Source organism: Silene latifolia, chromosome 11 (genome assembly GCF_048544455.1).
Source record: "Silene latifolia isolate original U9 population chromosome 11, ASM4854445v1, whole genome shotgun sequence".
NCBI lineage: Eukaryota > Viridiplantae > Streptophyta > Magnoliopsida > Caryophyllales > Caryophyllaceae > Silene > Silene latifolia.
Window position 1 is genome coordinate 161,234,500 of NC_133536.1, and position 72,089 is coordinate 161,306,588.

Here is a 72,089-nt window from a genome sequence, read left to right on the forward strand (position 1 = left end):
AATGCCGCACAAAGACCAAGGCAAGAATGAAATTTTGATGTTTATAGGAGAACATTGCCAAACTTGTGTTTTTTTCCAAAATCTAGTAAACTTATCTTTTGAAGATTAATATACTTTATTAAGGGTAAGCTTTTAAAGACAATTGTTAAATTTTAATGGGATGACGCGATTACAAACTCGTGTTTTAATAGACACTAATTTCTTTATTTGATTTTATTCACGCCCGCGGGCCGACCTGCTCTCTTGAAGTGGGTGGGTACGGATAGTGGAAAACGGCCCGCTTAGCGGGCTCGGGCTATAAAATAAGGCCCGACAGACACTTTTTTAACCGTTGGCCCCGGCCCGTGTCAGGCCCAAGCCCGCTTTTGATCAGCTCTAAGTCTATCCCTACCATGTCGTCATGGGACCATGCGAAACAATCCAGGTTGGCTTGCAAGAATTTGATTAGGTGTTGCCTGGGGTCGCATGTGCACTCTGCCCCTATTAGCATCGTTCTTTCTGGGTGCAGTCCGTCCAGGTTGCTTTGATCCAACTCCTCGGCTGGGGGCTCGACATACTCGTTCTGGAGGTGCTGCTTCTATAATTGCTATGCTGGAGGGCTAGTTGTGCACTTTAGTGCCTTCTTATAGCATCCTCTAGCCTCCTTTTGGTCTCCACATATCTTTTCAACTCCCTAAGGTGTAGGGAACTTCACACATTGATGATATGTTGAGGGGACTGCTTTCATTAGATGCAGCCATGGTCTTACAAGAATGACATTGTAGGTGGATAGTCCATCAATGACTAAGTACCTTACTTGTTTGTTAATTCCTCCTGCGTAGGTTGGGATCACGATCTCTCCTAGTGAGTTAGTTGTTTCCCCACTGAATTCCACCAGTGGGATGGTCGTCTTCTGCAAATCCTTCTCGCTGAATCCCATTATTTCAATGGTTTTCAGCATGATCAAATTGATTGAGCTACCAGTATCTACGAGGACCTTCCTCACTGTACAATTGGCCATTGACAGCGTTATAATAAGGGCGTCGCGGTGTTCCTGACTGTTATGGACATCTTCTTCGTCGAAGGCGACAATGGGAAAGTCGTTGTGGGAGACTCTGCAAGAGGTTTCTGGTCTGTCACCCTTAGTATCGTTAGCATGTCTCTTTGCTGCTAAATATGTTAATCCAGTTAGATCTGAGCGGCCTGTTATCACGTTTATTATTTTGGTGCATGTAGGCGGCGTGGAGGGCTTAGCCTGCTTTGTATAGCTTACCTTATCTTGTTGCTTGCCCCCACGTGGTAATAGGTGGCTCAAGTCTCCTTGCTCATACAGGCGCCTGATCTCCCTGCAAAAGTGTAACAATCCTCCGTGGTGTGTCCAATATCACGATGAAATTCGCACTTCTTCTTGCTATCCTTTCTCCAAGCTTGTCCCTCTATTGGCGGCCTAGGCCACCTCACCCCGTCTCCCGTTTCCCTTAGTGCTTTCAGAATTCCCCCGATGCCAGTTGTGAACCCATACTCGCCAGCGTAGGAAGCTGTTGATTCTCCTCCCTATTATCGATCTTGTTTACTCCTCGGCCATATGGTTTGTATCTCTCCTCCTTCTTTCCAGTGAGCTGTTTTCTGCCTGACTTTTCTACAACTGACGTACTGGATACGCTTGGCGTACTTGGTATGCTTGCTCTGGCGAGCATATCTTCTTCTAGTCTAATTGTTGCTGCGGCTTATTCCTGGACTGCCTCAAAGCTGTGGCAGGGATGCATTGTCAGTAGTTTGTATAGGTCTGAATCATGGTGTAGGCCCCTCCTGAATGCTTCTACTGCTATCGACACCTCACACTCCCGTACTGCTACCTTCTCGTTATTAAACCTGGTGTTGAATTCTCCAATCGTCTCGTTCAGGCCTTGGACTATTCGGTATAAATCAACAGCGTGCTTTTGTGGCTTCCGGCTGCTAGCAAACTGCTGAGTGAACGCATTTACCAAGTCATCAAATGTTGATATTGACCTGTTAGGTAGACTTATGAGCCATCGGAGCACCGTCCCTGGCAGTGTTGATCCGAACCCCTTGCACATGCAAGCTTCCTTTACATGCCCAATGGCTATTAATGTCACCATTTTTTGTTTGTACTGGCTCACGTGGCCGAAGCGGTTCTTCGTGCCGTCAAAGAGCGTCATATTTGGGCTACCGAACCATTTTGGCATGGCGACAACTGATATTGCATCCACGAATGGCGAGTCTGCGTAGCTATCAGGGCATGCCTTCTCAAGTGGAGGGGGCATCCCTAGTACCCTTCTTAGCATCTCCCTTAACTCCAAATACTGTTGGTTTTCAGGCTGCATGGGCTTGCACTATGGCTTCTAGCTGGCTACTGCTGATTTCGGATGTTGCTCCCTCGCCAGAACTCTTCAGGGCTTTGATTTTGTGTGTTATCCAGGGGGGGTTGATGTTACGAGCGTCCCCGGGTGCCAGCCTATCTATGGACTGCTTACGAATCCTGTGCCAGGTATCTGATTAGTTATAATGAAATTATTGGTTGGAGCATTACCTGGTATTATCTCTGTGCTGCTAGCAGCCTGCCAGCTGTCTGGTGTTAGATATCCTTGTTGGAGTATGTGTCCTCAACAATAGTGCGATCACATGTTTAAATCTCAAATTAAGAATACATAGGGGATGATAAATTATATAGTCAACTGATCAACATTAATCAGTAACGATTGGCTGACTAGAGTTTGACGTTACTGTCGTGTTGACGGTGGTGATCAGTTGATCCCTTAAGGTCACACCTATAGGATGAGACCCAAATAAATAATTAATTAATTGTATTCGATACAGATTAATTAATCCCTTATTTATATGAGTTGGATTTTGTATCTTATTGTAATGTGATTAAATAAGATTCGATTTAGTGGATTAATATATTAATTCACTAAATTATGTTGAGGTTATATAAATATTTCGAGGTAGAGGTAATTAGTTATTTGCATTTATAAGAGGTTGTAAATTTAACTAACTAGCTATTATGGGACCCATTATATGTTGATATAATGATAAAATATTACTCAATAAGTTGAGTGAATATATGTTTATTAATTTGTCACATAATTATTGTATGATCAAATTAATATTTAATTATGTAAGATAATTACACATAAGACTTATAAGCATTTGTGGGACAAATATTATAAGAAAAAAATGGACCCATATACACTCAAGTGCACCGTCCAAAATGGTAGCATGCTTGAGTTTTTGGTTTTGTCATTTTGTTGTTGGAAAGATGTTCCAACATCTTATGACATGCTTTATTCACTAGCCTACTACCTACACTTATAGAATATTGCAAAAGACAAAAGAGAAAACCAAAAATGCTCTACATAGGCACAAGTGAGAGAGAGAGAGAGAGAGAGAGAGAGAGAGAGAGAACATTTTGTTGTTCTCATTTTTCTCATATACTTATTCTCTCTAAGATGCTCATCTTTTCTTACATGCAAAAATCTCAAAAACTACTCAAATACTAATATTTGTGATATATTACTAGTGTAGTAGTACTGATAATATTATTAATAATTAAGGGTACATTACTACATAATATCTAGTTAACATTAGTAGTATGTAATTTTTGGGTTAAATCATGGGTGCAATCAAAAGGAGGGCTTCTAATATAGAGTCTTGAAGGATCATCCTATTATTTATCATAGCTCAAGAACAAGTGAAGGTAGGAGACCTTACTTGTGACCATTTCGTGCTATACAACAATGTAAGAACCATTGTTTTCTCATTTTATTTCTTATTTAGTTATGCATGCATTAGATCTAAATGAATTTAAGTTAATATGTTAATTAGTTCACTATTATAAGAGTCTAATAATAGGTATATGAACCTAACAGTTGGTATCAGAGCATAGGATGTTGCATGCATAATCGATTTATAGTTTTTTCGAGTTATTAGTAACTTAATTAAAACTAAAAATTTGTGATTTATTAGATAAAGTCATGAAATATTGATGCATGTTGTATTTTCTGGTCCTAAAATTTTTTTAGGTCATATTGATGATTTATGGATGCTTATTGCTTATTTTAATGATTTTTAGTGAAATAATTACATTTTTATGAATAAAATAAACTTTTATTTACTAAAAATAGTTAAGCTTTACTACTAGCCGTAATTTTTTAGTATGACCTCACATGAATATTTTAAGTATTGTATGTAAAATTTCGTATTAATGTGATTAATATTTCATGATTTATGATTTTTATGTGATAAAAATGGTATAAATGGAGGTTAAATGACTAAAAATAGTTAAACTTTAAAACAGGCCATGAAATTTTAATATGATGTCACATGCATATTTTACAGATTGTGTGTAAAATTTCAGATAAATGTGATTTATTATGCATGATTTATAATTTTAATGGTTAAAATGATATAAATAGTGACTATTTTTAGCAAAAATAGCTAAAATGAATTTTATGGTATGAAATATTTCCCTAATATTGTATATTTTATATAAACATCAGATCTAAAGTTGCATGATTAATTTTTATTAATTTGATATGTTTATTGATTTTTATGTGATAAAATCGATAAAAGGGCAACTTTATTAGTCATAAAAATAAATTCGAAATTTTTGGTTTATATTTTGCCATTTCGAGATTCTGGAATTTTTTTAAGAATGTTAAAAATTTTGATTTTGATTTTTCCATAATTTTTATATTTAATTTGGAATTAAATGGTAAAAGTTATGATTTACACAATTTATTAATGAAATAAATTATAAACATTTTGTGGGCAAATTTTATTGAGTTTTTGGAATTTTGGTAATATTCCAGTATTTAAAAAAATGTGATTTCAAATTTTTAAAATTTTTATGATTTATTGGGAATTATTTCATAATTGTTATGGTTAAGAGAAGTTTAATAAACAATAATAGAAAACCAAGTTGAATTATTATCAAAAATTAAGTAAGGACTAATTTTTGAGTCCTAATTAAGTTAGGATAATTAACTTGGACTAAAATTTAGTATTATTTAGCGATTTTAATAAGTTAAAATCGTGCATTTCCATAAAACCGGGTTATATAATCGATATAAGTTAAATAGGGCGATTTGGCATGGTAGACACATATTATAATGATGCATATTTCATTGTTGAATGTCATATTTTATTTATGTAATTTTGAATTATGTAATTTTATCTTAGTATGGCCTTAGTTTTAATCAATATTACCCGTAATGTAAGGAGATATTGATTCGGTTGTAATTTAATGTGATCTCGTATCACTTTTATTTTTACTAGTTTTTCATTTTACAAATGTATAATAGGAATATCTATGTGTTCTTATTATTATTTGTAATCCCGGAGTTTCTTCAAGACGGTGCCATTCCGAAAGGCGTTCCAACAAAGACGGTGTTCTAGGGAGGCGTGTCACTTGAAGATTCAAGGGTCCAAAGGAGTTGGTTTCCGATTATGTAATAGATTATTTAATTTTCTATTTTAGGAAGGTCATACTAGGAATTTATTATTTTGCTTTGCATTTAATTTAATATGTTGCATGCATTGCAAATCGCCATAACAACACATGCATATCATATCGAGTCTTCGACCGTGTCAATTATAATTATCAAAAATTCAACTTTTAGCTCACTTAAAATTGATAGATAATAAATTGACAAGACCTTTACTTTTAAAAGGATTGAGACTTAGCCTTACCAAATAGTAGGAGGCCATGAATCTCAATTTCATAAGGGGTACAATACGATTTTTTCGGGGTGCTTCTATTGACATTGGATAAGTGGGGTAATAAATAGTTATTACACTTCGAAAATTTGGTTGATCTCAACGAAGGTATTTTGCGACCGTAGCCGCAATAGGTTCGGGCTAAAGATGAAATTAACGTAAATTTATCGGCCGAGAGTTCTAGTTGTAGAATCGGTTAAGAAGGTTAACCCACGAAGTTATATTAGTAAAGATGTAGAGGGCCCGTAGGCCCACATCCAAGTTAATATGAATTTTGGATCTCGGAATCATTCATTGTAGTTGGGTAGAGGTCAATATATTAATGCAATACTTGTATTTACGAGTATTATAACGATAAATGTTAATTGTTTCCTTCATCTCCTGTTTTTGTAGTTATTTTTCCGCAATGGATTCATCTTATACTCTTACATCGATCACCATTAATTCGTGGCTCCAATCATTCAAGGAAAAATGTTCCTTGTATGACAATGACCCGACTAGAGAACTACGCTTTGGCATTGGTGAGGATGGAAATCTTTGCTACCTTACCACTTCCACACCTCCCACTCCCATATTCATGCCCACATCCTTGGTAAGAGAATCTTGTGAGGAGAATCTCACAAATTCCAAGGCATCCTTGTTTGTAGAAGCAAGGAGAAATATCATATTGAGTGGCAGTTCTAACAAGAATGTCCTTGCAACCGAAAGGAGTAATGGTATTACTAAAGGAAAGGCAAAGAAGGGTAAGAAACCCAAACCCGATAATAGATTGGAAGTAGATAGTGAGACTACCACAACAAAAACCAAGAAGGGTGCCCAATCCTACGACGAATGTCATTATTGTAATGTCATAGGCCATTGGAAGCGAAATTGCCCCAAATATTTGGCAAATATCAAAGCTGGACTTATCACTCCAGTCCGGGTTAAATAATGTGGAATCACTTAGCAAGGGTGACGTGGATCACCGATTAGCAAAATGGATCTAGAGTAGCCGTCATTTTAAAGGGAAACTATGTGATTGCCTTAACTAAGTGATTTTAGTTGCATTTACATAATTGTTATTATGTACCCACTTTGTCTAAAACCATTATTTCCATTTCTATGTTAGACATGGAAGGATTTTTTTTTATGCCATCAACACAATCGTTGTATTTTCATTGAAATGACTTGGCCGTGTGCCAAGCCACTTCTATAAATGGTATTTATGTTTTAGACATTTCCAACTCAACTAAAGATATCTATAACATATAATCCAAAAGACTCATAACAATTGATCTAAATGATTCGTACATTTGGCTTTTTCGATTAGGTCACATAAATGAGAAACGCATTAAAATGCTAGTGTCGACTGGATTTATTGAACCATTTGATTTTCAATCATATGGAATATGCGAATCTTGTCTCCTTTGCAAAATGATTCGTACTCCCTTTAGTGGTAAAGGGACACGAGCAAGTGATTTGTTGGGACTAATACATACCGATGTATGTGGTCCAATGAGCATCACCGCAAGGGGAAATTATGACTACTTCGTCACTTTTACCGATGATTTAAGTAGATATGGGTATGTTTACTTAATCAAATATAAAGTAAAGCATTTGAGAAATTTAAAGAATTTCTAAATGACGTAGAGAACCAATTGAACAAAAGTATTAAAGCATTATGATCCGATCGTGGTGGCAAAGATCTAAGTAATGAATTTGATTTATTATATATGGATTATGACCTTGTGTCACTACCCATAAGATCAAACTAATATGAGTCAGGTTGAGTTGTCGAACTCACTTTTGGGGATTTTTATTTTTCTGGAAGGGTCAACCTGGAGATACCTAAAATAGCAAGTCTATTTAACAAATGACATGGATCAGACACGCATATTACATGAATCAAGCTGCCATAATAGAGCTGGTCTATTTATGAGCTAACATGTCAGTCGAGACGAACTTGTATTACTTCACCATATATGTTTGTAGCACACAAAGTTATCTCTTAAGAAGATAGAATTATTTCTAAGAGATAGAGTGAGAGTAGATCGCCACAAACATATCTTATAGTCAATGTGTTACTTTTTGAAAGTAATGGAACTATAATCTATTGAGATAGAGTGGTAGTAAAGTACACATGTCTTATTGTTAATATGTTACTTTTCGAAAGTAATGGAATTATGACCTATTGAATGATCAATTGCGAGTAGTCCCAAATCGACTTTGTTGCATAATAGCCATAGCATTACAATCTCAAGAGTAGATTTACTTTAAGGCGATGGTTTCTTTAAAGTAAATAGAATTTTAGAGTACCTAAATGCATAGATTGGCATGAAAATGTTGATCAAGATAAATCATGTTAGGAATTGCCACATTTCATTTTGATGAAGAATGGCAAATGATATTAAAAATTCGCTTTTTGGGAATTTAGAGAAGGATGTGTATGGAACACAAAACCTTAAATAAAGATCTAAGAATCCCAACATATTATGCAAAGCTTACTTAAGCGATCCTAGAATGGTCTTAAGCAAGCATCAAAGGATTGTAGTAATCATACTTTTCGTTCATGTGATAATTGAGAATTGTTTCATTCACATTGTTGAAGAATCATGTTTATACATGAAGTTAAGTGGGAGCCAGAATTATTTTTTCCATGTCTTATATGTTGATAACATATTATTCATTGAGAATAATGTACCAATGCTCTCCTCTGTGAAAGAGTGATTGGGAGACTGGGAAAAGGTGTAATGTATTCTAGATTTCCGAATCTATGTGTTAAATTTGAGAGAATATTGGCATAGAGTCGAGAGCCTTATGATGATAAGTTCTTTCATATCTGTTTAAACATCAACAAGGTTGAGTAGGTTGTTCATATTGATGAAAGTGAAATTACTATGATAGAGTCATAGTCATTCACTGAACCTAAATAAGTTGTTGATCACATGAAATCGATTTCTAATGTTTCCGCCATTAGAACGATTATGTATGCCATTAAATGCACACGTCGTGATGAATCATATGCTTGGAGCATAATAAGTCAATAACAAGTTAATTCGAATAAAGGTCTTTTGAAAGCCATAAAGAACATCCTTTAAGATTCTTGAGGAGAATTGAGGATTCATTCTTATGTTTGGATGATATACTAAGTTGTGTGTTGAAGGGTTACACAAACTCTAGTTTCCAAACCTATAAGGATTTATCGAAATCTTAGGCTGATTTTATTGACTTAAGAGTAAGAGACTAGAGAAATGTTTTAGTTTCAACCATTGCAAGTTCTACAAACAGAATCTAAGTACATTGTGATAAGATGGTCAACAAAGGAACTAAGAGTAAATCCCTATACCATAGACGTTATCACAAGTTATACAATAACAGTGGGAGCATCTTCAAAGTATAAGAGCCCAAGTCTAGTAAGAATACTGGACATCTACTTAGATAAATTCATGTCATTAGAAATAACATTGAATAGAAGGAAATATCAATTCATAAAGTTGGAATGTATGGATACATAGTATATCCACTTACCAAGCTTTATTGCAATTTAACTAGTGTAAAATGTACACTATAGATTATAAGATATGAAGTAGTAATAAGGTATTGACTATTCATATATGATAATCGCATTTATCGTTAGAGTTTCTTTAAACTCATCCATTACTTTGTTATATCCAAATGGGTTGTTGAGATAATATTGAACCCCATTAAAGTGAATTGGATTGACATAGTATGAGCTCCTGGTTACTTATAGGAGGTGACGTCTCGAAGTGACTAGAGTGTGATGCGATTGATGGCAAGTTCAAGTGCCATAGGGTCATATGGGATGACTAGTCGATCACATAGACAGACTGTATGAGACACTCTGTCGGGCGGTGACCGCTTATAGAGTTCTGGACATTCATAAAGCCTTGTTGTGGCAAGAGCTACTATAGTGTTCTTATGAGTCGATTCTTTTGACTAGAGACTATTCGCCCAAGTTGGCACAAGTTTCTGATTGGCTTTGATTTATACTCTACGACTGTCGTAACTGAAGTCAAATGAGTATATTTTGGGTCATGATGAACTGTGGCTATACGAAGGGAATAGTGCGATAGAAATTGTCCACCCCCTTGTCAGGGTTGTTTGAAATCACAGGGCCACTCGAGGAGTAGTGAACTGAAAATGCGTGGCCACGCTCGGAAGGTATCTAGGGTAGATAATTTCGGTCAGACAGTTACTCTCCAGATCGAGGAAACCACTCAAGATATGATCAAATGTAAGTACGACTTGCAAGACACCTTGCATTGAGTGGGAGATTGTAATAGGACAAGAGAATTGGTGACGCACACTTGTCTCGGACAAGTGGGAGATTGTTGGAGTATGTGTCCTCAACAATAGTGCGATCACATGTTTAAATCTCAAATTAAGAATACGTAAGGGATGATAAATTATATAGTCAACTGATCAACATTAATCAGTAACGATTGGCTGACTAGAGTTTGATGTTACTGTCGTGTTGACGGTGGTGATCAGTTGATCCCTTAAGGTCACACCTATAGGATGAGACCCAAATAAATAATTAATTAATTGTATTCGATACAGATTAATTAATCCTTATTTATATGAGTTGGATTTTGTATCTTATTGTAATGTGATTAAATAAGATTCGATTTAGTGGATTAATATATTAATTCACTAAATTATGTTGAGGTTTTATAAATATTTCGAGGTAGAGGTAATTAGTTATTTGCATTTACAAGAGGTTGTAATTTAACTAACTATCTATTATGGGACCCATTATATGTTGATATAATGATAAAATATTACTCAACAAGTTGAGTGAATATATGTTTATTAATTTGTCACATAATTGTTGTATGATCAAATTAATATTTAATTATGTAAGATAATTAAACATAAGACTTATAAGCATTTGTGGAACAAATATTATAAGACAAAAATGGACACATATACACTCAAGTGCACCGTCCAAAATGGTAGCATGCTTGAGTTTTTGGTTTTGTCATTTTGTTGTTGGAAAGATGCTCTAACATCTTATGACATGCTTTATTCACTAGCCTACTACCTACACTTATAGAATATTGCAAAAGACAAAAGAGAAAAGAGAAAACCAAAAATGCTCTACATAAGAGCATTTTGGAAGGCACAAGTGAGAGAGAGAAGAACATTTTGTTGTTCTCATTTTTCTCATATACTTATTCTCTCTAAGATGCTCATCTTTTCTTACATGCAAAAACCTCAAAAACCACTAAAATACTAATATTTGTGATATATTACTAGTGTACTAGTATTGGTAATATTAGTAATAATTAAGGGTACATTACTACATAATATCTAGTTAACATTAGTAGTATGTAATTTTTGGGTTAAATCATGGGTGCAATCAAAAGGAGGGCTCCTAATATAGAGTCTGGGAGGATCATCCTAATACTTATCATAGCTCAAGAACAAGTGAAGGTAGGAGACCTTACTTGTGCCCATTTCGGGTTATACAACAATGTAAGAACCATTGTTTTCTCATTTTATTTCTTATTTAGTTATGCATGCACTATATCTAAATGAACTTAAGTTAATATGTTAATTAGTTCCCTATTAGAAGAGTCTAATAATAGGTATATGAACCTAACAATCCTAGCCCATGCGGGACTATTCTTTCTCCTGACGGCACCGCTGCCAGTTCTAATTGATACATGCAATTTATATAATCTTTTTAGCCTCTTATTGCACGCATTTCTATGTCATTTCTATAGTTTTGTATTGCAAAATGCCCCGAATAAGCTACTTTGGTTTGTTTCTTCTCATTTGTAGGAACCGACCTCAAAGTGGTGAAATCGTGCCTTATTTAGTCCTCTTAGCATGCATTCATGGAGATGGAGGATTTAGAGTGGAAGTGCCATGCCTCGGGAAGCGTGAAGGAAGTTTTTGGAAGCTAACCAAACGTGTTCAAGCTGTTTTCAGTGGTTAACCATTCGATCGAGAGATTTTTTGGTCGATCGAGTGGTTCTGACGGTTCAAGATGTTCGATCGAGTCCCTACTGAACTCGATCGAAGGGTGCTAATCTGGAGGCTCTCGATCGAGGACCGTTTCTGCTCGATCGAGAATATTTGCTAAAGAATTACTCGATCGAGAGGTCTCAAATGCCTCGATCGAGTACTCTGCTGATTTACACGGGATTTTATATTCTGTGGTTATCTTAATTAGTCTTTAGTTTGTTTAATAAACGCTTCCCTATATAAGGTGAAGACGTCATTAGGTTAAACTATCTCATCTCATCTATCATACTTTACACTCTTAATCAGTCCCTAATTTTCTTTAAGCAGACTTCTCCTTTCTCTTTTGCTACGTTACTTTGTTCTTATTCCGGATCTCAATTTGTAATCTTTCTTTACTCTTACTCTCAATCTATTTCTTCTTGTTTTCTCTTAATTGCTTGTTCCTTAATTCCTATTTAATTATTGTTATTAGTTTATGCATTATTGTTCCTTTAATATTTCTATTATGTCATCTACTAGTTTATTCATTGTTATTATTGTTAGTATCATTAATAGCATGAGTAGCTAATTCTCTGTATGTTAGGATTAGGGGAGCCATGGTAGTGAGTTGACAATGTTATGAATAGGTTAGATGATTAAATTGTGAGAACTGTTTTATGACAATATAATTGTAATCGTTTAGTTGAGTGCACGCTTCTAAACTAGTTAAATTGGTTAAATTCAATCCTAGATCGGAAGATTGGAATGAACAGACCTGTTATGAATAGTAGACTGCCCTAACGAGGACGGAAGTTAAGTTAGTTGTATTCTAGGGTGGATAGCGGACCGGAAGAACTTTTCCCTTACCCTTCTCACATTAGATCGTCTGAACTATTTATGACTGAGTTGATTAATTGCCATGGTGAACCGACTTCCTGACATATCTCTCTTTATTTGACCACACTCCTATTTCTCTTTATTGTCTTTACTGCTAAATTTCTCTTGCCTTATTCCTCTTAGTTTAGAAATCAATTTAAAACCCTCATTTGTTACCAGACAGACTTAGATGGCAGATAGATATAATAGTCTCCCTGTGGAGATCGACCCTACTTCCACTAGCTTCTGTTAGTTGTCTTAGCTATTTATTTTTGATACTAAAACGACGGTATCAAATTTTGGCGTCGTTGCCGGGGAGGCAACTATTTTATTTACTTGTTTATTTTTGTCTATCTTTAGCCTCAAGAGATTTATTCCTTGAGGCAGTTTTTATCTTTTCCTCTAGTGCTGTTTTGATAGGTCTTACAGGTCCTACCTAGGAAGATCTAGGTAAAAGATCATCAAAGGGAAGGCTTGAGTACCTTTGATCTTCCGCCTATGTTCCATCCTATGGCGCAACAGGTGGTGCACTGTGAGAGATGTGGTGCTGCTGGGCATGAAGTTGTTATCTCTTTGGCGGGGAACGACGAAGTATATTCGTTTAGGCAGCATAGACAAGCTAGTCAATCCTTTGCATATGTACCGCCATATCCACTTCAGCAACGAGGCTATCAAAAGCCTCCATTCGTTTGGCCACCAAAACAACAAACTCCTCCTCCTGATAAATAGAAAGCAGAGATGAACGCCCTAAGTTTCTTAGACATTATTTAGGTTACTATCGGCTTGCAGTATTCAAGGCAACTATTATGTATTATAAATATAATTGTATTTTGAGACACTATGTATGAACGCCCTAAGTTTCTTAGCTTCCTCCCACACTTTCTAACTTTGGGACACTTTCATAATGATCATCTAGTCAAATTTTCAAGTAGCATTTGTTGTATAGCTATATTACTAATTATCAAAATATGCAGGTAGAAGTCTAGTAATCACTTTGCTTGACTCATATACCTTTTTTTTTTAAAATTTATGTGATTAAACTAAGCTTTGTAGTCTTAAGGGATGATGTTATTAGTGAGGTTGAATATAACTATTTGTCTTTTTCTCAAGTGGGTTTGGATTATTATTTTCATGCTCCACATTGTTGCTTATTTTATAGGGATTTATGCTAAAGGGACTTGATATTTTTAATGGGACACAGAAACTCTGGAAAGTATACGAGTACATAGTTCAAGTTACTGAAGGTATGGGAAATCCATGTAATACTAATGATATTACTAAGAAAGTAAAGGAGATCTATATTAGTACTTGTTTAATTTGGTAAACTATAATCATCTCCCTTTGTTATTTCTCATTTCCTCATGTACTTATAGACCTATCTTTTGTTACGACACGCATAATTAAAAGACGGAGGTCGAGAAGGATGTTACAGAAGCTGAGGTGTTTTTCCATGTTGGCGGAAGAAGAAGCATAAGGTGTATGGACTATACACCGATTCATTAGAATGTCATGGTATATTCTAATTTTATCTTCTAGGATATGCATTATTTTTATGGTTTGCCATGAGTCATAATATATCAAGGAATCATGTGAACCTTATTTGTGACACTGAAGTTCTGTAAGATTAGCACTTGCATATTTAGGAGGATATGAATGGATTGACCTTTCCAGAGAGCATTTAAATGCTTGACGGGGCTATGCTTTGATATAAAACAGGTATGAATGCCTACAAGTTTATTCCTTTCATTTGCTTAATCTTGTGGTAGAAGTATCGAGAAAGAGTGATAGGATTATGAGCATTAAGCTTGTAGTCGGGGATGAGGTGGTGACGGTTATAAGTGCTTACGCACCTCAAGTAGGTTTGGATGCTTCTTTTCGACGAGCCTTCTGGGAAGATTTGGATGAGGTTGTAGAACGAGTCCCTATTGGAGAGAAATTGATCATTGGTGGTGACCTCAATGGGCATGTGGGTACTAGTCGAGTTGGCTTTGAGAACATTCATGGGGGTTTTGGGTTCGGGGAGAGAAATGAAGCAGGAAGTGACATATTAGATTTTGCTTTGGCATATGACTTGGGTGTAATGAACACTTGGTTCGAGAAAAGACATTCTCATTTGGTGACTTATAGAAGTGGAGGTAATGCTAGTCAAATTGACTTCCTTTTGGTAAGGAATGTGTGGAGGAAAGAGTACACTGATTGCAAGGTCATACCCGGGGAAAGTGCCGCAACACAACATAGACTAGTGGTTCTTGATCTTCGGGGTAAGAGAGACTTGAGGAAAAGAAAGATAATCGGTGAGGCACGGATCAAGTGGTGGAAGCTACAAGGGGGAAACCAACAAGCGTTTTTGGATAAGGTTGGAAGTAGCGATATTTGGTCGGATTGTGAGGAGAAAGATATTGATGCAACGTGGGATAAATTGGAGCATGTTGTAAAGGATTTGGCCAGGGAGGTGTTAGGGGAATCTAAAAGGAATAGACCACCAAGTAAGGACACATCTTGGTGGAACGATGTGGTGAGACAAGCGATAAAGACTAAACGTGAATGATATAAGGTTCTGGGGAAATCCATGAGTGATGAGAACTTTGAAAAGTACAAGGAGGCTAGACGAGCCGCTAAAAAGGCCGTACGGGATGCGAGGGCAAAAGTTAACCAAGAAGTGTATGTCAGGTTGGACACGAGAGAAGGAGAGAAGGATATCTATAAACTGGCTCGCATAAGAGACCGAAAGACGAGAGATATTGGGAGAGTTAGGTGTGTGAAAGATATGGACGACAAGGTTCTGGTTCAGGATAATGAAATAAAGGCTAGATGGAGTTCTTACTTTGATAATTTATTCAATGGACACCAGGAACAAGGTTTTGGGGATGTAGAGGTAACACCAAGCATGGTTAATCGGGAATTTGTGCATAGAATACAAAAGAGTGAAGTTAGAAAGGCGTTAAAGAAGATGGGGTCAAAGAAAGCAGAGGGACCGGATGGTATACCCTTAGAAGTTTGGAGGTGCTTCGGGGAGAAAGGGATCGAATGGGTAACCATGCTCTTCAACAAGATTTGGAGGAGCAACAAGATGCCATCGGCTTGGAGGAGAAGCACTCTTGTCCCTTTGTACAAGAACAAAGGTGATGTTCAAGAGTGTTCCAATTATCGGGGAATTAAACTTATGAGTCATACGATGAAGTTATGGGAGCGGGTAATCGAGCAAAGGCTTAGGAGATGTGTAGACATCTCGGAAAACCAATTTGGATTTATGCCAGGGAGATCGACTGTGGATGCGATTTTTATCATGAGACAGTTGATGGAATACCATCGGGACAAGAAGAAGGACTTAAATATGGTTTTTATTGACTTGGAAAAGGCATATGATAGGGTACCAAGAGAAGTACTTTGGTGGGTTTTGGCAAGAAAGGGTGTGTCGCGAAAATATATTGACCTCATAAAGGATATGTATGAGGGGGCTAGTGCAAGTGTTCGCACTAATGTTGGGAGAACGGAAGAATTTCCTATTACCATCGGGGTGCATCAAGGTTCCGCACTTAGTCCTTTTCTCTTTGCTATAGTTATGGATGAGTTGACAAGGGATATTCAGGACGACATCCCTTGGTGTATGATGTTTGCTGATGATATTGTGTTGATTGATGAGACAAAAGAGGGGGTGGAGAGAAAGTTGGAATTGTGGAGGCAGACTTTAGAGACTCGTGGGTTCAGGTGAGCAGGAGTAAGACCGAGTATTTGAGGTGTCGATTCACTAGGGTGGCGGGGTTGAGATCGACAGAGGCGGGGAGTATTATTTTCGATGGGAATGTTGTTGAGGGTTCGGATTTCTTCAGATATCTAGGATCTATTATTCAAAAAGATGGGGAGTTAGACAGAGATGTGGCTCACAGAATTAAAGCGGGATGGTTGAAATGGAAGAGTGCTTCAGGGTTTCTATGCGATAAAGATATGCCCCAAAGATTAAAGGGAAAATTTTATCGCACGACAATTAGGCCTGCCCTACTTTATGGCTCCGAGTGTTGGGCCGTGAAGCATTGTCACATTCAAAAGATGAGTGTGGCGGAGATGCGCATGTTGAGGTGGATGTGCGGACATAAAAGGAAAGATCGGTTAAGGAATGGGGTAATTAGGGAAAAGGTAAAAGTGGCGCCAATAGAGGACAAGATAATGGAAAACCGACTAAGATAGTTTGGCCATGTGAGGAGGAGACCTATGGATGCACCAGTTAGGAGGCTGGAGACTTGGAGAACAGAAAAGGTCCCTAGAGGCAGAGGAAGACCGAGACAGACATGGTTGAGAGTGATAGAGCACGATATGAGAGTTATGGGGCTTGAGGAGAGTATGGTGACGGAGAGGGCACAATGGAGGGAAAGGATACATGTGGATTTTTAGTATTTGATGTTTTTTGACAGATTTAGTGTTTTTATTTAATTTAAAGAAATTAAATTATTTATTCTCCTCTCCTTTATTACACTTTTTTACCAACCACTTTCTTATAGATTTTACCTGGTTCATTCCGGATCCTTAACTCTATTTCGGTTTTTAAAAATCGTTTTAATCTTTTCTCTCGATTTAAATTTTAAGTTTTTATAAAAGAAAGCCGGAATTCGATTTTTAAAACCCCTAAGTTTACCTTGACTTTCCATTACATTTTCGTTCTGCCTTTTTGTTTTTCATCTTCCCTTTTTTTTATTCTCATTTTGAGGCGTGCGTTCACCTATGGACGGTTTGAAAGGATGCTTCATGTCAGCCGACCCCAAATCATTTTGGGATTAAGGCTCTGATGTTGTTGTTGTATTTGGTTAATCTTGTTTGCTAAATTTATTATTGCAGATTCAACAATGTTGATTGACGAGATGAGGTGTTTTCCTTTACTTGCAGATGGTGTAAATCAGTCCATCATCGTAAGGTGAGGTTTAGTATTGCTGTGATTTTGCTTTTACACTTTTTTTCCCTTTTTTTTATTTAACTAAGTAGTTGTGCCGCTTGACAGTGGCGAAAGTGGTACAGAAAAACTGGAACAGCTAAATTGGCAATGCAGTATTTAGCTATTGTTGGTGGTGGAGGAGATGGAATGGAACATAAAGTTCTTCAAACAAATTGTATACTGGAATCATTTGGAAACGCCAAGACATTGAGGAATGATAACTCTAGTCGATTTGTAAGGTTCTTTTATTGCCTTTTGCCTCCCTGCCATTGTTCTAACATTTTCTTCTGTGGCTTATTTATTTGTGTACGATTTAGATTGCACTCTTCTGTACATACTTCATCTTAGGCAGCTCAGTTCACAAGGCAACATAAATGATGTTACAATGAGTTTCTCATGTTTTTCAGGGGAAATTGAGCGTAATTTATTTTAGTGCAACTGGAAATATGTGTGGCACTGTTATTCAAACATGTATGCTAGACCTGTTTAGGTGTATATGTATTTTTTTTTTTTTCCTTTTCTCAAAAATTCACTCCCTTTGCTTTATCATTGACTTGACTACTTCTTGTTCCCCTTGTTTTCTGCTATAAACCTATGACCAGTACTGCTTGAAAAGGTGAGATTTGCTGTAGTTTTTGAATCGGGACTTTGCAGCTTTCTATTCTTTTTTTGATTTAAGATTGTTTCTCTCATATCATGTCTCTTACCAACTTAACTTTGTGCTGGTGCCTTATCCGATCTAAGAGGTATTTCTTTTGTCCCATATGTGGTGATAATAATGTCATAGGATACTTTTTGTTCCTCTTAATCGTAGCAATTGGTTCTATATTCCAGCTTGACATTAGTGTCTGTCTCTAGATCTTGGTAGTTATCGGCATCATTTGAATGTCATTTTCACTGCAGGTAAACTGAACATAAGAATGGCCAATGAGTACAATTATCTGAATCAGAGCAAGTGCTTGGTGATTAATGGTCTTGATGACACTCTGAATTTCCTAAGCTATCCAAGATGTTAAAGAGGTGTGGACTATCAAAATTTAGAGAACATGTAATGTTGGTTAATTTATTAACTAAGACGTGTATGTGATTATTTATACACTTGGAAGTATATATTTTTTTTAACATCAACAATACTAATAAATTGGTCTGATGATACACAAGTTTGTTGGTTGCCGTTCTCTTGTATATATTGTTTGTTATTTAGCTATTTGGATTGTCAAATCTCTAGGATATTGCTACCAAAATTTTGGTAGATTTTTTTTTTAAAAAAATAACCGACGTTATAATTACTTTTAGTGGCGGTTCTATACCAACAACCGACGTTATAATTACCTTTAATTGCGGTCCTGTACCAACAACCGTCGTTATAGAGAACATGGAGTGGTGTAATGATATTATTGATATACCTATGGTGGTGGTTTTCAAACAATAACCGCCACTATAGGTGAGTTATAATGGTGGTTCTTGTCTAACAATCGTCGTTTTATATAAGCCTATAGTGGCGGTTTTGTTTAAAAACGGCCACCATAGGTAAGCTATAGTGGCGGTTGTACAACCGCCGCAAAGTGTAAACAACTCCGTGATATACGGTGCACCCAAAACGTTTATAAACCGCCACAAAAAGGTCATTTATGACCGCCACTATAGGGGTTACGGTACTTCAGATTGCTCTTATATGCTCCTTTTCTATTTTGGTGCTGCTTATGCTCTTGTGTAGCACATGCGCAGATTTATGATCTTATTCTAAGAGCTTTGAGTTGCTTTGATTGTGACTAACTGGAGCAACTGGATGAAGAAAAGAAGGTTGAGCTGGGACCTGTCTGAAACTAGCGCTGTCCGGGAGGCAACCCGGAGTTTAAGTTTTTCGTTGATTTTTGAACATTTCGGTTTTGTTGTGTGTAATAATTGGTTTTCAAACCATAGACTGTGAATAATTTAGACTTGGTTTTTGGTCATTTTTGTGGTAGCTATTTGCGTCTTTGCAGGTGTTTTATTGACGCTTAGGAGTTCGCACAATAAGGAGCTTTTGATCGAGAAATTTTCTGGTTAATCGAGTGCTTGAGCCCTTCGGTCGAACACTTCTCTTCTCGATCGAGAAACCACAGATGACGACCATTCGATCGAGTAATTTCCCTTTCCTCGATCGACCACTTTTGCAGCTCCTGTTCCTCGATCGAGTACCATATCTTTTCGATCGAGTAGGCTTGTTTGGATTCGCTTCCTGTAACGCTGAAGGAGCTATTAGCGACCTCCCATATTGTTGGGTGGTTTGGGGAGGTTCCTACTTCGCGTATTTTTGTGAGTTTTCCGCAGCTTCGCTCTCTCCTCTTTAGTTTGCATTTCCTTTCCCTATTTTTGGGTACAATGAGGGCATTGTACGGTTTGGTTTGGGGAGGTTATGCATCCATATCTATGTCTGCATGTCGTTTTTATTGCATTTCTGTTATCATGTTTAATTTCTGTATGCATTGTTGTTTATTTTTATAAAAATTCAAAAATCTCATAAAAATAGAAAAATTTCAACAAAAAAAAAATCACGTTTATTTTAGCATATAGGTTGAGTCGGAACGGTGTATTTCGATGATGAAATTGCACTATAATTTGTCCTTTTGCTTAAGCCTTGCATAAATTAATATCTTTAGATTTGTCTTCTGCATATCTACGAGTTACTGTTAAAATTTAGCTGAACAAATAGACTTGACCTGAAAATTTTGGCAAACTACTTATAATTTCTAAGATTTAGAGCCTTATAAACTGGTGTCATTTGTGACCGGTTTCATGTAGGATTGTGAGTAGTTACTCCTTGCGCAACATGTTCATCAATTTGCACAAGTATGAAATTCAATTGCTTTTTGCCTACATACATTCGGGTTAGTGGTTGGTGTCACATGCAGGGAGGTGCTTACATTTTCTTTTCTTCCATTTTTACCCATAAACTCCACATTAGCCAAATTTGCCTTTTGACCCTTAACTACATCCAAATTTAGCCTGCCTTGTCAAGCTAGTTTAGTGGTTGTTTTGCGGTATATAATTTACTGTGCCAAATTTGGCTTGTATTTGATGACTTGGAGTTGGTAATTTATGAAAGAAAGAAGGAGGTTGAAAAGAAAAAAAGAATTGAAACTGATAAAAAAAAAAGGAAAAAAAACGTGAATAAAAAAAAAAAAAAAAAAAAAAAAAAAAAAAAAAAAAAAAAAAAGAGAAACTAAAAACCGTGAAAAAAGAAAAAAAAAAGATGAAAAAGTTTGATTGTTGACGGTTTCACTCCTATGCTTTATCACTATTTTATGAGGAGTACATTTTTGGTTAGTGAGTTTGTGTGCCGAAATAAGGGGCACTTGTGCTTATTTCTAATGATTAGGAATCGGATATGGTTCATTTGGTTCTGTTAAGTTAGCTAGCTTGGCTATTAACCTCACATTTCCAGAAATGTTTTGCCTTTTCTTACCCATTACCTCACTTTTCCATATTTTTGTAAGCCCTCAGCTGTGACAGACCTTGTTTAGTTGGAATGTATGTGTACGGTGATTAGAATTGTCTATCATTTTTGTTGCAAGCATGCTTATGTGGGTCGTAGTTTAGGTGAGTGACTATTTTCTCTTCTTCTCTTGCACTTATACACTTACCCTTTGCTTCATGAGAGAAGAGTGACCCGGGAGAGTCCAATTTTTAAGGTCTTGCAAGGTTGACAGTTCATCTTATTTATAGACATCATACAACTCGTTTGCGCTTGACTGCTGTAGCTATAAATGCTAGTTTTGTTTGCATTAAATGGTTTAAGTGGACAAGTTGTAGCTAGCTCTGAGTTTTCTTATCCGTTCCATTAGTTTGCATTTAGTTTACTCGAGGACGAGTAAAGGTTCGGTTTGGGGAGATTTGATACGTGCAATTTATATAGTCTTTTTAGCCTCTTATTGCACGCATTTCTATGTCATTTCTATAGTTTTGTATTGCAAAATGCCCCGAATAAGCTACTTTGGTTTGTTTCGTCTCATTTGCAGAAACGGACCTCAAAGTGGTGAAATCGTGCCTTATTTAGGGAGTGTTTGGCCAAGCTTTCTAAGTGCTTTTCTAATTGTAAAAGTAGAAGTTGGGCCAAACACTATAATTTAGGGAGATAAAAAAACTACTTTTGAAAAGTCAAAAGTTAATAAAAAGCTACTAGAAACAGAAGCACCAAATTGATGCTTCTGCTTCTACTTCTCCCAAAAACTCTTAGGATTATGGAAACTAAAAAAAAAAAAAAACAGTAGTAGGCCAAACACATCAATTTGTTAAGAAACTACTTTTACAAAAGTTAGGCCAAACAACCGCAACTTTTTCAAAAAGTAGTTTATGAAAAAACTCATTCTAGAAAGTAAAAGCTATTTCACATAAACTAGGCCAAACAGCACCTTAGTCCTCTTAGCATGCATTCATGGAGATGGAGGATTTAGAGTGGAAGTGCCATGCCTCGGGAAGCGTGAAGAAAGTTTTTGGAAGCTAACCAAACGTGTTCAAGCTGTTTTCAGTGGTTAACCATTCGATCGAGAGATTTTTTGGTCGATCGAGTAGTTCTGACGGTTCAAGATGTTCGATCGAGTCCCTGCTGAACTCGATCGAAGGGTGCTAATCTGGAGGCTCTCGATCGAGGACCGTTTCTGGTCGATCGAGAGGATTTGCTGAAGAATTACTCAATCGAGAGGTCTCAAATGCCTCGATCGAGTACTCTGCTGATTTACACGGGATTTTCTATTCCGTGGTTATCTTAATTAGTCTTTAGTTTGTTTAATAAACGCTTCCCTTTATAAGGTGAAAACTTCATTAGGTTAAACTATCTCATCTCATCTTTTATCATACTTTACACTCTTAATCAGTCCCTAATTTTCTTTAAGCAGACTTCTCCTTTCTCTTTTGCTACGTTACTTTGTTCTTATTCCGGATCTCAATTTGTAATCTTTCTCTACTCTTACTCTTAAACTATTTCTTCTTGTTTTCTCTTAATTGCTTGTTCCTTAATTCATGTTTAATTATTGTTATTAGTTTATGCATTATTGTTTCTTTAATCTTTCTATTATGTCATCTACTAGTTTATTCATTGTTATTATTGTTAGTATGCCAGGATTAGGGGAGCCATGGTAGTGAGTTGACAATGTTATGAATAGATTAGATGATTAAATTGTGAGAACTCTTTTATGACAATATAATTGTAATCGTTTAGTTGAGTGCACGCTTCTAAACTAGTTAAATTGGTTAAATTCAATCCTAGATCGAAAGATTGGAATGAACAGACCTGTTATAAACACTAGACTACCCTAACGAGGACGGAAGTTAAGTTAGTTGTATTCTAGGGTGGATAGCGGACCGGAAGGACTTTTTCCTTACCCTTCTCACACTAGATCGTCTGAACTATTTATGACTGAGTTGATTAATTGCCATGGTGAACCGACTTCCTGACATATCTCTCTTTATTTGACCACATTCCTATTTCTCGTTATTGTCTTTACAGCTTAATTTCTCTTGCCTTATTCCTCTTAGTTTAGAAATCAATTTAAAACCACCATTTGTTACCAGACAGGCTTAGATAGCAGATAGATATAATAGCCTCCCTATGGAGATCGACCCTACTTCCACTAGCTTCTGTTAGTTGTCTTAGGTATTTATTTTTGGTACTAAAACGACGGTATCACTAATCTGGTAATTAACTCGGCGGGTGATGAGTCATAATTATATACATATTTATGCCTCCCCTTAATTACTTTTGATACGGTTTTCGTGCTAGTTTATATCATTTACATGCCTTTTATGTTAGAATGTCGATACTTCTGCTTTTTGATGTTTAATGCAGGAATGATGCATTTGAGGAGTAAAGGAATGAAATGGGCATCGCGGAGTGGGCATGGAGGAATACACGGAGCATGGCACGGAAATCTAGAAGAATAAAGGAAGAGCTACTTATTACTAGTGCCTACTTTGAAGAGCCATATCTCGAGTTATACAACTTATATCCAAGTGATTCTAACTAGAGTAAAAGCTTATCGTCTTAGCTTTCCAACGCCGCAAAAATCGCTTGTTTCCGACAAGTAACGAAGAAATGGCGATCGTTTGAAGTTCAGTGCGCGAAGCAGGAACTTAGGTTCCTCGATCAACTACAGCCAGGCTCGATCAAGGAACTTGTGTACTCGATCAACTGCAGCCAGGCTCGATCGAGGAACCAACCTAATCAATTAAACTAATTAAAATATGCAATGTCGAGAGTTGGGGTTCCTGAACTTTGGTGCCTCGATCAACTAGAGCTGGGCTCGATCGAGGAACTTGGTGACTCGATCGAGTACATTGGGGCTCGATCGAGGAACCACTTGGTTCTAGAATATTCCGCAATTTTCCTTAAGTCGGTTATGTTTTGCTATAAATACGAAAACTCGTACCCTAGTTTATTTACGCTTTATTTTCCGTAGGTTTAGTATAGTTACTCTAAAAACTCTCTAAAATACTTAGTTTAGTTTATATTTATTGTTCTTACTTCCGGATCTAAGTATTCCTTTATTACGGTATCAATCTTTCTTTAATAATTATTCTATCATTATTGTTCATCTTATTATGTTCTTAATTATGCCTTCTTATATTGTTATTGTTGTTATTATAATTAGTATGAGTAGCTAAGTTTATTATCTAGGGTGAAAGGAGATCTAGGTTGTTAGAAAAGGGATTATTATGAATTGATTGTTAAATTGCTTTCTATTGTTGTTCAATTATTGTTCTACTTCTAATTAGTTGATTACTGATCAGAATTGATTAATTAGTATCACATAAACTAGGATTATCACCGACAGAGTTAAGACTAGTATAGGCCACGATAATTGAGTTAGACCGACTTAACGATAGCGATTGCATGTTAAGTTAGATCTAAAAAGACATATTAGAATCAACCGATCATATGACTTTTAACAATATAAATTGCTCAATCAATGAATTAAATCCTACCCTTTGATGACTACCTAGTGAACCCGAATCCCAAGACTCTTTAATATTATTGTTATTCAAAATACAAAAACATGCTTTTCCTTTATTTTGAGTCGAGTCTTGGTGAATTTAATAACAATGATGTTAAATTGCATTGTTTTTGCATTTGAATCCTATTTAGTTGTTCATGTACATTGTTTTGACCCGTTATTCATGGAAACAAAGCTCATAACTCGAGTCTTAACCGTATTTGACATGCCTTATACTAATTAGATTTGACACAATTATGTTGGTAAACTACTTAAATTCTGAGGTCTATAGAGCTTCCTAGGCCTAGATCATCAATAAACTGGTCTCATTGTCAATTAGGCTTAAGTGTGGTTTCTCCTTGTGGAATATGTAATATCAAACTGCATAAGTGTGACATTGATTTCTTGATACTTTTATTGCTTTCATTTGACTTAGTACATGTGGATACGCGGTTCTTACCGTTCAAATAAGCCTTACAATTATTATTTTTTTGTTAGCCCGTTTGAACCCTTTTCGGGACAGTCGCAGTTACTTGTTTATCATGTTTATTTTGCTATTATGGTTGGGTTGGGACTTATTGTTGTCATATGGGTATAGCAAGATCATTATATAGAAATTGTGTTGTATCCTTGTGGTGGAAAAAGAAAAATATGAAACAAAAAGAAAAAGGAAAAAGAAGAAAAAATCGAAAAGAAAAGAGAAAAGAAAAGAAAATTGGTTGCTTCATTTGGTTTTGTCAAGGATCAAAAGGATGGTCGTAGAGTCTAGTGCATATTTGGAGAGTAGTTTGTTAGCTCTCATGTGTTGTAAAGTTGAGATCATTTCTCTAAAGTTGGGTCCATTTGTTATTTTAAGATTTGGTTTTGGTTTTGGTTTAGCGTTGCGACTACCGTCTTAGCTCCACATATCTATAACGTGCTTTGGCACAAACCATTTCTATCCCTTTAACCCATCTGTCACCCTTATTGTCCTTGATACATGTACTTTTGTCTACATTGTGAATGCATATTAGTTGGGGAAATCTCTATCACATTAGATTGCATGCATGTTTCATAATTTGAGTGAGTGTTTCTACTTCTTTCTATCTTCACATATAACTCACCCTTACATACTTATGAGTGCATGAGTAAAATCCGCGAGAATCCGACTAATTTGTCTTGCAAGATCGAAAGGTATTTGGCATTTGTCTATAGTATGGTGACTTGAGACTTGAGCTGCGTTTTCTATTTCCCGTGCCTTTGAATTTGTTTTATTGTTATACTTTGGTCATTGCTTTGTTACAGATGAAAGCTTATCTTCTTAGCTTTCCAACGCCACGAAAATCGCTTGTTTCCGACAAGTAACGAAGAAATGGCGGCCGTTTGAAGTTCAGTGCGCGAAGCAGGAACTTAGGTTCATCGATCAACTGCAGCAAGGCTCGATCAAGGAACTTGTGTACTCGATTAACTGCAGCCAGGCTCGATCGAGGAACCAACCTAATCAATTAAACTAATTAAAATATGCAATGTCGAAAGTTGGGGTTCCTGAACTTTGGTGCCTCGATCAACTAGAGCTGGGCTCGATCGAGGAACTTGGTGACTCGATCGAGTACATTGGGGCTCGATCGAGGAACCACTTGGTTCTAGAATATTCCGCAATTTTCCTTAAGTCGGTTATGTTTTGCTATAAATACGAAAACTCGTACCCTAGTTTATTTACGCTTTATTTTCCGTAGGTTTAGTATAGTTACTCTAAAAACTCTCTAAAATACTTAGTTTAGTTTATATTTATTGTTCTTACTTCCGGATCTAAGCATTCCTTTATTACGGTATCAATCTTTCTTTAATAATTATTCTATCATTATTGTTCATCTTATTATGTTCTTAATTATGCCTTCTTATATTGTTATTTTTGTTATTATAATTAGTATGAGTAGCTAAGTTTATTATCTAGGGTGAAAGGAGATCTAGATTGTTAGAAAAGGGATTATTATGAATTGATTGTTAAATTGTTTTCTATTGTTGTTCAATTATTGTTCTACTTCTAAATAGTTGATTACTAATCAGAATTGATTAATTAGTATCGCATAAACTAAGATTATCACCGACATGGTTAAGACTAATATAGGCCACGATAATTGAATTAGACCGACTTAATGATAGCGATTGCATGTTAAGTTAGATCTAAAAAGACATTAGAATCAACCGATCATATGACTTTCAACAATATAAATTGCTCAATCAATGAATTAAATCATACCCTTTGATGACTACCTAGTGAACCCGAATCCCTAGACTCTTTAGTATTATTGGTAATTTGGTATTCATCTTTTATTTACTTTGCAATTAGCTGTTAGAAATAAAATCAAACAAACCCCCACAATTGGTTACCTTAAGACACTCTAAACATCAACAAACTATGTAATCACCGCCCCCCTGCGGATTCGACCCTGTCTTACCGCTAGCTATCTTGTTAGTAGTAATATAGGATTTATTTTGACTAAGGAAAACGACTGAAAATAACCTTGTCAGCGGGGATCTGCCATGGTTGATTCCTGCTGCCTGACGCCTCCTGTGAATGCTCTACTACCGGGGCATGGCTTCCACCTTCTGCGCTTGTTGGCGTGTTTGCTTGTTGCTTCATGAGATCTATCTGTGCCCAGAGCTCCCTGTTCCTTTTTTTTGCTTGGGCTTCTGCCTTCCTCAGGTCTTCCCGCATGCCGTCTATTGCCTTCCGCAGATTGTTCATGCCGTTAAGCAAGGTATGTATTGGACTTGGTGGTGGGGTGAGATGCACGCCTCCCGGCCCCTTATCTAACTTAGAATATGATCCTGCAGTGGGAGTCTTGGGAGGTAAGGTGACATTGGCCAAGGGTGTGACTCTCGACGTGTGTCCGGACGCCTGAGCTTGAGTCGTTGACGCCGGATTCTGGATGGGGTTTGGTGGTATCAGCGGCGGCTGGCTACCTCCCGACCCAGTTGGTGATGCTGATGTTTCGTTCTTACTTCCGTCCATTATGTGCCGAGTAATTAACGATGACGACCACTATGCCCCACGGTGGGCGCCAAACTGTTTTGGTATTTTTCTACCGAACTAAGTTAAATTAGGTCAAAGTGGTCTTATGCGTTATTTGAGGAATTAACGACATAAGTATGGTTGATACGTAAGTAAATAGAGACGTAAATAAGAGATTAACACAAGAGCTTTGGTGGCGCGGAAAACCCAATTTGGGAAACGACCGCGGGAAGGGGACGATACCCTTCCAAGGATTGCACTAGCTTTTGTAATATGGAGGACGAATATAACAATGGCGGTACGGCTTATTTAGCTAGTACAATGTCTAGGTTTTGATATATGAATGAATGTCTTTTCTCCCTTTCTTCGCCTTATATATAGGACCCAACCCCTAGTAGGGTTTAGGTTGCTTGCATGATAAGTTAGCCGAATAACACCCTAGATGGGCTTCTCCTGCTGCTGGGTTACAGGCTTATAGCTAGCTAGCTGAGGCCCAATGCTCTTTGATCTGCCACCGGCCCACCTGGTCCCTCCTTGCTTACGGGCTCCTCAAGGCTGCCAGGTTATTTTGCCCAATTCGTCCCTCTTACTCCCCCTAATGAACCAGTTTTCTCCTTGGCCCAATATGTAGATTTTGGCCTAAACAACTACGAGTATATTTTACATCATTATCATTGTTTTTTTTTTTTATCGATAAATAAGACGTCATTGCAAGAAAATTCTCGACTACTATAGGCCACATAAGTTCCACATCAACACTAACTACTAACTACCACTAAACTACGTGTCAACTTTTATACTACTCCTTTCCCATCTTTCCCTCCGTCTCTCGCATAACATAATCCAAACATAACCAAAAAATGTACATGTACACGTTGAGGTCCTCATCGTTTCAATTTCTTCTCTTCTTACAGAAACTTGCACATCCATCAAAACCCACTTCATTTCTCAGCAATCCCACCCAAAATAACATGATGAACAACTCAATGATGACATCAACCTCAAAATCTGTACCAATTCAAGTTAGAAACATGTCAACAAATTCAGTAGTGTATAATGTTCCAAGTGTAACAGACCCAAATGAGATGGATGACATTGCAGGGAAAACATTTCAGAGATACTCCCTTTCTTCGGCGGTGTCGACCAAGGTTAAGAGGGATGGTAAAGGCGTTTGCATTGTATGGTTTCGGAATGATTTGAGAGTATTGGATAATGAGGCCTTGTTTATGGCTTGGAATTCCTCTCAGACTGTTTTGCCTGTTTATTGTCTTGATCCCAGGCTTTTCGGGACTACTCATTCTTTCGGGTTTCCCAAAGCTGGAGGTATGTATGAATGAATGTCTTGTTTGTCTTGTGATTGAGTTCGTTTCTTGTGCATTAGATTTTAGTTGATACGGTACCAAAGCTGTATCTGAACGGAGATTCTAAGTTTTGAGCACTGGTTTTCGACAGGATTAAGAGCAAAGTTTCTCATAGAATGTTTGATGGACTTGAGAAAGAATTTGCGAAAGCACGGCCTTGATCTGCTTATTAGACATGGAAAGCCAGAAGAAATTCTGCCTGTTATAGCCACCACATTTGGAGCTCACACAGTTAAGAAAACTTGCAATTTTATAAAAAGAAATGACCAGTTGTAATACAGTAGATTGATTTTAAACCAATTTGATGTAGTTTGTCTGACATATTCAATTCAACAGATATATGCACAGACTGAAACTTGCAGTGAGGAGGTAAACATTGAGATTCGGGTTCAGAAAGGCCTGCACAAATTATTGGACCAATCCACAGCCCAAAACGGAGCAAAAGCGACTAAGCTGAAACTCGTCTGGGATTCGACTCTCTATCATTTAGATGATCTTCCCTTTGATGCTCATGACTTACCTGATGTCTACACCCAATTCCGAAAGGCGAGGTTTTTATATTGACTGTTAATATGTTGGTATAGTACAAGTCTTTCCCTTCTTGGGGATTAATAATTACATGTTGGGTCTAATAGTCTGTAGAATCCAAGTGCAAAATCAGAGGATGCATCAAGATTCCTGCATCACTTGGACCGCCACCTGAAATTGAGGATTGGGGTGCCATTCCTTCTGTCGACCAGCTTGGGTTACACTACGAAAAGGCATGTTACTGAAATTACAGAAGCATAAGTCTTAATACATTCATCTGCGATTATGACACCACATATAAATCATGAAATTTACCCACCTTTTGCTACGTTTCAGGCTGATAGAGGGCTGGTGATTATTGGAGGTGAAAGTGCATCACTGTGCAGAGTCCATGAATATTTCTGGAAAAAGGTTAGAGGCATTGGTTTTGTCAATATTAGATTTAGTATTAAGTGCCTCGAGAGCTCCCATTGTACATGCTCTTGAAGAACCTCTATTGTACATGCTCTCATGAGTTGGAATTTTCCATGTCTAGGATCTTGTAAAGACATACAAGGAGACGAGGAACGGAATGCTGGGAGCAGATTACTCAACCAAGTTTTCTCCATGGCTAGCAACCGGAAGTTTGTCTCCACGTTTCATATATGAAGAGGTTAAAATTTGGCCATATTTTTCCGGGTATTTAAGTCCTTTTATAGCCTCAAGCTCAGGTTTTCTTGTTTACATGTTTACAGGTGAAGAGATACGAGAGCGAAAGGGTGGCAAATGATTCAACATACTGGTAAATGGTTATGACAGTCATTCCTACTTATTTCAAGTGAAAAATGATGTTTGCTTCTAAAGTTACTCTTTAAATTTCCAGGGTCTTGTTCGAGCTGATATGGAGAGATTACTTCAGGTTTCTGTCAATCAAATGCGGGAACTCAATTTTCCATTTAGGTAAAATACTTAATCCTTCCATTCTAGTTCTCCACTGTCAGTCTGTCAAATTTGTTGATCACTGCTTTCCATTGTTTTATACCAGTTCCATTATTAGCTCATCATTTAGTGCGACTTAAGACCATTGTATGGTTGTAATTGTGAAACAGATGTCTCTCCGGGTACTTAAATGATAACCTTGTTGGGTATGTGGGATGATATGAATTCGTTTCACTTGACACTCATACGACAGTCTTAAAGCGAGTTATCTGTATTAGCTCCTCTGTGGTGCATGATCTGAATGTAGCCGATTTTGCTGTTGCGTTTGGTTAGGTGGGCCTAGGAAATTAGATTACAAATGGAGCCAGGACAGCACTTTGTTTGAATCATGGAAGGCAGGCAAGACAGGGTAGGTGAAGCATATCCCATGCTTGAGTTTGTGATCAGTTGTGGTAACACAAATTCTCAAACGAAACGGATCTTAGATAATATTTCGACCGACTGTTTTTTTATCAATAACCTTAATCAAACCTTACTAATTGCACGGCTCAACATTTTGAAGGTACCCATTGGTAGATGCAAATATGAAGGAACTAGCAGCTACAGGATTCATGTCTAACCGAGGTAGGCAGGTAATTTATTCATTCTCTTTCACAGTTTCACTCCTGCAATTTCCCAAGTATCATGTTTACAAACTGAAGATAGGTTGTGAATTTTTGTCAATAGATTGTGTGTTCATTTCTAGTTCGGGATATGGGAATCGACTGGAGGATGGGAGCTGAATGGTTCGAGTCATGCCTCCTCGATTATGATCCTTGTTCCAATTACGGCAATTGGACTTATGGAGCTGGTATTCCATTTTTCCTTGTTCATCATTTAATCTTTATTTAAACAACCAGGCTTAGCTTTCATATGTGTTATCGTATGTTTCGTAACGTCTTATGAATAGTCTAGCTCTCATATCACCATTTTTGTATGCAGGAGTTGGTAATGATCCTAGAGAAGATCGATATTTCAGCATCCCTAAACAGGTGCTCCTCTTTTTAAGCCTCGGTCCTAATTTATCTCAATTCTATTCCAGAAAAGTTCTGTTATAAAACGGTCTTATAAGTTCATGTAATCATTACATACGTTGAATGTCAATTTTCAATTAATGAATGTCAATTTTCAATTAATAATAAACTGAAAATTAGTGAAAACATTGATTAGTGCTACTGATTGTTGTAGAACTTTGGTTTTAATTTCAGGCAAAAGTGTATGATCCTGAAGGTGAGTATGTAACCTACTGGTTGCCGGAGCTAAAACGACTCCCTAAGGACAAACGCCATTTTCCGGGATTCGCTTATCTTAAACCCATTGTGCCACTAAAGTATGGGAACACATATAAACAGGGTAGTCAGGAAGCTGGCTCTTCAAGAAAGCCGAACAGACAAAGCAGGTCAAGAAATACGTCATATACGCAATGAAGGATGCAGACGGAATAAGTATTGTAGTAGAATTTAGAAATAGAAGATGAGATTGAGATTCTTTTTAAAGTCTCCTGAAGCCGTGATTTCCTTTCTCCGATGTTAGCATGACGAATTGACTCCTTGTTCATAGGTGATGCACATTTTGGGAGTCGAATATTGTTAGGCACTGACGAACTGTTCTTGCTCTCGGCTCTGAGGCAACCTTTGTTGCAGATTTGTGGGGTTGAACTCGTGTAACTTTCGATATGAAGATTGCAACTTTTAGATAAAAAAAAATGGAGATATAGCACATCGTTGCTTTATCAATCGTTATTTGGCGGAAAGTGATTTTGTACCACACACTAGCCTCCCGTTATTTTCCTTTATTAATCTTAGGATTTTTTGTTACACAATCTTTAAAATAAGGTAAAGATATTTTCAAACACCACATTTTAAAAAAAAAGTTTGTAAACTCAACCTTTAATAAAATATTTTTGTCAAACACGACTTTTTGGCCGGATTCCGACAACTTAAATAATTTCTTGATCATTTTCAATGGGGTGACTTTCAGTCGATATTTGAGATAGCAAACGAAGTCGGTTTGAGGTGTTCTTGGACTCGTTGAAAAGGTGGGAGTACAGGATTTTCAGGGGTTATCAATACAGTGGTCAAAGGTGGCTTATGTGAAGCATTTCCGGTCACTTAAGTGTTTCGCGCGTGAGAAACTATTTTGACTTTTCTGTTTTGTTTTTCCCTCCAATTCACTCTCCTCGAACCACCACTTGCAACCAACAACCACCAGAAATAATACAACTACGACCTACCTTGCACTCCCCTCTACCTACAAAACAAATTTCAGACCAAAAAAAGCATCATAATCCCATTAAAAGACCCACGAAAAACCCCCGCGCCACCCGTTATAATCACATAAAAGCAACCCTGTCTGACCAGCCTTAATTTACACCCCAATCAACCCCACATAAGGCCACCTTTGACCATCGTGTTAACAACCCCTGTAAAGCCTATACTCCCACCTTTCTAATGAGTCCAAGAACACCTCAAACCGACATCAATTGTTATCTCAAATATCGACTGAAAGTCACCCCATTGCAAGTGGTCAGGAAGTTGTTGAAATCCAGCCAAAAAGTCGTGTTTGACAAAAAAATTTGGGAGATGATCCCGCGCATAAGTTTACTATATCCCGCACATTTTTCTGTCTTATTCTGAATTTACCCCTCTCATTTCTCACTCTAATTTATCACTCTCACAAAGGGAGAAATTAAATCCCCAAAAAAAATTATGTAACCCTAACATCCAATTGCCAACAACCCCTCCCCCACCCCTACCACCGCCGACCACCCCTCACCGCCTCCAACCCCGCGCCAATCACCCCTCCTCGCCACCATAACCGCGCCGACCACCCTCTCCCCAACATTTTTGTCGCCTCAACTCAGCCGCAATCATCATCATTCGATCCACCTTCATGCTTCAGCTACAAAGGTGTTGGATCGACAACAGGGTTGGGATGAGGTTGACGGCGGGGCGCTGGAGGTGGGCGCCTAAGGCAGGCGGCCAGTGCTAGTGAGGGTGATTGGAGCTGTTGGAAGGGGTGTCGGGGGATTAAGGAATTGTGGGTTTTTTTTTAAGGGTAGTGGTGGAAAAAACAGGTAAAATGTGTTGGATTAAGTAAAATGACGTGTTGGATTTAGCAATTACGAACATTTTTTATTAAAGGTTGTGTTTGACAAACTATTTTTTTAAAGGTGGTGTTTGAAAATATCTTTTTGTTAAAGGTTGTGTTTGATAAAAAAAAAACTCATATTCTTATTTAATAGGATTAATTGATAAAAATACTCTAAACTATGCGTGTACTGCTCCAAATACTCCAAACTTTATTTTAACTACCTATAAAATCAACTAATACCCCTATTCGCTTTTATTACAATATGTGACCGGTTACCTGCTAAGCGGGTGAATAAATTCCTAACTCTCGTCTAACTCCTGTTTTTCTTTTCATTTCTTTGTTGAGCTTTTCACGTAATCAAAGTAATCACCATTCAAGCTCTCTCTTTCCTCTCCAACACAAAACTCCATTGATGCTCTTCACCAATGCCATGGATGACCGCATCATCTCTTCTCACAACTCTCTATAAACTCCTAATACCTTTCATCACACCAAATCCCTCAAATCCATCATCTTCATATATCGAAAACCCTAATTTGATCAATTATCACAATCAACAACTTAAAATTCAAATTTTCGTTGGAAAATATGGATTTGGAGCAAAAACAAATTGATTTAGTCAATCAATTTGTGAAAGAAGCGTCGGAAAGCAAGGGTTCTTCCTTCTCTTCCATTATCATTGATGGTATTAATCAAATATGTGCTCAAATTTGAGAACGGATAAAGGAGGTTGACAAGCTAATTCATTTCCAGATTTGGGAAAAATAGGAAGAAGAAATTGATTCATTTCCAGATCTGGAAAAGTTGCAGACAAGAGGTGATGAGAGTACGATATTAGAGTGATGTCTGTTTAATGGAAAAATGTGCTCAATTTAATGGGTGCAAAATTGTGTTCGTTTGATTGTGAATATTGATGATGAATATTTGTTTGATAAAAAGAAATTATGATTATAGGTGTATTATAATGATTTCTTGGTGAGATTATAATGTACAAATCCAAGTTACAATTTTAGGTGAGATAAATTAGTCTTTAGATGGAAGATAGATAAAATTTGTTAAAAAGAAGAAGGTGAAGAATGGAGAAAGAAGAAAGAAGGGGTGAAGAAAGAAGATGAAGACTATAAGGAAGAAGATGAAGATTAATCAATGTGGGGCACTAAAAAAAACTACCTGCTACAATAAGTTAAGAAAACAACCAATTCTATTCAAAGTCAATGGTAATACTAGTTGGTTTTATTGGTAGTTAAAATAAAGGTTGGAGTATTTTGAGCAGCATACCCATAGTTCAGAGTACTGAGTATTCATATCAATTAATCCTACTTCCTCCCATCCAGACCAAAGGTTACAGTTGCTTTTTGGCACTATTCATGGTCGTATGGAATTTTTGATATTATTCTTAATCTATAAGACAAAATATAGTCATGTGAGATCTTGTTTGATTTATCGTCATGAATGCTATAAGAATATCAAATTTTTATAATTTTTAATAATGCATAACTAAAGATATGCAAGTTACAAAACGTGTCTCGGCAAGTGTGATAAAGCAACTGTAACCTTTGGTCTGGATGGGAGGAAGTATTTAATAACTGAAGTTGAACTATATCTCACAAGCACAAAAACATAAAATTGTTGGATTAGTTTGCTTCACCCTTTCTCCAGTGTGCTGTGATATGAGTAGATGATACTGTATGAAGAAAGAGAAATTTACTCATGAAACAGATGAAAACAACGGAACCTTCTAATTAGTGATAATGTCGGAAAATGATACAAAGGGGTATCCTATGGAAACTCAGAACCTGTAGCTACTGTAACCTCCTCCGAAGGAACTGTAGCCTCCCCCAAGACTTTGGCTTGCATAAGATGGATATGGAGTGTCCGAAAGCTCCGAGTAGGTTGAACTCAGGCGTCGTTCAGGTTCGCCATAAATGTTCGCTCCAGTCAGTGATCTGTGACCATTGATTGACTCCTGCACAAAAAGATAGGATAACTGATACAAGGTCGCAAAGATCCTTCAATCTCCATATAACCAATCAAAAACAAACGATATACAGAAGAGTTACAATAAAGAGCAAGACTAGGATGCCGATCTACACAGCCATACCAGTGGGTCTAAACCACAAAACCACGATTTCTGATTGACTGATCCCTACTTCTTAATAAAGAAACTTCAAAACTAAGGAAATGCAGAGTTTAGTGAATCATTTTGCTTGGTTCCACCATCCACAGCTCAAGGATTACATACAAACTATTTGACCCCATTGAGTGAAAAATGTGCTTGTGAGTTGATAACAGCTACGTTTTAACCCCAAAAAAATACAGTATAACAGACCAGGACACAGATTTTAGTTTGGGAGGGCACAATTTTTTTTTTCTCTGGATGATTGTTAAGTTATTGTACTTATTTCCTAAGGCCGCATGCCCGCATGTTCCGCAACTATAACTATAAATCGCTACTTAACACTTTCTATTCTTTAAAATTGTCGATTTTTGAAAATTATTCTTGCATATTTTGACTTTTGGACATATTCAAAAAGTAGAAATGAAATAGTATTTTTTGGGTTACGTTAATTTGGGGCAAACTATTCAATTGCCGTTGAACCAACTTAACATAATAAACGAATTATATTATATGGAAAAATAAGATGAAATGAAAAGTTGGGAATAGTAACTGTGTGTCTAAAAGTGTAGGAAAAAGGGGAAAAAGCAGGCATTTATGAAAATAAATTGTATTTTAGAGGAGTTGAACCCCCAATCTTGGGTGGCTGCCAAGTTACACTTTAACATCTTCTCAAGCACCACTAAACCAAGGCATTTTTTGTGAAATTGGTAAGGCATAAATTAATCTTATTCCTTGACTTGGGGCAGGCACATGCCTACCCTGCCTACACGCCCCGTCTGCCCCTGTAACAGACCTTTGAATCAAGAACTAGACAGGAGAAGGTAGAAACCTGGATAAGTTGTTGAGCAGTCTGAACCTGAGTTGCTGTGCCTTTGATTTCTACAATGATCTCATGACCTTGGCCATGGCTTTCTTGTATCGTTAGCACTGCACCACTTGAACTGCGAATTCGCGCGATATTTGTTCCAGCAACTCCAATGATGTCTTCAGCGTAGGAAAGCGGTATTTGCATGGTTTGTGTCACCTGAATTAGTTTCAAAGTCAAGGGAGTTGATACGTAGTTACTGGAAAAATAAGGCACTGAGTGAGAACATTTAATGCTAAATTTCACTTTATAAACATCAGCATAAGTACTCAGTAGTCAAGCAGAAATGTAACATAATAAGGGTTTGTCATTCACTAACTAGTCCATCTAGCCAGAGAGCCAGACGCAAATGCTGATAACAAGAATCTCAGTCAGGAGACCCTTGTTATGAAACGGAAAGTCATTTACATTACTTAAATAATGATCCACCGGGAACAAAAAGGACAGATGAAATTGTGATAATGGTACCCGTATCTCTAATTTTCCCAAATACAATATCCAGCTCCAAATGTTAAAAAGATCAGAGGAAGACACATCCCAGGAAAAATGACGATTTTCTAGGAAGCCTTATCCTACAGATGCTCTAGAAACACCATAAATAGCTACTCCCTCCACTTTACTCAATTAGACCCATTTCAAAATTTCCACAATCACATGATTGAGTAAATGGGATAATTAAAAATATTAGAGTGGGCGCTTCACTGTAATTTTGGGCGCTTACTTCCGTAGAAAGTACCCGAACAGGGAAGCAGAGCGCAAAGGGCAGCAACATAATTCACAGGAACAATGCTTAAGAATTATACTTGAGCAGATTAAAATTGTTAAAACTTTATAAGTGAGGATACACTAAAGAGGACGCAAATTGGCGATGCGCATAAACAAGAGTCTCCAAGCAGGTGACATTAGCGTCTCAAGATATCACAAGTAATATTATCTTACTTTGATACTTTATTCAATGGACATCAAGAACAAGGTTTTGGGGATGTAGAGGTAACACCAAGCATGGTTAATCGGGAATTTGTGCGTAGAATACAAAAGAGTGAAGTTAGAAAGGCGTTAAGAAAGATGGGGTCAAAGAAAGCAGAGGGACCGGATGGTATACCCATAGAAGTTTGGAGGTGCTTCGGGGAGAAAGGGATTGAATGGGTAACCATGCTCTTCAACAAGATTTGGAGGAGCAACAAGATGCCATCAGCTTGGAGGAGAAGCACTCTTGTCCCTTTGTACAAGAACAAAGGGGATGTTCAAGAGTGTTCCAATTATCGGGGAATTAAACTTATGAGTCATACGATAAAGTTATGGGAGCGGATAATCGAGCAAATGCTTAGGAGATGTGTAGACATCTCGGATAACCAATTTGGATTTATGCCTGGGAGATCGACTATGGATGCGATTTATATCATGAGACAGTTGATGGAACACCATCGGGACAAGAAGAAAGACTTGCATATGGTTTTTATTGACTTGGAAAAGGCATATGATAGGGTACCGAGAGAAGTACTTTGGTGGGCTTTGACGAGAAAGGGTGTGTCTCGAAAATATATTGACCTCATAAAGGACATGTATGAAGGGGCTAGTGCAAGTGTTCGCACTAACGTTGGGAGAACGGAAGAAGTTCCCATTACCATCGGGGTGTATCAAGGTTCCGCACTTAGTCCTTTTCTCTTTGCTATAGTTATGGATAAGTTGACAAGGGATATTCAGGACGACATCCCTTGGTGTATAATGTTTGCTGATGATATTGTGTTGATTGATGAGACGAAAGAGGGGATGGAGAGAAAGTTGGAATTGTGGAGACATACTTTAGGGACTCATGGGTTTAGGCTGAGCAGGAGTAAAACCGAGTATTTGAGGTGCCGGTTCACTAACGTAGCGGGGTCGAGATCGACAGAGGTGGGGAGTATTATTTTTTATGGGAATGTTGTTGAGGGTCAAATTTCTTTAGGTATCTAGAATCTATTTTTAAAAAACATAGGGAGTTAGACGGTGATGTCGGTCACAGAATTAAAGCGAGATGGTTGAAATGGAAGAGTGCTTCAGGGTTTTTATGCGATAAAGATATGCCCCAAAGATTAAAGGGAAAATTTTATCGCACGGCAATTAGGCCTGCCTTACTTTACGGTTCCGAGTGTTGGGCCGTGAAACACTTTCACATTCTAAAGATGAGTGTGGCGGAGATGCGTATGTTGAGGTGGATGTGCGGACATACAAGGAAAGATCGTTTAAGGAATGAGGTGATTAGGGAAAAGGTAAAAGTGGCGCCAATAGAGGACAAGATGATGGAAAACCGACTAAGATGGTTTGGCCATGTGAGAAGGAGACCTATGGACGCACTAGTGGAGGCTGGAGACTTGGAGAACAGAAAAGGTCCCTAGAGGTGGAGGAAGACCGAGACAGACATGGTTAAGAGTGATAGAACACGATATGAGATTTTTGGGGCTTGAGAAGAGTATGGTGACGGAGAGGGCACAATGGAGGGAAAGGATACATGTGGATTTTTAGTATTTGATGTTTTTTTGACATATTTAGTGTTTTTATTTAATTTAAAGAAATTAAATTATTTGTTCTTCTCATCTTTATTACACTTTTTTACCAACCACTTTCTTATATATTTTACTTGGTTTACTTTTAAGGCATTCCGGATCCTTAATTCTATTTCATTTGTCAAAATCGTTTTAATCTTTTCTTTCGATTTAAATTTTAAGTTTTTATAAAAGAAATCCGGAATTCGATTTTAAAACCTCTACTTTTCTATTCGCATTTTGAGGCGTGCGTTCACCCTTGGACGGTTCTAAAGGATGATTTATGTCAGCCGACCCCAAATCATTTTGGGATTAAGGCTCTGATGTTGTTGTTGTTGTAAAGGAGAAGGAACTAGTGTCGGCGGGAATATAGCAGATGAACTCTTCATTTCAAAACTTCGTGAACACCTCAGATATAACCATATAATCTAAGATACTGTAACTACTAGTTTCACCTCTGCACCACTGCTTGTGGGTAAGAGCTCTAATTGCATCAGAACTTGTAATTTGTAATTAACTACCCTCTCCAAATTCCAAATCCATACAAGGACAGCAACAAATTAGCCTTATTCCCAATACAATGTGGTTCGACTAACATGAACCTTCGCATGAAACTGTTCATTGAGGTACAACAGCGAAAAAGGGAGAGTTATCATGACAGTAAAGTGACTGAGATAACAGGTCACCTTTGGAGAGCATTAGCCACAAATATCTCACTGAATCCTTAAAATAAGTAAAGAGGAGAACAGGACATAATCAACCATAGATCATACTCCCCCTCTCTCGGTCATTTCTTTATGTTTACCTTATTTGGGTGTCTTAATCATTTCCTTAAATTTCCGTTTTATTCATGAGTAGGTTCTAATTCTTCTCATGTGCAAATTGTTTTTGTTTTTCTATATTTATTGAAGCATACTTTCTCTGTTATCCTCATCTTGGTGCCAAAAGTAGACGTGAAGAAATGACTGTGGAGGAGGTAGTAACTAAACTAAATGAGATCCTTAAGTATTTGCCAAAATAGAATATCAAATGTTTGTTTTGTCTCAAACGCATTAAGCCTCTAGACTAGCAGATTATACTCATTACTGTGGTGAAAAAACATTGAACGAATGTCATAAATAAACAATGCTACAAAACTGGTTTTAACTAACAAATAGATGACTAATGGAACCAAACATTCTAGCCGGATTTAAGGGGGTAAACAAGGAAACCATTCTAAAGCATATCTTAAAATAGACAATACCTGAGTGATTATAGGCGCAGCAGCACGTACAAGTTCTCTAGCATATAGAGAGCTATGGCCAAGATCTGACCCATACTGTGACAAAGTTGATCGGGTGAGTTTTGTTTCTAGGTCTACATCACGGTTAAAATAATCGCTCTTAAATGACGGACACAAATCATCTCCAGTCAATGTCTGAGATAGAGTATTGAGAGACACGTTCTGGGTCTTATCAGCCCAAACGTCAGCTGTTCTATCCTGAGAGATTCTTGCATTGTACTGCAGAAACACTGAATATTAGAACCCTGCGAAAACAGAGAAGAAAAGTAAAAATAAAAAGTAAAACTAACAACAAATAAGAGCAACTACTTACAGTTTTTTCAAATACATCCACCATACTGTGATCATGCAAGAATTTTCTCAAATGACCAAGAACCAACTCCAATGCCTTATGAACCTTAAACGCCTCACCATGTATCTCAACAATTCTTTCATCAGGGGTGGCATATGAAGGAAGTTCACCTACATGAACAAGATAAGCCTTAGAATTAAAGTAATTTGAAAACAGATTCCCTAGCATTATATAATATAGTACGGAATAAATGACGCAATGACCAAAAAATGTCGCAAAAAAGCCAATGTAAGCCAGAAATCCTTGTAACTCCTAATGCTAGATTGCTGGGTATTCAATTTCCAAAGAGGTATAAAAGCAGGTAACTGAATCAGAAATCAAATGGTGATCCAGATTCCAGTCTCGGACTCTCGGTCAGTAAATGTTGTAAAATCGAGCAAATTTTAACTTACATCACAAAACAGAACTGATACTAAGGCAGTAAGGCACCCTTAGGCGCACTGGAGACGTTTTGGACTTTTGGCTAGTGCCTAACATGGAACATAACCTAAAATGGCAAGGCATTTTATCAAGTGCCTCATTCAATGCACGCCTAAGGCACACTGGAGATGCGCTTTTTTAATCTAAGGTAAGGCTGCATAAATCTGAGCCTTTTACATTTGTGGGAGCCTTATGGCAGTGAGTTAGTGTTGTATTTGTTATTGTCGTTGATCAAATTAAAAGAACGTTAAATATAGCTATAAGCCCAAAATAATTCTCCAAGAAAAATAAATTCCATGCTAAACTATTTATAGTGAACTTTTGTATAGTACTCTCTCTATCCCGGTCAACAATTATCTATTTTCGATTTTGGGTGTATTAGTCAATTGTTATCTATTTCAATTATTGGCAAGTTGTTGCCAGCAAATTGACACAGACACCCCTATTTTCTAAAAAATTGTGGGCCATCTTCATGTGCAAGTTAGAGATTGTGGACCAACCTTACCCCGTGCTTAAAAAGTTAAAAAAAAAAAAAAAAAAAAAAAAAAAAAAGAGAGATTTCCGAACGACACGTAATAAAAATTGTGTTACGATCGACCACACTTCACAATTGAAAGCGATACCCAATTAGTGACCATCTTGCATTACTCATTTTCATCATTTGCCAAAGCAAAAGATATGAGATCCTGCAAAATACACATGGCTTTACACATACCTTCAGGTAAAATTCGCACAACAGCACCACTGCCCTCCTGTATCGTTTTAACAGTAGCCCCCTGTCGGCCAATCAGATTTGTAGCTTGCGTGGATGCTACCAATAACCTTATTGAACAGAATGCAGCTGCATCAGGTCCTAGCCCTTTATCATCACCATCTAGATCAGTGACACGCTTAAACAATCTTATAACGGCATCCATTGCTGGAGACAACGAAGCATCCAGCTCTTCCTTCCCAGATATCAAGACCTAAAGATAATCAAAGACAACAATGAGTAGGTGCTTTGAGATTTGAGAATGCAACACTCAGATCATGAACAGCCGCCTGAGAAAGAGTTCTTGTAAAAAGGAGACATACAAATAATAGGCATAGAGTTTTCACCACCACTTCCATATCCATTGGGGGAGACTTGTTGGTTTCTTTCTCTAGGGTTCTAGCTTATTATTTCATTTGAGAAGTTGCCGATATTATTGGTAATAAAATCTGAGTCAAAGAATCGAGCAGGGAGGACATACTTGCAGATAGAACAAATACACTACACACTGATAGTCAAATTCAAATTTAATCAAATACCAAATAGCTGACCTCATGACTAAGACTGTTGCTGTATTAGAGAGACAACAAAGCCCACTTTATTAAGATCAGATGCTAAAATAAAGCTGGTCCATCAGAATATGAGATCCATTACCCTCCCCCTCTCACCATACAAACAAAAGGCCATACAAGAAAATAGATAATGAATATTTATCTTTTCACCGGCACATTCATACGAAACATATATATCAAGTGATAAAAAACTAACTGATCGCCAGGTTTTTAAATAAACTTAAAAATAACAATATTACTACAATCTAGTTAAATAGGATGTAGAGCACCAAAAAAAACTAGCCACTACCTGAAACATGCGAGTATCTCCACTAGGTAAAGTTTCAATTAGGGAAGCGGTTCTTCAAGGCAATGTAAGAGATGGCGTGCAAGTACGTACACTATCTTTTTTATCAGGAAATATTAAACCACTAATATTATAACAATGTAGATTGATTTTCTCTAGAAAGACAGTGGTTGCTACTATGTCGATAGCCTTCTGCCTTACCAATTCATCTGCCTCGACCACCAGTTTATACTCTTCTACATGTAAGCAGTCTTTATAAAACCAAAACGGATATTATGGTAGATAGTTTGATTTTGAACTCAATATTTTGTTTTGCAAAACTTGTGCGCCTCATATCTATGAGGTGCACTCCTTTGCCTCGCGCATAGTGCGTTATCACCCGCCCCTCGTTGCCTCAGTGCATCTTCTGCCTTTTAAGATTATATAAGGGTTAATATCAGCCAGTAACGAAGCCATAAACCGTAGAATATGAGGACATCGTCATTTTGGTTACACTGTCGTTATTCCCTGTTATTATGGGTTCCTGAATTGTCATGTTTTTCAAATTTGCAAATTTATAATGAAAAAGATCAATTATCTAGAAAGTTCTGGTTACACTAATACGGTAATGCATGTTACTCAGACTTGTCAACATGTGGTCTAACAAGTGTCTTGACAAATGATGTAGACAAGGTTCACGACTCGTTTTGTAATTCCATTGCAACACTTTTGTTTATCAGATTTTTAAGCCTTAATTACCCTTCCCCATGTTTCTCCTTGCTCTTTATTCTTTCAGAAATCAAAGTTTTACTGCTAAAATCCTTCTGCTTTTGCCTTCTCTACCAGCCTACCTGCTCTTATTTAAGACTCCGTCCCATTTATCAAATTCTCTACATATTCCTCTTTCGGCAAGTTCAACAGATTCTTTACGTTTCCATTTTAGGAAAAACTTACCCAACTACAATTACCAACCCACGTCCCAGCCTTATTTCACTACCCTTTATCAAACATTATTCTAACTCACCTCCCATCTCATACTCATTTAAGTCAACCACCCTACCCTATCCCAACTTCCACCATCACCCACCACCACCAATCCAACGATCACCACCCACCAAATCACCAGGCCACCCATTCTCTTACCCCCACCACCGTAATCATCTTTACCACAACTCTAACTCACCACCACCTTACTCCACTAGAAAACAGGCGAAAGAACCGCCCCACCCCTCGAAAAATCTTCCACCGTCCTCAAAACGAACCCTCCACCACTCGAAAAAGTAACCCCCACCTATAGAAAACCCACCCCTACCCTCAAAACCCTAGATCTAGGATTTAATACGGGCAAGGGTTGCTTCTCCAAGGGCGGGGGACTTTTTTCGGTTGTATGGAGGTGATTTGTGTGGATGGGGGCATTTTCCGGCGGGGTGGTAGTGATTTCGGCAAATATGGGGCCTTTTCCGGCGGGGTTATGGTGGTTTCAGAGGGTACATGCTTTTTTCGGCGTGTACAAGGTGGTTTTAGGTAGAGGGCGATGGGTTTTTCCGACGGGAGGTTGGTGGTTGATTTTAGGAGGATGAGGTTGTGGATGGGGGGTTTAGTGAGACTGGAACGGTAAAAATGTAATTGGCTTGATTAATACAATTTTCCTAAATAATCTATCCAATATCAAACGTTAAAAACCTGATGGATAGGAGGGAGTACCATTAAGACTAAATTGTAGTGCTTAACACCTCTACCTCGTGAATCAGTGTCAGCATATGAGTTGTGCCAACAATTAACAAGCCAGTAAAACGGGGTGTCCAAGTAACATAGACTGACGTCAAATCACAGGCGAGCAATCGAGCAGCAAAAGTAGAGGTACTATGTCTCATATACTGAAGATGGTTTTACCCTTGCAAAATTTCCGTGAAGTAGCTATTCCATAGCCCAACGCCTAATAACTCTCCCCTTTTGTAAGGCTCTATCATTAGTGATGGAACAACTAAGTATGCTATGTCACTTGGATTATTCACTTGAAGGGCCATACCCGTGTGTCTGGAACGACAACCCAAGGTATAGATACAGAAACGTACCCTGACCCTTACCAGACCTTAAAAGATTGCACCGTTCTAATTTACTAAAGCGCAACACCAATTAACATATGAGTTGTGTCACGCATATTCCTAGCGTTCCCCTAGAAAGCGCAAAACCAATTAACATTCGCCTAAGTCCTAAAATCAGCTGTTTCGACCGAAAACAATAATACACATTCCCAAAAGAAAAAACTACCATCCAATACAACCAACCACCATTACCCAAATTAAATACTCCTTACAAAACAACACAAACCCACAAAAAGACAGTTAATTTACCAAACTACGGCGAAACAACAAAATGGCACATACCCAGAAACAAAATCTGGACAATAAGCTCAACCAATTACCGGTATTCTAACCAGATAATACACAGTTTGAACAAAAACAACCCAATACCTAAAACTAATAGAGTACAGTTTCGCCTCTAAAATCCAGCATAAAACCCCAAATTGGCACATACCTAATAATAAAAAAAACCCTAAAACAAACAATATAAATGAAATTCAATGTTTGTTTGGGAAAAAAGAGAGAAATAGAGAGGAGAAACTCACCACGCGATCAGGGGTGGAAAGAGGGGCATCAAGGACACGAACTTTGGCACGAGTATCATCACAGAGCTTCTTGATAAGCTCACCTTTACGACCAATAATGCAGCCTACTTTGACCACTGGTACTATTAACCTAAATACATTGTCACCTGGCCAACCTGCCCACTTTGACGCCACTGTGTTGGTCGTGGCTTCGGTCTTTTCAGCTTGCGCTGCATCCGTCATTGCTTTCTGTTCTGTTGTTGCCTGGTGGAGAGGAGAGAGGACGGGGGTTTGAGGGGAGTTTGGAGTTTGTCTAACCGGGGTTTATGTTTCCAAGAGGTGGAGTATAGAGATACACATGCTAAACTAGTCATTTGGATCCGGTTTCGGTTTAGGTAGCGTGATAAACGGATCAATCAAGTCGGGTTCGGGTCCGAATTTCATTGCTCTCCTTTCAAGTTTTAATCCTAAACCCGTGCTAAAGTACGATATTTTTTAGGTTTATTTTATACAGAGAAGTTTTCAATTAAATTATTTGCATAAATGAACTATTTTTTTAATTTAATGTTATAATTTACTAAATGTAATATATTAATAAGAGATAGAAAAAAAAAAATCTACTACCATGAAAAGACATTCTAAGTTAATAAGTTTTTTTATTACTAATAAAAATAAGGGTTATTTAACACAAATACTCCAAACTATAGGTTGTAACACCCCCCATGAATTGGGACACTTCGGCTATGTTTGGTAAAACTAACTGAAAAGGTAGTTAAAAACTGAAAAGCTAACTGAAACCTGAAAAGCTAACCGATAAGGTAGCTGGAAATTAGGAACTGATTGTAATACTACGGTTTTATGAGTCTCTGGGTACTCTATCGAGTGGGGCTTACTCTGTCGAGTAAGCATGTTTTGATTTACGAAACAATGTTCTGTCTGTAGGGTACTCGATCGAGTAGCCTTGGTACTCGATCGAGTATGTTAGTTACTCGATCGAGTAAGTCGGTTAACGGGTTATATCTCGACGGGTTTTGTTAATAATGCGAATTAGTATTTATATTACGCCGTCATCTTTCATAAACACTTTTTATAAACCTAATACACTCAAAAGAGATTGCAAACTACGTTGTTCTTCCTATTCGCATTATTGGCAAATCCCGGAGCTAGAGAGGTCGGATTTCATCGTTCTTTGTATCATTGTGATCCTTGCGTAAAGGGTAAGTCCTACATACCATTTTTATAGCATTTGGTTAAGGTTGTTTAAACTCTAATTTTGGGATTTGGGGTTTTCTATGTTTATGTTGATGTGGTAGTGATTGTATGATTATGTGAATAGGAGGAGGATTCGTAGAAGAGCGTTTTTGAGACAGCTGTTAGATCGTCTGCTGCTTGTGATTGCATTTCAGGTAGGGTTTTCCCTACTCAGTATTAGTTACATGATATGTGTGGTGAATTGTGCTGTAGTTAGTATTGTTGATTGTTTCAGACGATTGTTGAGTTGTATTGTGATTGCTGATTATCTGTCTGTGTTCTTCAGGGCGTGTCCCTGGCTGAGTGAAGTCACTTGCGGGAGTGGCTTCACGCCCATGATTCGCCTTCTGTGGAACCCGCCACAGAAGGGATGTGCACATTAATGGACGTGGGTTTATCGCTCGATGGAGATGAGCGGGGATTTGGTGGGTACAGCTGCGGTCCCCCACTGGCGGTGTGGAGTATCTGTTGCGATGGGTACTCTGGCAGGGCTACACACTTTAGTGTGTAGTCAGTTACGTGATGATTGTTTATGGAGACCGGGGTTTGATGTGACGATTGTGTTGTTTGGTAATTGATGTTTTGTATCTTGCTTTTGTGTAATTAGTACTGACCCCGTTTATTGAGCAGGCATGATATGACGTGTATGGGATAGCTAGGATGAGTCATCACGTGGCAGTTAGAAGTCTTCCGCTGTGTCAGACGATGTTTTATAACTTTGATAGTTTTATCAGTAGATCGTCTGAGGACCTTGTATTTAAGTTTAACAGTTTTGGTTTTGAACATGTAATCACTTTAAACTATATTGTTATTTAAATTATGTTTCTTCATTGTCATTGGGTTATCATTGCCTCGGGTAACCGAGATGGTGACGTTCTCATACCTTAAGTGGTCCTGGTAAGGCACTTGGAGTATGGGGGTGTTACAAAGTGGTATCAGAGCGACGATCTTGAAACCTGTAACCAATGAACCTAATGAATATAGGGAGTCAAAATAAAATGAACCCGGGTAGAAGTTGTAGGAGCTAATGCAAAGACTTGGGAGACGTCCTAAAGTCGCGAACTTGCCCTACAATTTTGAACCGGTCACCATGGGATATGAGTCGGGATCGCTATGTGTTTATCTTGTGAATTGTGTGCCTATATAGTGATTTGTGGCATGAATCAGTGGATGTAAGTATGTGGAGAATGGGGAATGTGTAGAAAAAGATGGTGATGATGTGATTTCTTAAGTTATTGATTGAAAGCATGATAGTTGTTTTACGATATGGCATTATAGAAATACGGAAAGAAAATTTGTTTGGTTTGAGTTATATATATATATATATATATATATATATATATATATATATATATATATATATATATATATATATATATATATATATATATATATATATATATATATATATATATAAGAATGGGATCATGTGAGGATACACTATCTTTTTGAGGATTGAGGATTTCGTTACAATAGCATAGGTTGTTCATACAATATCACGGGTTATTCGATAAAATATCACAAAAAAAAACACCCGTACGAGAAAAAAAAATTATAATTTTTTTTTAAAAAAAAAAATTTTGGCAAAGGTCGATTTTTCGTGATATTGTATTGAAGAAACGTGATATTGTATTCACTAATCCTCAATCCTCAAATATTTAGGAGTTCTCACCGGATCCCGACTCTATATATATATATATATATATATATATATATATATATATATATATATATATATATATATATATAGAGAGAGAGAGAGAGAGAGAGAGAGAGAGAGAGAGAGGTGGGATCCGGTGCAAACGACTACTCGGTGCAAACGGTGAGAACGCACACTAACCAATGGATTAAAATCAATCTAAGCGTCATTAGTAGATCAGGCCTTATTAGATCATTAGTACATTTCATTCTCCTGTATCCCAAACCACAAACCACAACCCACATCTTCTTTCTCATGTTCTTCCATCACCATCACCAGTCGCCGGCAATAACCTCACCACCACCTTACGCCGGCAACGATTCCCAATCACCTGATTATCTTCGACCTCGATTCCCCACGGTCTCCCAATAAATCCAATCGAATATTTATCAATCTAACCCAACACCTCCGTCATTATTATCGATCACCTAACCCATCGCCGGCCACCTCGCCGGAGTACAGAGCCGCCTTGCCAGAGTAGAGAGTGAGAAAGAAGACCGATTAATGTCTGATGACCACCGTTGTCGCCCTATTCCGCATCCCACATCGCCCTAAATCTCTGCGTCCCAAATCGCCAGCAAATTTACAATGGGTTATGCGTGCTTATCCTCTCCACCGTGGACGCCGACAATGCCTCATGTCCACACTGTTCTGTTCTTCCCATCTTTTTAATGTATCTACTTTATTATTTGATGTATCTAGCCACTATTTTAATGTGTCTAATATAGATACACAAAATTATTTATTAGATACATAAAAGTTGGTTTGAGACACGTCAATAAATAAACCAAATACACTAATTTCGCGGTGGTGGTAGTCATAGGGTTAATTGTTGTTGGAGGTGGTTATGGTTGATGGTGAGCGAGACCGGTATAAGCTTATGCGTGAGTGAGTAAAGTACGACTCGGTAACAAGACATCAGAGCTCCGACAAGTCTATGGTCAGAGAATATCGCCATCCTATGATGCCTTCACAACTGTTCAAGTTTATGCTTGACTTCCTTAGATGATTTGCATGATAGTGAAATGATAACTAAGAAAATCATTTCTTTTACCTAGTTTATCAGTTGGAAAGGAGTGAGCTTTTCCATACCTTTCTATTATTTACAATTTTGTTACGATAAATCATACAATAATTACTCTGTACTAAGTAATTCCGGTGTCCCTAAAAGAATGATATACTTTGAATTGTGTTGCACCGCTTTCACAAAATCCTAATTCTGCCAACTGAGGTCCACACACATGTTTCTTAACTGTAGTGTAACTGCACAGATAAAGCAGACATGGAAAAGGCCAAATTGAATGGGTCGTCTTCTCAAGGGATATTAACCCAAGATGAAATGAATAAAATTGCAGCATATAAGACAGTGGAATATGTCGAATCAGGTATGGTTATCGGCTTAGGAACTGGATCTACTGCGAAACATGTTGCTGCTAGAATAGGTGAGTTATTGCGCCTAGGAAAGTTGAAGAACATCATTGGTATACCCACCTCAAAAATGACTCATGAACTGGCCATTTCTTGTGGAATTCCATTGTCCGATCTGAATACATACCCCGTTGTCAACAATACAAATACTCCGTACATTTTTTTCCCAGCTTATGATACCAAAAAAAACTCCCAATTATCTATATACACAGAATATTATTCTAGATACACCAATATTTGATCTAGATACACTCTCATATAAAAAAAAAAAAAAAAAAAACATCCAAAAAAATCCCCAAATTATAAACCATAATTCTAGCTGAAAAGCCTCCAATCTAAGCTGTATATGCTCAATGGTGGATTGGTGTCAATGCTCGATTTGCTTAAAGGAATTCACAATCAAGTGCAATCAAAAGATTAAACGAATTCCTCACCACACTCAAAATCAATGCTCCATAGCTCGGTCCATAGCTCGGTTCAAACTGTATAATTGAATGTTGGAAACTCTTATTTCTTCATATGCAACGGTTTCAATCCACCTTTTGTGGTTGTAGCGATTGAAATGTTGAATGTTGCACTGAGTCAGCAACCAAGTTAGTCTGAGTTTATTAAATCAGGGTAGATAGTGATGCCGCCAGCGTTGGTCGTGGAGGCGAGTAAAGTAGGACTTGACAACGTCGACGACGGAGAGCTAGCGGTTAAGGAGGAGTGTCGGATGGAAAATATTTTGGAAGGCGGCGACGGTAACGGTTGGGTGATGATGGAGTTTGCGGGTGGTCAAGAGAGATGAAGCGTGGTGGTGGACAACAGCGGTTTAAGAGAAAACGTTGGTGGAAAGTGCGTTGCCGACGGCGGTGGTGATGGAAACTCCGACGCCGACATCATTTAATAGTGGGAAGTGAGTAACAGGGGAGAGTAAAGTACGGAATAATGTATGTGAGAGTTGGTGTCAGTAGTTAATATTGACCTTATATTAGTGCGTTCTCATCGTTCTCACCGAGTGTTCGTTCTCACCGGATCCTAAATCTATATATATATATATATATATATATATATATATATATATATATATATATATATATATATATATATATATATATATATATATATATATATATATATATATATATATATATATATATATATATATATATATATATATATATATATATATATATATATATATATATATATATATATATATAGAATTGGGATCCTATAAGAACCACCAACATAATGAGAACCGTGAGAACTCCACCTTGCGGATTATTTTTCTTAAAAATAACAACATATTTGGATTCGGCATAGAATTTTATGCCTAGATAACATATCTCTTGGTCCAAAATGTATAAATTATTGACCGGAATCGATACGAGAAACATTTTATTAATTTTCATGCGCCTACTAGCCATTTTTCATGTATTTAACAATTTTCACGCACCTAGAACTCGTTTTCGTGCACCTAGAGCTTGATATTTTCATGCACCTAGTAATCATTTTCATGCACGTAATAATTTTCATGCAAATAGTATTCGTTTTAGTGCATCTATAGCCATTTTATTATACATAATTGTATTTTTGCACATTAAGTTTATATTTTGTTAATAAAACAATAAATTTTGTTTAGCTATACTAAAAATGTGTTTGAATAAACTAAACTAAGGCTAAATGATCCATCAAAACTTTCGGAACAAGATTTGAGGATGATTTAGTAAGGGTTCTCACGGTTCTCATTATATTAGTGGTTCTCACCGGATCCTGACCCTATATATATATATATATATATATATATATATATATATATATATATATATGTTGTTGGTAGTGTTGTACGAGTTTATATAGCTGAGAGTTTGAGTAGGAGCGTGAATAATTGGTGGAAAAAGATGAATAATTGTTGCATGATAATATGATTTCGGATAAAGCATGTTGTATGATGGACGAGATTTTATAATGTTGATATGCTAGTAACATGTGAATAGGAGACTTGATGTTATATATTTGTGATTTTGGTTGAGTAAAGTTATAGAATAAAAACATGTAGGTAATATATACTTGGTATGTTGAATGATGTATGTGCATAATGGATGTTGTTGCTTGGCTTTTGAAGATAGTAACATGTGGTTAGAGATACTGATTTTATGAGTATTGAGTTGTTTTTGTCTACCTTGTTGTTGTTTAAGTTGTTTGGAAGTAAAAGTCAAATAGTTATGTCGTCTGATTTCAACAAAGTTGTCTTTAAACTGTTATACCTTGAGATTCATAAATGATTTTGAGGTGATTCCAATTGGAGGTGATAACTTGTTCTTTTACGATTCTAACGATAGGTCACACGCCCAAAATGACCGATAAACGAGTGAGTTATAACCTTTTTACGAAAACTGGACAGTGCTGAGAAATGCGTAGGGTACTCGATCGGCCACTGGATCGAGTGCACCTCTTGGTACTCGATCGAGTAGCCCTTACTCGATCGAGTAGCCTTAGTAATTTGTTATACGTGTCTCTGACCTTCACCTACTCGATCGAGTAACTCACTCACTCGATCGAGTAACTCACTCACTCGATCGAGTGGCCTGTACTCGATCTAGTGACCCCTGTTTTGGGTCATATGCTTATCTTTTGACTCTCTTGCCTGTTATGTTTAATTTAAAGGTGTTCTTTTGCTTCTTTATGCGTTATTTCACGTATGTGTTGGTCCTGATGCGTAAGTTACTCAATCTTATGATGTAAGGAGTGACACCTGTGGTGAGTATGAGTTCAGTGGGAAGACATGAGTTATATGTGTTGTGATAGATAGTGGGAAGAGAAAAGGAAGATCGGTATGGCTTATTGAGGCATGAAGCATGTTTTGTGGGGTAAGGTGAGCGATATGGTTGTGTGTTGAGTAATGTTAAAGTAAGTGAGTGTGGGCAAGGGATGATGTGAGTCTAAGGAACGTGAGAATGAAGAGATTGAAAGGAAGGATGTGGATAGTAGCAACTTGAGATGCGTAAGGAATTATGGAGGGAGATGGTTAGGAACTGTGTTGGATAAGGATATATGTAACGAAAGGTCGTTTTAGAGGGAGTGAGAAGAGTTGCATATAGTGAACTTAATGGAGACATGACGCGACGTGGATTTGCAGATAGTGAGTGACTTTGGGAATTTGTATTATCAAAAGGTGAAACTAATGCGTGATTTCCTTGGGCAAGTAACAATATGAAATGAGTTTTGGGATTCTGGAAAAACAAAATTATTGATGATCAATGTGAGTGATAGCAAGAAATAGTGAGATGATGCTGATATCAAATAATGAGATGTGAGTTTTGGAGCAATGAGAAGGTAACCGGAGCATTAAAGAATTAAGTAGAAGTAATAAGGAGTTAAATGGTTAATTGATTTTGTCGAGTATAAAAAGAAAATAATGAGGGGAGTAAAACTAGGAAAATGTTCACCAGAGTTATGTGATATACAGGTAAGGAATCGTCGAGATGTATGATACTATCATGAGGATTTGAGTTAACAGTTATATAGGAGTTCCAGGACGACATGATAATCATGAGTTTCGAGGAATTAAGGGAGTAAGAAGTTGGTGGAGTATTGGCACGATACGAGATATTTGGGGGAGAGTTGGATGACAATACAATTAAGATAGTATGGGGAATAATGTTGAGGTAATTTTGTTGATGGGTTTGATGTTCGTTATTTAGGATGTTAGCCAAAGTTAGGAAAGAAACCGTGATGTTTAGAGAAGAGTGTAGGAGGCTTGATGTCCGAACGATGGTTGTGTTGAGGTGTTGTCACTAGTGGTTAAGGATGGTGATAGATAAGAAAGATAGCAATTCTAATGAGGTTGACTTTGTAGAGGCCGGATTGATATGTACGTTTGTGGGGAAGTATAAGATGTGGTTAGATGGGGCGGTTGCTAATAGTTGAATAGTAATGGTATGGTTATATTTGGCATGAGGTGATGGTTATGCGAATGGGAGAATGTGTCATGAGGGGCATACGAGTTAAGCTCGGGTGAGAGGTAGCCTTTGTCGGGTGGTAACTTACGTGATCAGGATTGACTAGTTGAATGTGATTACGGGTCTATGATGTGTATAAATGTTTGTGTGAGGTTTTGACCTCACAAGAAGTAGTATGGTGTGATAATTATAAAGTTGTTATCTGAATTTTCTATATGTTGAGTACAGTAACCTAATTGAATAAAAAAATGGTAATAATTCGATTGATCTGGCGTGGTTAGTTATAATTGTATGTGTATTTATAATACATGTGTATTCCGTGAAATGGTAGGAATGATGTTCAGGAGGTGCTTATCTGTTTATTCATATAATATGTTGCGTTGTGATTCAGTAAAGTGGATTTGAGTAAGTTTTCTTGTCCGAGAAGTTATTTCTGAGTCAGTGTTTATGGGATTGTGTATGTTGCGATGTCTATCAGTGTGGTTGTGGTGCCTCGGGTGGTGATCCGGGCACGGTACTTAGTGTTGTGATGCGGGTATTTTCGCACTGCGGTGTTGCTGTTGGTGGCGGTGTTGCGATGCCGTCACCGGTTGTGGTGGAGTAGGCGAGATGATTATGATACGAGTTTTCGAAAGTACATACCAATTATACAGAGATTGTTGTTTTGTTTGCTGCTGTTCCTTGTGAGTTTTTGGTTAAACATGTAGACTGTTGTTTTGTTTATTGATGTTTCTTACCAGTTTAAGTTTGGGAATGAGGGTAGAATATGGTATGAAAGAGAGTTGTATATGTTTTCGTTGTTGTCATAGTATAGTGATATTCTGTTGATGGGACACAGTTGACAGAAGTTGTTACAGTATAGTTGATCTTGTTGTAGATGAGGAATCGGTAGACACAGTCATGGCAAGTGATTTGGGGAACATGTGTTGTACTGATCTGGACGCTGCAGGTGGTTCATAATCAGATTTTGGGACAGTGAGTGTAGGGTGTTGGGAATTAGTGTCATGTTAAGCTATGTATGAGTTTTGCGGTAATGAAAGAAAAGAACTTGAGGATCTAGTGTGAGTGTATGTATTAATTATGGATCGTGAGTTATGAGTATGGAGATAGGTGCAGGTATAGAGGATTATGTCGTTTTGGCAGTAATAGGGAACAATTGGAGTTTTGGTTAAGCTAAAGATTTTGAGGTATAGATTAGGTGGTGTGACGAGTGAATTGAAGTATGAGAGTTGTTTAAGTAAGAGAGCCTCAGATATATGCATGGCGAGTGTTTAGATTATAGGTGGTTATCTTTGACATGCGGTGGTGATAAGGATAATGAGAAGATATAGCTAGAATTTAGTATAGTGAGTTACGAGGACGTAACATTTATCTTAAGACGAGTAGGATGAGATACAAGAGATTTTGATGGTTGTGCATATGGTAGTATAATTAGAAGTAGAGTGTTGATGTAGCATAATAAATGGACTTGTATATATTGTGGTTGATATTGTTAAAAGGGCCATGGCCGTGCTTGTAGTAATGTGATGCTTACGAGTGTGAGAATATTTCGATAGTGTTGACAGTTGGATGATGATGATTATGAGTTCCATAGTTTTGGCAGTTGGGTGATGATGTTTATAAGTGTGAGTAAACTTCGAGGACGAAGTTCCTTTTAAGGGTGGTAGAATGTAACATTCCGTTTGATGTTTATGGGTGTCTTGATTTTGGATTTGCTGGTGGATAATATGTTAGTGAAACGGAGCTAGAAGCGTTTTTGGATGGTAGTTGCTAGTGTATGGAGTTAGTGTCGAGAGAGGCTATAATGTGGCGGATATGATATCGTGAGTCATGTTGTGGATATAGGAATAGTTGGTGGAATTGGTGTTACGAGTTCATGTCTTGTAGGTTGGAGTTTTGTTTTGAGTTCTTAGTTGCGTGGTTGTGTCTTGATCGAGTTAGTATGATTGTTTTTTAGTATGGGTTGAACTTCGGGGATGAAGTTCCTTTTAAGGAGGGAAGACTGTAATACTACGGTTTTATGAGTCTCTGGGTACTCTATAGAGTGGGGCTTACTCTGTCGAGTAAGCATGTTTTGATTTACGAAACAGTGTTCTGTCTGTAGGGTACTCGATCGAGTAGCCTTGGTATTCGATCGAGTAAGTGGCACTCGATCAAGTATGTTAGTTACTCGATCAAGTAAGTCGGTTAACGGGTTATATCTCGACGGGTTTTGTTAATAATGCGAATTAGTATTTATATTACGCCGTCATCTTTCATAAACACTTTTTATAAACCTAATACACTCAAAAGAGATTGCAAACTACGTTGTTCTTCCTATTCGCATTATTGGCAAATCCCGGAGCTAGAGAGGTCGGATTTCATCGTTCTTTATATCATTGTGATCCTTGCGTCAAGGGTAAGTCCTACGTACCATTTTTATAGCATTTGGTTAAGGTTGTTTAAACCCTAATTTTGGGATTGGGGGTTTTTTATGTTTATGTTGATGTGGTAGTGATTGTATGATTATGTGAGTAGGAGGAGGATTCGTAGAAGAGCGTTTTTAAGATAGCTGTTAGATCGTCTGCTGCTTGTGATTGCATTTCAGGTAGGGTTTTCCCTACTCAGTATTAGTTACATGATATGTGTGGTGAATTGTGTTGTAGTCAGTATTGTTGATTGTTTCAGACGATTGTTGAGTTGTATTGTGATTGCTGATTATCTGTCTGTGTTCTTCAGGGCGTGTCCCTTGCTTAGTGGAGTCACTTGCGGGAGTGGCTTCACGCCCATGATTCGCCTTCTGTGGAACCCGCCACTGAAGAGATGTGCACATTAATGGACGTGGGTTTATCGCTCGATGGAGATGAGCGAGGATTTGGTGGGTACAGCTGTGGTCCCCCACTGACGGTGTGGAGTATCTGTTGCGATGGGTACTCTGGCAGGGCTACACACTTTAGTGTATAATCAGTTACGTGGTGATTGTTTATGGAGATCGGGGTTTGATGTGACGATTGTGCTATTTGGTAATTGATTTTGTATCTTTCTTTTGTGTAATTAGTATTGACCCCGTTTAATTATTTTAAAAACTGTGGTGATCCATTCGGGGGTGGTGAGTAGTTATTGAGCAGGCATGATATGACGCGTATGAGATAGCTGGGATGAGTCATCACGTGGCAGTTAGAAGTCTTCCGCTGTGTCAGACGATGTTTTATAGCTTTGATAGTTTTATTAGTAGATCGTCTGAGGACCTTGTATTTCAGTTTAACAGTTTTGGTTTTTAACATGTAATCACTTTAAACTATATTGTTATTTAAATTATATTTCTTCATTGTCATTTAGTTATCATTGCCTAGGGTAACCAAGATGGTGACGTTCTCATACCTTAAGTGGTCCTGGTAAGGCACTTGGAGTATGGGGGTGTCACACTGATAAGGTAGCTGATTATATAAAAAAGTGTTTGACAATCTAACTGAAAAGGTACCTGATTTTGATGAAATGACGTAAAAGGATATGATAATTATTTAATAGTATAAATTTAAGCGGTAAAAACGTGAACTCAAAAAAAATAAGGTACCTGAAATTTTGGTCAAATAAGCTATTTTGACCAAATCAGGAACCTGAAAAGTCTTGCCAAACGGAGCCTTCCTCAAGGCATTCCCAACACATGGAGGCATCACAAGACTTGATTTCCCAAGCTTGTAGTGCGAACAAACAAGTCAAGGAGAATTTAAGACAATAAACTTAAATAGATAAGTTGTAGTTAGATAAATAGTTACATGTTAGGGGATGAAAATGTCATCCCATTTAGTACAACCCAATTGAAATAAAGTGGAGTTTAAATTGTCAAAAACTAGATAAGCATAAGTGGTGACGAGTAATGAAGTACGCTCCCAAGCCCTCGCATCAAATCAAGCTAACCTATCAAACACTGCTCCCCATATGGGCGGAAATCACCATATGGTTCACCACAGACATTTAAAAACCCAAGTGTTAGCTTAATAATACAAATGCTCAATAAATGAAAATAATAAAGATTATTTGCTCGTGTAATAAATGCTAATGCAACCAACCATAAGTCTAACAAGTATATGAAATACATGACAATCATTCTCCAAGTTCCTTATCTCCATATAACCGGTGGCCGGGACACGCCCATGACGCCACATACCAACACTAAGTACTCGGAACACGTCCGTGGTACCGGGACCGAGAGCGACTCGAGTCCCCTGCTAGACATCGTGCCTCAACCACACGAGTCCCTCCAAAACTCAAGTACTAGATGTGCACATCCCCCTTGGAGTAGGAAGCTCCAAGGGGTGACTCAAGCGGAAGCCTGTTTCCCAACTGCCTTTCGTCTCTATAACCACAACCAAGTATCCTCCGCCATCCTCCAATATCAATCAAATAACAACCAACCCAAGCAATTCCAACAAAGACAATCATGTAATTACACCAAACACAATAAGTATCACAATGCTCAATTCTTCATTAATTTATCTCTTCTCATGTAATTGATCCTTAATATGTTATAATGCATTTTAACCATCATGTGACATTTAACCATACTTGTTCTTGCCTAAATACATTGTCACCTGGCCAACCTGCCTACTTTGACGCCGTTGTGTTCGTCGTGGCTTCGGTCTTTTCAGGTTGCGCTGCATCCGTCATTGCTTTGTCTTGTGTTTTTGCCTGGTGGAGAGGAGAGAGGACGAGGGTTTGAGGGGAGTTTGGAGTTTGTCTAACCGGGGTTTATGTTTCCAAGAGGTGGATAATGGAGATACACATGCTAAACTAGTCATTTGGATTCGGTTTGGGTTTAGGTAGACATGATAAACGGATCAATTAGGTTGGGTTTGAGTTCGGGTTCCATCGCTAAAATAGTCATTTATATAAATATATTACATATATGCATTAAATCAAATAGAAATAATTATAGAATAATATATTTTTTTTGGAAATGTAGCTTGATTTATTTACTTTTTAATAGTTTCCAAAATATGACATATACTTATATTACATTTGTGTATGTTAAATAATTAACATCTTTATACTACTAATTAATACCATATAAGTGGGGCATGTTTATTTTAAGGAAATCACCATATTCAAGTGTTCTCTAAATTTATATGTTAACCAAAACTATATAATATTTACATTGAAGTCCCTTGGTCAGGTCAATGCTATCGATTTAAAACTATATAATATAATTAATTTGTATAAATTTATTTAGTTACATTGAAGTCCCTTGGTTTCTGGAATATATATAGAGTATTGATTGATATATAAGTCTCTTAAAATTATATGCCTAAATAGTTAAAGTAATTCTATTAATAGGGAAAAGAATTGTAGTAACATTGGATATAGTAGTATGATAGTAATAACTCATTTGAATAGTCAAAGTAACAATATTAACAGAGAGCGAGAGTAGTGAAAGTAATATAAGCAATGACGGGATTAATTAAATTATCAATATTAATGCGGCAGTAGTGAAAGTAACAATAATTACGGCGGGAGTAGTGAAAGTAACAGTAGTAATAACGAATGTAAGAAAAGAAGCAATAGTAACAACAAAAGAAAATATATATGAACAATTAGCTAACCAATCAATTTAAATAAAATATTAATAGCGCAAGTAGTGAATTTGTCTCATAATATATAAAATCTTATTAAAAAGCTAACCTAAAAAATGTGACATTACAAGTTTAATTGTGACGTGACAAGTTTTAATGTGACATGATAAAAAAAAGTGATATGGATTACCAATTTAAGAAAATTAAAAAATATAAGGTAAATTGTTTTTTAAAAAATAAGGTATAAACACAAAAAAGAAAGAAAAAAAAAAATTGTAAACCATTGATCTCCTCTCATAATTTTTGTTATTTATTTACCTTATTTATTTAACCATTATTTTCTTTGTTTAATGAAATGACCTTTTAACTTTCCTTTCATCATTACTATATATACTCCGTATTTATGTACCATATTTTTTTATTTTTCTTTCATTCATAAAATTTTGAGAGAATTTGTAATATAATTTTTCATATATATAGCTATTATATTCACCCTAATTTTCAATTTTATTCAAAAAAATAGCATCTAAAGTATACATAGAAAAGTAAACTAATTGTGTCGTTTTTTTTATTTTTGTTATGTTTTATATTAATTTGTTATTATTTTTTGTGTTTGTATTAATATTGCAGGAAAATGAATTTCCAACTTTATTCAAAAAATTGGTAGGTAAGGTATAGCTAAAGAACTAAATTAATTATTTCGCTTTTTATTTTTATTATGTTTTGAATTAATTAGAATCTTATTAGTTATTTTTTTTGTGTTTATATTAATATTGCAGGAGAATGAATTTTCAACTTTATTCAAAAAATTGGTAGGTAAACTATACAATGAGAACTAAATTAATTGTTTCACTTTTTATTTTTAGTATGTTTTGAATTAATTAGAATTTTATTAGTTATTTTTTGTGTGTGTTTGTATTAATATTATAGGAGGATGACATACTCACATATCAATAACAATGCACGAGATTCGAAATAATGGCTATGGATCTTCTTTACATATTTTTTTCTTGGTTTGGATGACTCTTTCATTTTTGTCGATTTTTCTTTTTTCTACAATGGTGTATTTGAAATATCGAATGGTAGCAAAAATCTTTAACAAGTTTTTTGACATGTTATTACATTATTGTCCTTCACTCTTTCCTACACTTTAGTCTCCTTTGTAACACTTATGTTCTATTTTTATTTTGTCAAACAGGTTACAAATCAAATTGCTTAGCCAAATTGTTAAAGTACGTTGCACATATGTCAATTTGATGTTGTCATAGTGTTATAATATGCATAAATAGTAATTAGCTTAGTTAGAAATTGATTCTTATTCTCCAATTCATTGTTCCAGTTCCAATGCTTTCAAGCCTTTAAATCGGTTTTTTTGTTTTCCATCAAATATACTATTATGTAACTCACAATATTTTTTGGATATATATTTTTTTTGAATGATTTGTTTATATTTTATTTTCTCCTGAATTAGGAAACGCTAATATTTTGTATGAATTATAATAGTATTGTTTTGATTATAATTTTTTATGAATGATCGAATATGAAGAAGCTATGTTTAGAATCGTATATGCATAAATATCTATTTATTGCGTGATTCCGAGAAATGTGTAATTAGTTTTGCTCATCTTATACTACTAATAATAATTATTAGAGTTCGCCTATAAAGTTTTGATTCTTACTTTACTCTCTTACTTTTTGTCCCAAATCTAATCTTATATATACTACGGAGTATATTATTATAACACAAAATGTGATATTTTAAATATATGTAATATTTCCTTGGAATTATTCGGAATAGTTGTTAAAGTTGCTCAATAAAAGTTCACGACTGTTTCTTTGCAAGATAAACATAGGGCCAAGTACTTTAAAATGCACCAAAACGACAATAAAAACAATATCTCCATTCAAGCAATAAAGAGGCAAGTTGCAATGTTTGTTGGTGAAGAAAACCATTCATATTCTATAATCTTTAAGCCGGTCAAAGCAATGGTTAAATAATAAAGAGACAATTGATGAATCACTAATTAAAGAGGCAATTGAAGAACCATTAATTAAACAGGAAATTGAAGAATCATTAACAACTCAAACGAGAAAATTGAGAGTCGTTGATTTTATTTCTATAAAATCTCATCAAAATACCAATTCATATTGTCTTATTTGATACCAGGTTGTCCAAACCAACATTACTCGTCCTTACAAAAGTCAGTTTTTTTTGTTCTCTCTGTAATTTAGAGTATTTTATTGGAATTTTGTGTCCCCTTTTTCCATTTCTTTTTGTTCATTTATTTATATTTAATATTGGAGGTGCCAATTCAATTAATTAACTTGATAATTTAATTAATGATGTTATTGTAGGAGGTATGTATATGTTAATGAGATCCTAAAATGGATATGCTTTGAACTTCGCGTAATTATTTTGCATACCCAATAAGAAATATATTTACGAGACTAGCATAATTATCCATATTGTACGAGTTTTAGAATTTTGACGGGAGTATTTATTTAAATTCTATATCTATATGTGTACTTACTATAAGTGAAGTAATAAGAAGGTTATATTTTTGTAGAGAAATAAAGGATAATGAATGAAAAGTAATCACGCTATATATTTCGAAGTTAGGAGGTTTTTAACTGCATATGTAGTAGAAAATAAATTTCAATGCATTTGTTCATATATGGAAGGGTGACTTCTTTTAATGTTTTGTTTTATTGGTAGAAACCTGTACTCATATTTTTAAATCCTTTGAAAACAGGGGACGATAATGGAGCGCAAATTCATGTTCCAATAATTCTATGGCGTCAAGATTGTCCATAAGACCAGAAGTACCCGAAAATTCAATTTGACGGATTGTGTCATCGCTTCTAAACAACCAAGCTATTCACATTTTGGTTTGCGTATCATCCCGAACCAAAATTTGGAGTGTATTAAAATTTTATTTTAAAATACCGCTCCCTCAGTCGTGTTCATTTATTTACCTTTTTTTTTTAATTATTTGTGAATGATTTTTTAATTAAAATTAAACAAATGATTGGGAGAGGGGGACTACCTCATATAAGTTATTCACAATTAAACACTTAAACACAGTTAATTATTAACGATTCCGTGATTGTCACGGGCTCCAAAACTAGTTTTTGTAATAAAACATGTTAATAAATTGGGTTATTTCATAACAATAATCCGTCTTATTGGTGATCTGCAATAATCACTCCATCCTATCAATAATCCTAATTAAATCCAATCTAAGCACCATACCTTCTAATAACGAACCAGCTGATATTTTTTGAAGTTTATGTTGGAATATTTGATAGTTTTTGGACAACCTAGCTGGTATATGTGAAGTTTATGTGTAATATTTTCAAGTGATAAATCAAGAACTTGGTTTATTTGATACACATAAGCATCACAAAATATCAGCTGGTTCGTTATTAGAAGGTATGGTGTTTAGGTTGGATTTAATTGAGATTATTGATAGGTTGGAGTGATTATTGTAGACCATCAATAGAATGGATTATTGTTATGAAATAACCCTAATAAATTTCATAATTTATAATTAAAATTGAAATTTTAATTGAAATTTTTGTAATAAAACATGTTAAGGAATTAATTAAACCTCTTCATATTACTAAACACTCACCCTTATTAACATTTTCCTATTTAATTCATTGTTTTTAAAAATTTTGTAATAAAACCTTTTAATAAATTAATTAAATCTCTTCATATTACTGAACACCCACCATTATTAACATTTTTCTATTTTTTTTAATTAAACATGGTAATAAATTGATTAAAACTCTTCATAATACTTAACACACACCAAATTAACCCTTACAAATTTACATCAAATTTCATAATTTATAATTAATATTGACACTTTAATTGAAATTTTTTGTAATAAAACATGTTAATAAATTTCACAATTTATAATTAAAATTGAAATTTTAATTAAAATTTTTGTAATAAAACATGTTAAAGAATTAATTAAATCTCTTCATATTACTAAACACTCACCATTATTAACATTTTACTATTTAATTCATTGTTTTTAAATTTTTTGTAATAAAATCTGTTAATAAATTAATTAAACCTCTTCATATTACTGAATACCCACCATTATTAACATTTTTTTATTTAATTTTTTTTAATTAAACATAATAATAAATTGATTAAAACTCTTCATAATACTTAACACACACCAAATTAATTAAAAGTTTTTCCTATTTAATTAATTTTTGCAATATAATATGTTAATAACTTTATTAAAACTCCTTATATTAATCAACACCCATAATTTTCATTAATATTTCGTCCTATTTAATTCATCTCTTGATGTTCTCGGCAATAAATTATCTAATTTAATAATACCACAAAATAAATTAAAAATGAAATTAAAATATGGGAATTTATGGTTGTGTAATGACTATAAAACATACAATACCTATAATAATTTCTATTCACTTTATTTATTTAAAATATGCCCATTTGTCATGAGTTTCTAAGTTGTGAATTATATTTTATGGTTTAATTTACTTATTTGATTATATTGATTATATTGAGTATTTTTTTTTTGATGACGAGGGGTTGAATCCCCCGAGTCCATGCATTCCCGCACCACCACATGGACCATATAAGCCACCCCCTTCGGGGGCTGCAGTGGCCAAGTGATCATCGCCCCAGCTGGTAGTCGAACCCGGGACCTCCCAACTTCTGCACTTCTGCAAGTTTCAAGGTTTAACCCGGGTACCACTGAACTAACACCACTTGGTTGAGTATATTGAGTATTATTGTTATTGTTGTTGTTGTTGTTGTTGTTGTTGTTGTTGTTGTTGTTGTTGTTGTTGTTGTTGTTGTTGTTGTTGTTGTTGTTGTTGTTGTTGTTGTTGTTGTTGTTGTTGTTGTTGTTGTTGTTGTTGTTGTTGTTGTTGTTGTTGTTGTTGTTGTTGTTGTTGTTGTTGTTGTTGTTGTTGTTGTTGTGTCAAATAAAGTACTCCCTCCTATTCACTATTTTCTTTCCTATTTCCTTAAACGGATTATTCAGGTTTTCTTCCCCTTTCTTATTTTGGAAATTTTTACTCTTATTTTATTCATCTCTTTCTCTTATTACCAAACCCCACTCAACTTTTACTCTTATTTTATTCATTCCTCTCTCCTATCAACAAACCCCACCTAACTCACAATTTCTTATTTAATTCCTAATTATTCATTCCTCTCTCCAATTCACAAACCCCACCATCTTCCTTTATTCATTCTTTAATCTTCTCCTAAAATCTTGTGCCCACATCAAAGGGGAAGAAAACCCCGAATAGGAGGGAGTATATTTTAATTTGTTATGTTGTTAGTTTTATGAATCGTTTGCTTTATATTTGAATTGATGTTTTCCAGTTGGTTTAATTTAAGTGACTTACATGTGACAATGTTTTGATTCGTTTGTCAAGTTTTTGCCGGGTTGATGTTTTATCTTTTGGTCAATGTATTTTTTATATAATTTTAAAGCACCATGAAACGTATGTGAATGCAGATAAGGCAAACCATCACGTGGGTACTCTGAAGAGGGAACAAATACAAAAGGCACGAAACTAAAGTAAAATTAAAGGTAAAAAAACGTAAGGTAGAAACTGATAAGTAATGCATGATTGTTGATCTCAAAATAGAAGTCTTATAATACTTTCCTGCTCAACATATTTTAATTTGTATTTTTGTATTCACGAGTATAATCATCTCTAACATATATTTTTCTTTTTCATTTTATATAAACTATTATCAAGGCATGCAATAAAAGGAAGCGAAAGTGAACCTTCAGGTAAATATTAAATAGTATGATCTCTAAATTCTACTTCGTATGGTTTTAAGTTTATGTATTTTTTTTTTGTAAAAACAGGAATAATACATAAACTTACTCTCATAATTTCCTAAAAAAAACCTACTCTCATAATTAATGGTAAATAAATAAGTAAAAATAATTGAATGAAAACTATTTAAAATTTCACAATTTACTTTTTGACCATCATAACAATAATTAATTATTTTAATTATGTCATTCCTCTTCCAATTTAAGTTTACTCCAACTCCCACCTTTTGATTATTTTCTATAAAATTTACTTTACTTTTTAAAGTGGTTTATGCTTTTTTACCATTATAAGATGATTGTTGATCTCAAAATGAAGATCTTATAATATTTCTTTAAATTTGTTATTAAGCGTATATTGTTGAGTGATTTTGCTATTATGCGTTCCCGATCAACCTATTTGAATTTGTATTTTTGCATTCATGAGTATAGTGATCTCTAAGATATATTTTTCTTTTTCATTTCATATGAACTATTATCAAGGCATGTACTAAAAGGAAGCGTACTAAAAGGAAGCGAAAATGAACCTTCAAATAAATTTTAAATAGTATGGTTTCTAAATTCTAATCCGTATATTTTTAAGTTTATGTGTTTTTTTTTCCAAAATCGGAATAGATTATTTTATAGTCTTTAATACTATTTTTATTTTTATATAGGATCGGGAAATAAGTATAACAAGAGATGGATCAAATTCTTGAAATAGTAATAAGGAACTTAAAAAATTTTGTGAACCTTTTGGAATTCGAATTTAGGGAATATAGTTTTTTAGATTATTGAGCAATTGAAATGAAAATTTAATTCGTAATACATGAGAATAGATACCAACCATACAGTTGAATCGTATTTAATATTTTTCTATCGATATAATAAATATTTTTCGGATTTAAATAATATTTGAAGCATGCACGTGGTGTTAAGACTTCAAAGATATTTCTATGGGAGGGTTGATGAAGAGGCCTGGAAATAATTTAGAGATGACTATACTGAGGTATTGAGTTTACAACCTTATAAGGCGTCATTGAAGATTTTTCCATACGGAATTTATTATATACGGATGGTTTCAACTTTTAATATTTAAAAAACTCACTTTATTATATTGCGGAATAAAACACACGTATATATAATGAGTCGTCTTTGTCATTGCTCTGTTGTCAAGTTTCTCAAAATTAGTAGCAACCACATTCTCACTTGCAGGATTCGATTTAAAAAAATAAACCAAAGTTGTTAAAGAAATAAGGTAATAACTAACTAATTTCTATGCATTTCAAGACTGTATATTTTTAAATATATCAACAACTAATTGCTCGAACAAATACTAACAATATGATAAAAATATCAAAACTAAAACAGATAAATCCGTGAATTTCACGGGTCACAAACCTAGTTTATTTCATCGTAACTTTAAGATATGTTATAGAAAAATAATTTAATGATAAATTTATGAGTTATGCAACTTTAATATAGTTTTATTTAATTGAAAATAAATTTTAATGCTAAATAAAGATAGCTCGGGTGGGGACGGGCACCAATACTAGTGTTATCAGTGAAGGTAGACATTGAGAGTGATGATTATGAATAACCGCTCTTTTTTTTACCAAAGTCGATTAGTGCAGGATCCTAATAACACTCTTTCGCTCTCTAATTATTCCCAATTTGCGCTTCTTGTGTCCGGATTATGACATGTAAAAGTTCTCATTTTTTTTGTTCAAAAGTTCTTGTTTAATGGTGTAGTAGTGCGTTTTTGTGCTTCAACAAGATCTGAGAATAGAAAATCAATATAGTTGTATATCAAAGGAAGGGCTGGTGTGCTTCTCTGCTTCTGCCTTTGATTAATTAGACATAACTGCATCAAAGGTGGAATAAGTAATTTCTTCGATCTTCTTTTTTATGTTGTCGCCCTTTGTTGGTCAGGGTGCGAGGTTTCTGTAGATTATCTTTATAAGACGGGTTACTTGAGGGCGTGTGGAATGAGTGATATATAGTACAAGACGGGTTTCCTGGTGATATTAAATCTAGCTCAGTTGTTAATTTCATTTTAAGTGTTGCTTTGATACTTCATTTCAAATATTTGAGTACTCTTTCTGGAAGCTTTATTGGTGTATTATTCATTTTTGTAACCACACGTTCTTGGTTAATTAAGAGCTTCGGCATGCCAAAATCTTTTGCATAAAGTTTGGTTTGTAAAGTTGGAAGAGCGATCTTCTTAATTTCATGCTCATAAATCAGGTTCCGAGCTTAACTGATTACTGCTACAATTGGTATGCAGAAAAGCTCCATTATAAAAAAAATACAAGGAGCAAGCGGAGATCAGCAAATAGAGGGGGATAACATGAACAGGTATCAAGTATTGTTCATACTTTTTTAAAAATTTACTTCTACTTGACTACGCATTAGAGTGCGGTTGGAGCTCAGAATTTAGGCATTTTCTCATGAGACTGTCTATGACACGAGTGAGTATGGTGTGTCTTTATAGGCTCTCTATGTTTTGTCCTTTGTTAGGTTTTGGTTGGGGAGGAGGGGGAGGGGATATGCTACATGATCCTGTAGACGGTTTCACTTAGGAAAAGTGTGAGTCTCCTAAAAGACGGTTTAACTTATTAAAAGTGTGAGACATGCTTATTTGAGATTTATGATTTTTTTTTTCACGCAGAGGACCCTGATCTATAAGCTTCAACAATTATTGTGAATATGTAGGCTTGGGTAGTGGTCTTTAGATGATTAGTTGATAGGTCAAAGACTATTTATTTTGCCAACATCATGTCTAGGGTGTTGTAGATACCCAGTATATGTTGAATCCCCAACAAACACCCGATGATTATCGGACTACAACATGCTTAGGAATTGCTACGTTTAATCGACAATTTGTATAACTATACATCAAAAAATCAAACCGATTTCGAAAACAAAACATTTTCAAAAGTACCTGGAGTGTTTTATGCACGACGACAGGGTCGCAATGACACTAACTAGAGTCAAAACCGACACCGGACCAAAAACCGACTCAAAATTCAAATCCCGACTCCAACAACGAGTCAAACCGAGTCAAACACAAAAAACAAACATCACAAAGCTTCCATGTTAAGTATACACGGTATACTTGAATGATCAAGTACAACAATCATGCCATCCAAAACCTAGGATAGAACAAATCATGATTTCAAATGCGTGATAGTGACAAGACAACTCGAAGACCCGCGAAATGACTTGCGCCTCTTTGAGTAGCCCATGCGGCCGCGTCGCTCAAAACGCACACAACCAATTAATCCTCTATAAATACCCCTCAAATGCCAACATTTGAAGGTACGCGAGTGTCCGCCCCCTCATTTCTCCCTTAAAATTCTAGACTCGACTTCTCAAGTCACAAACCGACACGTATGAGGGTGTAATTAATCATCTTCTTTTATGTCTTTTTATCTGTTTTTATGATCTTAACATGCTAAAACATGCATAACATGGTCCAAAATACGGATCGAATGAGCCAAAACCAAGTTTTGACCGGAAACAGAAGCCCCTAGTCACAACTAGGTGGCTCGCGCCTCAATGGGCTATCCATGTCAGAACTCAAACGTGTTTGAGTTCATTCTTTCCGTTTTCATTTCATTTTACAACCGGGTTTTACCGTTTTAAATCATTTTTATGATAAATCTTTTTAGCCACAAAATATTTTCATCCTTAATTCCTTATACAGTGACGGTTTAATCCGTGTTTCGGTGATAATATTTGGTTAATTACCTTTAAAAAGGCATTTAAAAACCTTTTAATCATTTCTTTACATTTCAAAAACAACCATATTAGTCATACATGCACAATCATCCTTGGTTCCACATACCATGTCTGTTTAAATCCGAGTACGATGATAAACATTGGCTAATCACAAAACAATGAACTTAACACAATTAGTTCATAATTAACATTTTTGAAAACTATTCATGTCAAGCTTGCAAAACCGAATCCAACATCGAATATCGTCAATACAATGATGATTGTTCAAGTCCCGTTCTTCATATTAACACAAAAGCGGTCTAAACGACCATTTCAACAAAGACAGGTTCAAATACCCTTTTACAAACCATTTCACAAACGTTTTCAACAGATAGGAGACGCCCCTTTGGATCGTCTATGATACGTGCAATTTATATAGACTTTTTAGCCTCTTATTGCACGCATTGTCATGTCATTTACATTGCTTTGTATTGCAAAATGCCCCGAATTGGCTACTTTGGTTTGTTTTGTCTTAATTGCAGAAATGAACCCTAAAAGTAGTGGAATCGTGCCTTATTCGTTCCTCTTGGCATGCATTTTGAGGATATGGAGATTTAGAGCAGGAAGTCGTACCTCGGGAAACGTGAAGGAGTCCTTGGAAGACTAACCAAATGAGTTTCAAGCTGATTCAGTGGATATCTGCTCGATCGAGAGCTTCTATAAGTTGATCGAGTAGTTTGGCAGATAAAGATGTTCGATCGAGTGGTTTGTGAACTCGATCGAAGGGAGCTGTTTTGGGAGTGTTCGATCGAGAGCCATAACTGCTCGATCGAGAAGATTTGCTGGAGAACCACTCGATCGAGAGGAATTAAATGACTCGATCGACTGGCTAGCTATTATACACGGGTTTCTTAATCCGTGTTAGGTTTATGTTATGTTAATAATGACTTCTTTACATAAAGGAAGTCGGGATTAGGTCATAAAGACCTTTTTGAATGCTTAATACTCTACTTTACTTCTCTTAATTACTGCTGCTACTTTGCTCTTATTGCCGGATTCAACTTTGTAATATTTCTCTTAATCTTAATTCAATACTTTGTTTCTCTTAATCATTGTTCTATTGCTTTATTGACTTGCTTAATTTATGCTTATTCTTAATCTCTTTACTATGTCTTCCCTTAACATATTTATGATTATTGTTATTGTTGTTAATTCCGATAGCATGAGTAGCTAAACCCTTCTTATGTTAGGATTAGGGGAGCCATGGTGGTAATGTGACGATGTTGTGAATAGGCTAGACAATTAATTGTGAGAATCTGTTCCATTAGCAATATAACTGTAATATGTTTAGTTGAGTGCACGCTTCTAAACCACTTTAATCTTGTTAAATTCGCTCCTAGATCGAAAGATTGGAATGAACAGACCTGCTATGAACAGTAGACTACCCTAATAAGGACGGAAGTTAAGTTATTGTAATCTAGGGTGGATAGCGGACCGGAAGGACCTTTTCCTTGCCCTTCTCACAGTAGATTGTCTGGACTATTTATGATTGAGTTAGTGAACTGCCATGGTGAACCAAAATCCTGACATATTTCTCCTTATCTGATCACATCCTTAGTTTTTTCTCACTTTAATGCTCTTATTTCAATTTCTCTTGCCTTGACCTTCAGTAGTTTAGAAAACCAATTCAAAAACCCCTATTGTTACTAGGTAGACGAGATTGACAGATAGATACTTTAGCCTCCCTGTGGAGATCGACCCTACTTACCGCTGACTTATGTTGGTAGTATTAGGTATTTATTTTTGATACTAAAACGACGGTATCAAATTTTGGCGCCGTTGCCGGGGAGGCGACTAGCCTATTTGTCTGTTCTTTTTCGTTTGTTTCTCAGTCTCAGGGAATTTTTAATCCCTTAAGACAGTTCTTATTTATTTTCTCTAGTGCTGTTTATGCCTAGGTCTAACAGGTCAGAGTTAGTTCCAGCTGATCCTGAACCAGAGAGGACCTTTTATTATAGACAGAGACTACAGAGAAAGATTCAAAAGGAAGCCTTGAGTACTTTTGAACCCGAGCTAGAACACTTTTTATTTGCAGAAGACCAGTCTTTTGAAGAAGACAATTCTATTTCTGTCGTTAGTACAGTGAAAATGCCTAATATCGCGAGTCACTCTGAGCCCATAGCCGCCTTAATCCCTAAAGGTTTCAAACTTGCGACCGAGGATTGGAACACATTTGATATTCGGCCGTCTTACATCAATTTGGTTGAAAGAAATCTGTACCGGGGCGTGGCGGGTGAAGATCCGCTAAAACATATGGAAGTTTTCACAGACTATTGCTCAACCATTCCCGCTACTAAGGGAGTGACCCAGGACAAGAATAAGGAGGTCCTATTTCATTTCTCTTTGACCGATGGACCCCGTGAATGGCTCAGAGATCTCGACAGAACTGCAGCCGGTAACACTAACTGGGAGACCCTGGCCCTTGCTTTTTATAAAAGGTATTTTCCTCCACAACGAACTAATCAGCTGAGAGGAAAAATTACAAGTTTCAAGCAAACACCATATGAAAACTTGTATGAAGCATGGTGCCGGTTCAAAAAGTTGGTGTGGTCTCTTCCTCATCATGGTTTCGATCAGTGGTTCTTATGCAACCAGTTTTACAATGGATTGTATGACGACCACCGTGCTATAGTGCTATATTGGATGCCTCATCAAATGGGCGATTTCAGAAGAATAATGACGATGACAAGGGATGGGGAATAATAAAGGAGATGGCTACCCATTGTGCAGAATATGGGAACCCAAGAGGAGGTATTCAGACAGTTTCTTCTGTTGATAATGCAGTTGTGGCTCAGCTAGAAGCCATGAATGGCCGTTTTTATAAGCTGCAGTTGTAGAATGATGGTGATCAACAAACGGTTCACTTGTTGACTAGACAAGAAGCCGTTTCATGTGAGAGGTGTGGTAATAATGACGGTTATACTGCTGTTGACTGTCTAACTGAGAAGGAGCAGGTTCTTGCCTTTCAGCAATATAGGCAAGGAGGCTCTTATTATAATAATCAGAGTGGAGTCCATCCTAATTTGAGATGGACTAGTCAGAATGTGTTGGATCCTACCCCTCTTCCGAAACAGCAACAAGCTTACATTCCTCCTCACAAAGCTCAACAAGGCTTTCAAAAGCCTCCATCCTTTCCACCACCGCAACAAGGTGCTTCCTCAAGTGGTGTAAGTGAAATGGCAGAGTTGAAGTCAATGATTCATTCGTTGAAAATTCAGTTGCAGAAGAGTGACCAACAAAAGGACGCGTCGATAAAGTCACTCGAGTCTCAAATTGCTCAACTCGCCACAAATAAATCTTCAAGGAAGCCGGGCCATTTACCATCTCAACCTGACAAGAACCAACATGAGACGATAAATATGATTAATTTGAGAAGCGGTCTTTCTTATGAAGGACCCAAAATGTCAACTGATGAGGACATATCGGACCAGGAAAATACTGTTGTAGGGCGTGAACAGTCGTTAATGGACGAAACTATG

The 72,089-nt window shown here is 36.4% G+C and overlaps 2 protein-coding genes and 1 long non-coding RNA gene across 5 annotated transcripts; 2 read left to right on the plus strand and 1 right to left on the minus strand.

The window, feature by feature from the left end:
* The first annotated feature begins 13,310 nt into the window (after nt 1-13,310).
* Nucleotides 13,311-18,620, plus strand: LOC141612027 (uncharacterized). Of its 2 annotated transcripts, none has more exons than XR_012528945.1 (5): nt 13,311-13,790; nt 13,954-14,058; nt 17,377-17,452; nt 17,537-17,704; nt 18,374-18,620. It is a non-coding gene; the product is annotated as an uncharacterized LOC141612027 (long non-coding RNA). The 2 variants fall into 2 exon arrangements; XR_012528944.1 differs by having other exon boundaries at nt 13,312-13,790; nt 17,537-17,709.
* A 9,606-nt stretch (nt 18,621-28,226) lies between these two features.
* Nucleotides 28,227-32,049, plus strand: LOC141612028 (cryptochrome DASH, chloroplastic/mitochondrial). Of its 2 annotated transcripts, none has more exons than XR_012528946.1 (13): nt 28,227-28,759; nt 28,889-29,028; nt 29,134-29,343; nt 29,433-29,558; nt 29,662-29,736; nt 29,861-29,977; nt 30,060-30,106; nt 30,188-30,264; nt 30,577-30,652; nt 30,806-30,867; nt 30,970-31,093; nt 31,225-31,274; nt 31,491-32,049. XR_012528946.1 is itself a non-coding variant. In XM_074430726.1 (13 exons), the coding sequence occupies exons 1-13, from the start codon at nt 28,297-28,299 to the stop codon at nt 31,707-31,709; spliced, it is 1,794 nt and encodes a 597-aa protein (XP_074286827.1). In that variant the 5' UTR covers nt 28,229-28,296; the 3' UTR covers nt 31,710-32,049. The 2 variants fall into 2 exon arrangements, 1 of the variants encoding a protein (XP_074286827.1); XM_074430726.1 differs by having other exon boundaries at nt 28,229-28,759; nt 30,806-30,875.
* A 2,941-nt stretch (nt 32,050-34,990) lies between these two features.
* LOC141612029 (RNA-binding KH domain-containing protein PEPPER-like) lies at nt 34,991-45,479 on the minus strand. Its single transcript, XM_074430727.1, has 6 exons — nt 45,153-45,479; nt 41,651-41,900; nt 40,477-40,625; nt 40,125-40,382; nt 36,324-36,518; nt 34,991-35,341 (listed from the first exon to the last, which is right to left on the minus strand). The coding sequence occupies exons 1-6, from the start codon at nt 45,372-45,374 to the stop codon at nt 35,165-35,167; spliced, it is 1,251 nt and encodes a 416-aa protein (XP_074286828.1). The 5' UTR covers nt 45,375-45,479; the 3' UTR covers nt 34,991-35,164.
* Between the last annotated feature and the right edge of the window lie 26,610 nt (nt 45,480-72,089).

What these genes read in the sequence shown, in the direction of transcription:
- LOC141612028 (XM_074430726.1), top strand. Translation starts at nt 28,297, where the DNA reads ATGTACATGTACACGTTGAGGTCCTCATCGTTTCAATTTCTTCTCTTC. An exon ending in TTGGGTTACACTACGAAAAG is followed by an intron (nt 29,559 to 29,661) that starts GCATGTTACTGA and finishes GCTACGTTTCAG; the next exon opens with GCTGATAGAGGGCTGGTGAT. An exon ending in GCAAATGATTCAACATACTG is followed by an intron (nt 30,107 to 30,187) that starts GTAAATGGTTAT and finishes TTAAATTTCCAG; the next exon opens with GGTCTTGTTCGAGCTGATAT.
- LOC141612029 (XM_074430727.1), bottom strand. Translation starts at nt 45,374, where the DNA reads ATGACGGATGCAGCGCAAGCTGAAAAGACCGAAGCCACGACCAACACA. An exon ending in TTTCCACCCCTGATCGCGTG is followed by an intron (nt 41,901 to 45,152) that starts GTGAGTTTCTCC and finishes GATTATCTTTAG; the next exon opens with GTCTTGATATCTGGGAAGGA. An exon ending in CTGCTCAACAACTTATCCAG is followed by an intron (nt 35,342 to 36,323) that starts GTTTCTACCTTC and finishes CTTTTTGTGCAG; the next exon opens with GAGTCAATCAATGGTCACAG.